Genomic DNA, 72,089 nt, shown 5'->3' on the forward strand with positions numbered 1-72,089 from the left:
TTTTAATCCCCAGGGCACAGATATAAAATATGTGCCATTCTATATATCCTTCCCTGGGATCCCAATAAAATATAGAGATTTAGACCTAATAGAAATCTTAGTAAATCATTTGGGGATTTTTGTAAAGCATAATTTTTTTCCATTTGAAGATCCACGGCTTCCTTTAAGGGTGTGTTTATTATTGGATCTCTCAAAACCATTTCCTAAGAATCTTTCAATCATTTTGAAATCTAGGGAATGGGACCAACAGCTCATTCTTCAGGATCCAAAAATAGTGGAATTGCATTCAGATTCCTTGGGTCATCTAACCACAGAGTGTCAAGGATCTCATTGCCAATATATAAGAGTTTGTGAAGACCATTCTTCTCTCACAGATCAGTGATCAAGAAAACCACCACATGCTAGAGCACCCACATTAGAGTCCTTGACATCAGAATCTAAAGGAGTAATAATAGAAAATCTAAAAGTTGTTGAGGAATCTCCCTCTGATTCAACGTTGAATAGTGAGGAGACACAATTGGAGCCTTCAATGGAGGAAAATAAGGGAAAGTGCCCGCTAAAGATAGTTTCTCAGAGAGACGGGATAGTAAAGCAAAACAATTTTAGCAGCACTCTCGTTTGTAGTCCTCCAGAGGAGGATGAGGTCCAAAGTAGTCAGAATCCAAATACTGAAATAATACAATTAGAGACCTTAATGGAGGAAAACAAGGAGAAATCCCCGTTGGATACAGAAAATTAGAAAGGCGGGGAAGTACTGCAGAAAGGAATTAGCAGCACTTCTATTTCCAATCCTTCAAGGGAGATAGAGGTCGAAAGTAGTCAGATTCCAAATAATGAAATAGATAGTTCTCAGTCCTTGGTGAATATTTCTCAAATGGGAAAAACAACAGTGAGAAAGAGAAGGAAAATGGTGGAAATTACAACCTCGCTTATTCGAAATCTCATTAACTCTCTCAATATGGCTACTGGAAGAAGAAAGATCGCAGTGCCCCCAAGCGCTATTTCATGGATACAAAGCCTTGTTTCCTTTCATCATATCTTGGTGGATAAGTCAATAATAGACATGTGTTATCCCGATGTAATACCTACAATCCCAATCTCCCCTCTGGAAGAGAATAGGTTGTTTTTAGAACACTACAAATCCTCTTTTCTAAAGGGAAATCCAGATCATTTTGATCAATTTGTAACAAATCAGCTCCATAAAGCATGCTCTATATTTGTGGATGAGATCATAGATCAGCCAGGTAATATGGTTGTTATTGAGGACTTGATGGGTTTTTCAAGCATATAGTAGATCAGAAGTTTACTACTCCTACAACACTAGCAATAGAAGAGATCCTTGGAAATTTGCAGCAACAAAGTAGTGGTGTACCCAAAGAACAGCAGGAGGGAGAAAATCAAGATCTACTATAGTAGTATTCTCTATATACCAAACGAGATCTAGAAAAGCAGTCATGACGATCAAGCCTAAAGGGAGAGTGGGGAGACCACCAAAGAAGAAGAGATTAACCAAAAAAACCAAAGAGGAGGTCAAAGCAGGAATTCAGACTACACTAGATGGTCAACTTGGATCTTGGAGAGTGGATGACTCTCCGAGCCAACAATGAGAATAGTGTCTTGGAATGTTAGGGGCATTAACGCTACTAACAAAAGGTGCCTTATCAAATATCAAATAGAGAATTATTGGGCTGATCTTTTCTTAATCCAAGAAACTAAATTGTCAAAAACCATTGAAGATCAACCTTTTAAAGGATGGAAAAAGTGGAAGTATGTTGCATCCCAATCCATTGGGGCCTCGGGTGGGTTGGCCATATTACGGAAGCCAAGTGTGGGAAGGATAAATGTTATCTCAATCAAAGAAAACTTCATCCACGTCAAATTAGTAGCTTCTTCAGTATCCTTTCACTTGATCTCAGTCTACGGTCCAAATTCATCAGCAGGGAAGAAAGTAGTGTGGGACAAGCTTGCCCAAATCTATCTCAATTTTCCAAAGGACTCGATTATCTTAGGAGGAGATTTCAATGCTATCCTTTCCCCAAGAAATAAGTCAGGAGGCATCATCCCCCCCCCCCCCAAAGTCAATGCAATATTTTAACGATCTTGTCTCCTCCAATGATGTCATAGATTGTGTGCCAACAAATGGCTCTTTCACCTGGTCAAACCTTGCACATCATTTTTTTCATATTGCAGAGCGCTTAGATAGGTTTTTTGTGAATCCTATTTGGAATGTTTCATTCAGTACTCCAGCATCCAAAATCCTGCCTTTATCAGGTTCAGATCACTTTGCACTTCAACTGGACATTCCCTTGTTTATCAACACAAATAAGGGATCTTCTTTTTTCAAATTCCAATAGATGTGGTTTAGAGATATCTCCTTCCTTCTATAGTTGCAGAAATGGTGGTTGTCTGCTCCGTTTATCCCGGGCTCTAGGATGTTTTAGTTTTGCAAAAAAGCTTCAATGGATCAAAGCTAGAATCAAAAAATGGAATACATCAGTTTTCAAGAATATTTTTCACTCTAAGGATCAGCTGGAAGATAGTAACAAAATGTTAAATGAAGACATTATTCAAAACGGTATAAATGAAGAGTCTTATAAACAACAAAATTCCCTGAACTTGCAATTACAAGAATTTTTGAAAAGAGAAGAACTCTTCTGGAAACAAAAATCTAGGGAGACATGGTTACAAGAAGGGGATAGGAACACAATTTTTCCATGCTTCGATTAAAATGAAGAGAGCAAGCAGCCAAATAACACAAATTAGAAATGAGGCAGGGGAAATTCTTTTGGATAATCAAAAAATTCAAGATGAAGCAGTTCATTTTTTCTCTTCCCTTTTCTCAAATTCAATTGTTGAGAATGAAGATATTAAAAGAAAGACTCAAGACATTCTTCAGCATATACCATGCTTAATCACACATCAGGACAATATATCACTACTGAAACCCTTTTCCCTAGAGGAAGTTAAGAATGTAGTTTTTTCCATGCACCTGGATAAAGCCTCAGGATCGGATGGGTTCCCTACCCTTTTTTTTCAGAAGTGCTGGAATTTCTTGGGGTTAGATGTTTGGAAGATGGTGGAAGAGTCTAGGAAACGTGGCAATATGTTGAAATAATTTAACACTACCCTCATTGTACTAATTCCCAAGCTATCTAATATGCAATCCTTTGTAGATTGTAGACCCATCTCTCTATGCAACATAGTACACAAAATTATAATTAAGGCCATCTCTCTCATATTGGCTCGATTGATTCCTAAGATCGTATCCAAGTAGCAAGGTGGCTTTGTGCTAGGTAGAGAAACAATAGAAGGAGTTTTGGTAGTGCATGAAAACATGCACTCAGTAATGGCTCACAAGATAGAAGCAATTATAGTTAAGCTTGACATGATGAAAGCATACAATAGGGTCAATTGGGTTTTTTTGCATCGAATCCTTCTCAAATTTGATTTTTCCAATTTATGGTGTAAATGGGTTCTTTCTTGTTTGTCAAGGGCAAAATTTTCAGTTTTGGTTAATGGCAGCCCAATGGGTTTGTTTCTGTATTCCCAAGGAGTCAAACAAGGCGATCCTTTGTCCCCGTCTCTTTTTATCATCATGACAGAGGCTCTAAGTAGATTGATCTCAGCCTTTCAGGGTTTGTCCATATGGAAAGTAATACAAATTCCACAAACTCAAATTATAATCACACATCAATTATTTGTTGATGATACTGTCTTGTTTGGGGAAGCCTCGGTGAGGGAAGCTAAGTTTATTAAAAGAGCCCTTAAATTATACAGTGAGGTTTCAGAGAAAAACGTGAGAGACTAAATCAAAAACATTCCTATTTCATTGCTTTCTGATTCTGTCAAAAAACTTGATAAATATCTTGGGCTTCAAGCAAGCGAGTTTACCATGCAAGTATTTTGGAGTTCCTCTCTTCTCAGGAGCGATAAAAGGATGCCATTGGGAATCCATAGTCTCGTCGATCAAGAATAAGGTAACTTCTTGGAAGAACAATTGGTTATCACTAGCTGGGAGAATCTTGCTGATCAAATTTGTCTTGGCAACAATTCCAAACTATATTATGTCAGTCTTCCCCATGCCATTCAAGATCCAAGAGCAATTGAAATCTCTCCTTAAGAAATTTATATGGAAGGGCAGTAAAGATCCAAAAGATAAAATACACTTATTGGCCTGGGAAAAAGTTTGTTTTCCCAAAGTGTATGGGGGGGCAGGAATACCTAATTTCGAATTGTTTTCCCAAAGTGTATGGGGGGGAAAGAATACCTAATTTCGAAGATAGGAACATTGCTCTAGGGTCTAAACTTGTGTGGAAATTGTATTCGAACTCTTCGTCTGTCTGGGATACTATTATTAGAAGTAAGTAGCTTGATTCAGAAGATCCAGAAAGAATTTTCATAGTTTTGGATCCTCCAAAAGGGTCAAAGATGTGGAATTTTTTAATAAAATGCAGATAGGGTTTGCTGCATAATCTAACTTGGATTGTGCATGATGGCAGGTCAATAAGATTTTGGGAGGACTCATGGAACAGCTATCTGCCTTTAGATAGTATTCCAAATCTGGATGTCATCAAGGAAGTTTTACAAGCCTCTTGGAGACACTTTGTAAGCAACTATTTCCACCCGGTTTTGGTTAATGGCTTTTGGGAAGTGAAATGGAAAGACTTAGATAATATATCTGCCCCTCTCCAGCCAAAACAGGTGTTAATTATGGAATTAAGAAACAGATTGATTTTCTTCAAAGGGAAACGAGACAAACTGATTTGGCTTCCTTCTAAATCAGGGGTATATTCAGTAAAGGAGGGTTTTAAGCAGCTGATATCTCAAGGGATAGATCAACCGCCCAAAAAGTTTTCATTTTGTTGGAAGGGATGCGGATTACAAAACGTAGGATCATTTGCCTAGTTGGCCTTAAAGGGTAGAATCCTAACTAGTGACAGGTTAGCTCTACTTAAGATTGTGCAACCCTTTGATTGTGTGTTGTGTAATCAGTCCATTGAAACAACTAATCACCTTCTTTTAGAATGTATAGTGGCACAAGATTGTTGGAAGTGGCTACTTAAAAAACTACAATGGAACTCTCCATTACAAGCTGCTTTACCAGAAGTGTTTGAATCATGGCCAAAGCTCTTTGCAGACTCATTTTTTTCAGTTATTTGGGATATGGCTCCTACCATTCTCATCTGGAACATTTGGTGGGAAAGGAATAGGCGCATATTTAGGAAGGAATTTCATAGTGTGCAGGATATGCTTATCAAATTAGAATTAACAATTTCATAATCTGTTAATGCTCACACAGCTAAATTCAAGAAGCTGGACTCCCCTTTCACCTCGTGGGATAACGATCTAATGACAGGTTGGAAACTCCTGCAAATCCCATTTAAAGGAAGTTTGTTGGTAAATGCTCATAAGAAAATCAATAGAAAAGGAATTAGATGGAGATCCCCTTTGAAGAACTTTGTGAAACTAAATTTTGATGGGGTTGCGAGGGGTAATCCTGGAGTGTTTGGAATTGGAAGTGTACCCAGGGATCAATCAAGCCAAGTATTGAGAGCAGGTTATGCAAAAATTCCAGATGGCACAAATAATGTAGCAAAGGCTAGAGCCTTGCTATTTTGGATTAACTTAGCCATTAAGAAGCAAGTTGAATACTTAGAGATTGAAGGGGATTCCCTGAACATCATATTAGCCTTAAAAAAATTCCAAGCTCCCAATTGGAAAATAGATTATATTATTCAGGAAGCTAGAGAGAAGATTTATGGTTTTCAAGGATACAACATTACTCATTGTTATAGGGAAGCAAATCAGTTAGCAGACTTATTAGCTAACCTGGGATGTGATTCAAATGAGGAAGGTTTTTTCCTTCCTCCTAGGCAGGTTCAGGAAGACGAGTGTCTCAGAGTACAAATGACTTCTGATGCGACCCCTGGTCCCAATCAGATTGATTAGACTAATGTTTGGTTTGTTGTGGATGCAGGGCTCCTCACTCTTCGTAGCATTGGAGTATCTCAGAATTTCTCCAAAAGCCCCCAGTTATGAAACTGTTTGTGGTTTAAATTTAAATGTTTTTTCCAGACTCGCCTTGTGGTTTGGGCAGTGGGAAGATCTTCGTGCCATGGTTAGCCATGTCACTGTTGATCGTACTGTGAGGACATTTCCATCCTGGTGGGTCTTTTATGTGGAGTAGGAGGGGTTCGTCATTTCAGCATCTAATTTTGGTGGCATCTAGTACGGGGATGAGATCAGCCTGTCAACATTGGAATTTCACACGCTCTGGGTACCATACCAATATCCTCACACATGGGGTAAGGACGAGTATCCATTGGCTTGGGATAGATATAGGTACTTCAAGCATGTGGAACTGAAAGACAGGCCGGATGTTCTCTCTTTGTTTCATTCCCAATCCTTTCATACCTACGGAGGATCTCAAATTGAGAAAATATTAGGGCTCTCACATATCCGAAAGCTTGCACATCATTTCTTAGAATAAATGTGATCATTTAAGGTCATTGCAATGGACTTGCGTGGAAGCCCAAGAATAAGGAATGAATGCAACTGTGATGGTTTACACGAGTCACAAAGAATCCATCGCATCACTCCCTCATCGGCTCCCTATAATTTGGCCATTGGTAGCATGTCTCACCAAAATTTCAGGTCTGGACTTCACTCGACAAAGTATAAGCTTTCCTTGCTGGCAGTACTCACACGGCAGGTATGGCCCTTCAAATATATTTGGTGGGAGGTCGTCATGGTCAAAGACAAAATGATATCACTCATCCTTTGAGATTAGCGGACTCTTTGGCAATCCTGTGTGAAATTAGTGAGTGGGCGGTGAGGACTATCCTTGGGGAAGAATGGATTGCAGCTAACCCGATGGCTTCTCCAAACTTGGTTGCTTCCAGATTGGCGTCTATGGTGATGGACCTCACCCAATCCCAGGACTACACAAAGATGGTTGTGGGGGCCTTTGTACATCCAGCATTGTTTACTTGGGAGGAATTGAACTTGCAATTGGAGAAATATGACTTGTTTTTAGGGGAGGCGTGGTGGGGAGGTTTTTTAAATAAAGATCTCTTCGTAGTTGACTCAGTGCCAAGATCAATTTTCCTCTCCTTCATCTATGGTTTGGGATATGCTTCTCCTCACACTTTTCTCCACTGGGTTCAACAGTTTGCATTTCAAATAGGAGAGCCATTGGCTTCAATTGTAATGGCTAAATTCAAGGTTGTGTGGGAAATTTGTGAACATGCTCAAGTTGATCCTCACAGTTATCATTCGTCATTTCGAATTCCAACGGAGGCCGCATAATCTCAAGAATCAAGAAATGAAAGTTTCTCTAGCTGGGGTGGCGGGTTAATGTTGTTAGAATTAGGGTAGATCCGAGCATGACAATTTCAACTTTGTAGCCCCTTTTTTTTATAATCTTGCTTCATCGTTTGTATGGGTTTAGCTTTTTTGCTGTCCAAATCAGGGAAGGTTTTGTGTCATTCAGCCTTTGTTCAAGGCTCTTTTTGTTTCCTCTATTTCAAAGATCCCATGATCTTCCAATAAATGGGGGTTGCTCTTTCAGAAGTATATCTAGTAGGGGGAAGGAGGTAGTGTCATTTTCTATTAATTAAGTATATGTAAATCTTCAATTATTATTAATATATTATAGGCCATGGCCTTTTGCTTAAAAAGAAAAAAAATAGAGAAGTAGATTTCCTTTCTCACTTGGCTATTGATGGAAAGAAAGAGTTGACACATCTCAAAGAATTTTATACATGGCCTTTGTTTAAAATATATCTTGAAACCTTCATGGGGATGAAAAGTAATTATGAGAGGGTTCAATGAAATATTTTATTATGACTGATTTGGCTTGTGGCTTGCTTGAGTTATGATAAACCCTCTTCACATTGTTCCAAAGGGAGATCATGGATTATGGCAAGCTCAATCGGAGTTGGTTCAATAATGATCCACACAAATTAGAATAGATTTTTTGGCATCTTTCCTATTCTTTATAGTTATCTAGCTCTCAATCATGAATATGCCTATAACCTTTATTTTGGTTTAGGGAAAATGACACATTCCTAGGGAAGGTTACTAAGTTGAGATTGAAATGTGTATTTAAAGCTTGTTTCTCACTAATCTAATTAAAATAAAAATTCATTCTATACCTAGAGTTCAAAATGAACTATTTGCATCCTCAAGATTTTAGGCCGAATTCTAAGGTGGCATATGAATCTGATTTTTCTAAATCTTGTTAGAACATGACCCCAATTTTTTTTCCAATAAGAAAAAGTGGTCTATTAAAAAAAACTTCGGACAATTTGTCCAATGAATCAAGTCTAACCAAAGTAAGGATACCTATCTTATATCTTATATAGACAATTGAATAGCTATCTTGTGTGGATAGAAAATGCATCTCTCGTATGAAAAAAAGAGTTATTTGAGTCTCGTTCTTGAATATACAAATGAAAGTTCATGTAAAAATAACTAAAGCACACTAAATCAGTTGTTACACTGTTTTCAATCCTTCTCAACCCAATTAAACCTCTACTATGAAACAAGAAAACCCTGCTCCATATAGATTCACCAAACCTTCCTATGCAATTATGGAATCGCAAGAAAAGCTATCGCATGCTTACACCAGTAACTAGAAAATCACAACCCACCCAGGGAAAAAAACAAAACTTCACAACTCTAAATGTAAACCAAATAGACTTGCCAAGCATACCAAAAGACTCCTAAAACAATGGTAAAGAAATTATATATCAGTTAATTAATGCCAAATTTTCATGAAATATATATAATGGGAAAACATTAAAGAATCGATAGAAGAAACCTCATAAACCCCAAAATTTTGTGATCACCTAAAAGCACTAGAAAATGAAGAAAGAAAATCAGACACGTGTGTTTTTAGAGTAGATAGTAAAGAAATCTAAAAGAGCACGGGGCAAAGTATGGAATGGTGTATAACAAGCATGACATTTAATTAAACGAGTGTTTAACTGTATGAACCATTATATTACTAAATGCAGGTATCAAAGTACTATCATCATATATACTCATAAGATGAAGATACTATAGCTCTGCAAGTAACTTTGCATCTTCGTTTCCACTAAAATGGATATTCTTAAGAGTTAATTTAAAATACTATTAAAACATGAAAACTTTTTTGAATTTTTATAGAAGAGAATTAAACATACAATTATATCATTTTGGGTTGAAAAATTACACTCGCGTAGTTATCTATACTTTATGGTAGCTGCAAACATTTTGTAATCGATACAATTAAGTTATACGACCATCATGTATAGAGTTAAATTATATGCTATGTAGAAATGGACCTATACCAAAGTCTCCTTTAGTTTAGCTGTAAAAATAGGAAGATCTATTCATTAAGAGAAATTATATGAGTTTTTGTACATACACAGTTTGAAAAAGATCATCAGCTCTAGTTCGAAAATGTTTGAGAGAAATTCTACACTCACTGTTCCTCTTTCTACACTTCTGTTTTCCTATGAACGAAAGTATGTGACATTAATTTAATGAAAATTTTAGTTGGTATTTTCTTCTAAACAAGTATAACTGAAATTATATCAGTTTTTGTTTAAGATTTTCAAAAGGGGCATATCTCGTAGACATTTCCCCACTGGATTATATTTAAAAAGAAACATATTTGTTTGAGCAGTATCCTGAGATTGAATATCATTGAATATCATTCTAAAATGAGGCATCTCTTTGAAAAACACCTCCCTATTTTGTCCTAAAACTGGATTAACGAAAAGAATGCTAAAACAACAATATTTGCAAATAATCTTTAAACAGTAAATTCTTATTAATTTTCTTGAAATGTGCATTCAATTTTTTTAATGTGTTAAGTCCACAGATGATCAAATAAGCCAATGGGAACCAAAACAATTAGAGAATACAAGTCAATATTATATATAAAGATTCCCAGAGGCAAAAGAAACCTAGTTCAAATAGAATAGAAGTAAAGATCCCCGCAAGAACTGTTAAAAACACACAAGGGTGAAGAGGCAAGCATAATATCAGGTCTAGAGAATTGATAACAGAAGAAATCACAAGAAGGAAATTAATCACACAAGTCCTGATACAGTCAAATTTTCCATAAACATATGAAAAAACTTATAAAAATTAACTCTTAAAGACCCCCATTCAATATGCTAAAAAACATTCATCCGGTTCAATTCGTCTACTTGTTTGGTGGTTTTACCTCATTCGACAAGGGAATTGTTCATAATACATATAAGTCGGCTATAAATAAATAATACTTGTTACCATCATAATTACCCTGTTCATTCGAGTCTATGTAAGAAAATCCAGTCCACTAACAGGTACGCAACAAACTACTAATTATAATTTAAGCAATCTTAGTTGATGTGCTTGCATAGGAAAAAATTAAAAAATGTATTACCATCTTTTCAGGAACAACTAACTAATTTATCAGTATTAGATGGTGTAACTGTACAGAACTAATAGCTCATGATTGATACTCCTGTCAACCAAGATGTGGAATAAGATGCATGAAGCAAGTTTTAATTACAACTAAAATTCTTACCCCAATAACTAATGAACCAAATAGCCATTTTTATAGACAGTTTGCTGAGGCAAGCATGGAACGATGTAAAATTATAGATAAAATGTAATTGAACATAACAAACAGGATATAGACATTGTTGACTTCGAAAACCTCCTAGTTATTGAACATTCCGAATTCTATTATCATACATACGGTTCATGGCAAAGCACAGATGTGACACGAGGCCCTGGGTCTACGTGTGTATATTATTATAATTAAAAATAAAAAATATTGGAGGTTGGGAAACAATGGATCATAATCAATCACTCAATTATCTAATGAGGCATGAACATAGATGACATCTGTATTCTTATTTCTCATCTGTACCTACCTGCTGTTTACAGTTTGTAGCCCACTAGACTAGAATTAACTTATGGTCACACTCAATGTTAGAGAACAATACACCCACCACCGTGCACAGTTGTTGCATTGAAATCCAAATCGGTTGCTTACAGGCTAAGCATTGCTGGTGCTGCTAGTAATATTGGCATTAGTGTTCGCTGCTCCTACTTATGTTGGAATAATAAATGACACATCCTTTCAAAAATAATCCACAAAGGAATAACACATCCTTTAGAATATAATCCACAAATGTATTACAACATCCAAAAAAGAAAGGAATGCCGTGGGCACAAAGCCCCAAAAATGCATAATGAAGATTTCACCAAACATCTTATACCCATCAATGTGCTCAAAAAAGTTACACAAGATATCTTTAAAAATAAATTTACCCACCACTTCTCGCTAGGTGTCAGGTACCATCTCTTCCTATTTGTCACCGGTTTACAAATTAAACAATGAGAAACAATTGAGACAGATATTGCACTCCAGCAATTTAATCCCCTCAGCAAATCTGTACAATTCAGAGGCAAGGTGGTTTGACGGACAAATGTCTTCAACAAATTTGATAATACTGCTCTGGCATTCGTTTAGAGGGCAGCTTACAAGGGACTATAAAGAGCAATGCTCAGCGGATCGGATGATATTGCTCTGAAATTCGTTTTGGGGGTAACTTGCGGAGGATGAAAAGGACCAGTGCTGATGGAAGAATCTCTACCAACTGACAATAACAAGAGAAGACGAAATTATTGTGACATCAAAACAAAACATCAAACAAGTTAATATAGCATGCAAACTTAGCAAATTTATCTCAAATAAAATACAGTGGCAGACAAATATAATAACCATACACAACAAAAATAACTAACTCACCATATAGTAAATGAGATTAAGAATTGGGTGATCCAAAACATCAAGATCTGCTTTCTTATCAAAAGCGGAAAGTGCAACCTACCAATCATAAGATAAGATGAAGATCGATGTGAGGCGCCTTGCTTGATGAAAACCATGCATGGTGACTACTATATATGCTCAACATTATGCTCCTTACGTAAAAGTTACAGTACATAACGACCACCACAGACAAACCGTTCACTTTAAGATTTAAAGAATGGAAGAACTGTAATATTAGAATGTTACAATGCTTACCACAATGCACCTTATAAGAAAGCAAGTGAAGCATATAGCTGTCACGAAACCAACCTGTGGAAAGAAAACATTTAGTCAACTTAAGGATTAGGAAATAAAGTTTTAACATTTAATTGTTCATTCCGTTATTATTCTATATACCTAAATGGAGATCAATACAATAAATTAACAGCAACTTCTGCATACTTAATTCAGCGAATCATAAGAACCAACAGCTAGGATAACAGTTAAGTCCTACAAGTTGAAGCCGAACACTTAATGTTATAGACCTGGAGTGCCACGTCAAGGTAAATGAAACTACTTTTGGCTGTAATCATTGACATAAGACCATTTAACCTAAATGATAAACTGTCATTGACAAGGACTAGAAGTGTAACTATGTACATGAGAAGCATTTTAATTGTTTGTAAATTATTTTAAGCAGTGTTACTGGGAGACCCGTCTTCCCCCCCTGAGACGAGTCTCAGAGATGGAGACTCGTCTCCGAATCTTTTGGCGTCCATTTCGGCCTGGAGACTTTTGACCTGCGCCTCTCGCCATCTCCCAGTCTCCCGCCAGGAAATTTGGAGTCTCCCACGCATTTCCTCCAGAAAAATGCAAGGTATTAGGTAGAAAACAAAATAAAAACCATTGTTTAGCATTTTCATCCGCCCTTGGAAGCATTTCTTCGGCCCTAGAATAGTGAAACACACCCAGATGATTGCAACCAGGTTTGAAAATCATGTTTTTTTTTTAATTTACATTTGCTTTTTATGCATTTAATCCCTACAATCATGGCATTCAATGAGACCATGTTTTTGCACACAGTTCACATGCCACGTGAATGCTCATAGCTTTTTGTATATAGGTTTTTTTTTATGCACCTGGTTTATTTATTTGAACTCAGATTCGTAAGTGTAAACAGTTTTCACATGATGTGTGAACGCTTCAACATTTTACATACATGCAGTTGTTATTTTCTATAAATTATTAAATTTTATCAGAAAAAATTGTCGTCTCCAAGTACCCCCGTCTCCTATTTTTGAAAATTTGTCATACCGGTACTGGTACCAGTACCGGTCTCTGAAGTCTCCAAGTACCCCCATATCCTGGTAACCTTGATTTTAATCAAGGTTGTGTGGACACGGATACGATACAGATACAGATACTATATCGGATACAGATACGGCCATTTTTGAAGACCCCAAATATGGATACGGCACGATACAAACACATTCATAAAAAACACGCATATTTAACACAAATTTTCTAAGATATTAGAGAAGATTTTCATTACTTAAAGCAATATAGACACATAATTGCTATATAAATAATTACAAGTTGATTTAACAATTTACAATATGCCAAAAATGGTAGTGTTGAATTGCAAGGTAAATGGGTAGCTGAAATAGAAAAAAATTTCATTTGTCTTCCTCATTTGTTATAGGTTTTGCTTATACAAAAAACATTTGTTATAGGTTTTGCTTATACAAAAAACAATTGCATGACTGCAGTTTTTTTTAATTAAGTTCAGAATATTTATGTCAATTTAAAAAAAAAAAAATCCAATAATATCCGGCATGGTCAGAAAATCGAGGTTTTTTGGGCACGCGTGGGTATGGTATCTAATGTGTATCCACGCTATATCATATTCACAATCTTGGATACGAGGATATACACACACACCCGAGGAGGGGTAGAGGCGTATCTGGCTACTCTGATTTAGGGGCAGAAAATTCTGAAATTTATTTGGTCTTTTTAAGAGCAAAAAAGATGGCATATAAATTTAAAAAAACAGGTAACTCTGCTAGTGCAGGAGTATATAGCATATCAGCAATATATTAAAAGAAACTGCAAGAAATCTAAAGGATGAACAAAATTTTGATCTTAAGTCCGTCAACAGAAGTGAGCATTTTAATTTATAGAAAAATACGGTCTGGAAAATGCTATTATGCATTTCTGGTTGACTGCTTATTCGTGCGTTGACAAGTAAATATTCTGTCAGGCTCTACCTCCCCTTCTGCACCCATCCAAGTCTCTGCTTGTTTTTGTTTAGCTGAGAAGAGGACCAACACCAACTGTGAACTAAGAAAGGTAAGAAAGCAGACCACATATAGGCAGACTGTATTTCCCTTGAGTGCACTGGAGCAAGTTTTACTAGCACTTCATTGTTCGTCTTGAACAGATTGGAAGTACAAAACCATGTTTAAGTTGAGTTGGTAAATAGAAAACTCCAAATGGTCTGCCAGTTGTAGAAAATTAAATTGAATGTGTGGGGAAGATGATCGATGATATTTGTGAAGGGTAATGGACACAGGTTATTAGGGACAGATTGCTATGTGGAGCCTCAAAAGCTTGCAATGGTAATTTTTAAATTAGGCACATGCGACGGTAAATAGATTATGAGTTTCTGAAGAAGAACAAAGGTTTTGCAGACAGTTACGAGACATGAGCTGATGAAAGGGATTGAACTGTGTTGTCCCAATTTTTGTGGCCTCTCCACATAAAAGGGTCCTCATCACATGGAGTCACCGTTCAAATGGGAAGTTCCATATCCAGCTGAAATTGAGTGTATATTTTGGTGTATGAATTTCACAATGTAGGTAGTTGATAGGTATCCCTCAAAATTATGGGCTGGTCAAAGAAAGGAAAATAACTGTGTAAGATGTGATGATGACTCAAAAAATTATGTTGAATGGAGTAGCATGAAGCTTCGGATGTGTAAAATGTAATGGTGATTGTCAAAATAAAATTGAATGAACTAGCATGAGGTGTTGGATGCCACTATGTAATATCAATCAAGGGAGATCAAACAAGAGATACAGACACACCAATAACATGGAAAAGATTTAATTGTGATTTGATTAAATTGCAAATGTGGTAATTAATAATTAGTTGCAAAAGACTGATCAAACAATGTTTGGGTATAATATACTCTACAGTCTGCGGTGAATGTAAATAAAAATGTTTTATTATATTCTTTGATCACACTTAACTTCCAATGGTATTTCATTTTCTGGCATATTTTGGAAAACCTGTCCAAACCTCTGGTTCATGGTCCAAAATATGGCAGGAGAAGCATATAGAAAGCATCAAAACCTCAGAACCATGCCTCTAGAACCCTACTGGACTCAAAAGTGCATTTACCACAAATTTGAAACAAAATTTTCCTTGGAATGAAAAACATAAAGGTTGACCTGGTACTTGTTTCTAGGAAGAATTCAAAGGCAAAATTCCCAGCCCACCCATTGACATATGATGCACAGAAATTGTTGTTATCCAATCATTCACTTTCCTACTTATTCCTATGAGGAGAGATGTCCCAAGTTATCCGATCTATACAAATTTAATAACATTCTGGCGTAGTAAGACATTTAAAGAAAACAAAAATGAAAGAAGTAAACCACAGAAGAAAGGGAAAGTTATCAATATACCCTTAAAAAAAATTTAGGGAAAAAGCTGAAAACCCAACCTCCAAAGCACTGAAGCCAATGTATTCTTCAGCAACAATACAATATCAAGCTTCACTCACAATAACCATGCACAAGATGATGATCAACCAAAAGATGATGAGTAACCTCCATCCCAAGCTTTCTATTTTATAAGCTAGAGTGCAAAAAATGTGAAAAAAATTACTAAAGTTTTCTAGCCACTATTAATCAATGCATCCAAGTACATCTCCAATGTGGGCACTCAAGTTTGTGACTCTATGACCCAGAGTCATTGCAACCTCCAAGGAAACCCAAATGCTCTCTCCAATCCAAGCATTCAAGATGACTTGTCCCATGTCACCCTACACTAAATGTTTTTTAAAAGCCATTAAAAATTAAATGCATTTCTCCGATCCACCTCCCATCTTAAATGCATTTGTGCAATTAAATAATAAATACATTTTCAACGTTACACACAACCACCACATAAGTGTTGCTCTCCTTGAGTGTGGCTCCCTATTTTGCGATGAAACAAACTTTACAAAATAGTCAACATTCCTGTGCAATGTGTCCAACACCTTATCCAAAATATTCAATATTCAGGAGATGTCATGTTTAGAAATTAATCTTAAATGTGCAAATCAAAGCTGAAGATGAATTATGGATCTATATTGCAGTTCCCAAGTATACCAAAATAAAATCTATGTATCTATCAATACAATCATCCAATTTTAAGAAAAAAAACCAATTGAAGTTAAAATGGGAATATTGTAAAGCTTCCACGACCTCACTGAGCAAGATGAATCAAGTGTTCCTCAAGAAAGTGCTGCCTTCTCTTTGGAGCCATAGGAAACATGCCCTCCTGTTTAGAAGAGGCTCTTAATTTGTTTTAGCTTTTCAGTTCCATAATTCAATTTAGAGCTGAAATAATATCCAACAACAATGAACACTGAATAACAACATCACCCCGAGTTTCCGGGACGGGGATGATAGGGAACAGGGGGACAGGTTTCCAGGACAGCGATTTTTTTGCCAATTTTGGGGACGGCTAGGGGACGGAAAACGGGATGGCTATATAAAATATAGGGAAAATATATAGAGAAATTCTAAATGTTCATATGAAAACATAGATAAAGCATGCATATATACATAATATTTATATGATATCATATGAAAACATGGATATAGCATGCATATGAAAACATTTTATAGCCTTAAGTTTTAACATACAACATTTGTGTTCAAAATTCATTGTGAATACTCAATATGCACTAAAGTAGCAAGACTTTGTGCAGCTTTTATCTATAAAGATATAAATACGCACAGAGCTCATGGACAAACCTGTATAATCTAGTACAAACTATCCCTTTTCCTCAACAATTAAAATCTCTTATACAGATTGTGGTTGTGTTTGAGAAGATAGTATTGAGAGCATACCACCTCAACAAACTTGAAATGAAAGTCAATAGGTTCGATTTTTCTCTTCACGTCAACACACTATCAAAGCAGGCATCAGCATATTTGCAAAGGTCGTGTTTTCATCCACAAACTTGTTGATAGTGTAAAAAACCTCCAATTGTCAAAGCCATTTTGATGCAATCAAGGATAGGGGATCAACTAAATGACCCATTATATTTGGATTGACAATCCAAAAGAAAAGGAAGTTTACTGTATTAAACCATGGCCAATGCCTTCAAAAGGCTTACCAAAATGCGCAAGGAGAGTTTAAATTCAATTACACAATGCCTATGCCAAGTCTCTACAAAATTCATAGACCTCCAAACACTAACATACACCCAAAGGAACGCCACCAATCACCACACAAGCAAGAAAGCCTAAATTTGTAAATCCCATCATTTTATGGGACTTTTAGCTAGTAAACAAGACAAGATTGCCCCACAACCCAAATTGACTGAAACAACAGAGACAAAATTATTTAACTGAAATACAATTTTCAGCTTACCCAAGGCACACAAAACACATCTCACTATACAAAATCATGAAATCAATTGCAACTCTTTCAGCCCTAACATCCAGCAACTTTTTCCCACAATCCCACCAGCCCTAACATGCTTTCAGGGATTTTTTCAACCATTTAACCTAAATTGTGACCATTAAAATCTCCCCAACTAAAGGACTTATCACCAAAATGAAATTGTTGCACCTTTAGAAATAAAAACCCAAATGGACTCTGGTCTCTATGTAACCTAGTTCCTCCCAAATCTCCATATCCTTCAACCTTAACCTTCTCCCTTGCATTCTTGATGCTCAGCTTCAGAAAACAAGATATTTTTAAAATATGAACATTCTCAGATTTTCACCATTCCAACAATCACATTTACCATTGTAAATTTCACATTGCCATTCCCCAACTTACTTCGGCCACTTTGTCTTGCCCTAGGTTGCCATTTTTAGCAAATTTATTGACTTTAGCACACTTCCTTCACAAAAAATGGCCTACATGCTCCTCAGCTTGCTCCTGGCTACTCCTCTGCCTTCAATGCCTTCACAGAAGCACAGAATATGATTCCCGATCAGGACATTATGTAAAAAGTCATTTCAAAACTGCTCTACTTGTATATTTTTGGCAAAATTTTCATTTAATTTTGAAACTTCCAATCTGCTCCTGTTGATTCCAAACGGATCTTGCCAATCATCACTATTCAAAACCCATTAAATTCATGTCATTTATTTTGGTTGATGTGGCCTGACGACTTCCAACCATTACCATGTGCCTGCCAAGTGTTTGACAAAATTACTACTTGGTAAATTCCAACGAAAACTTTTAAAATAACTAGATTTATTTATTTACTGTGATGCAAGATTGCTTGGAGACTCAGATGCTCCTACATCACATTCATCTAGTCCCTCAGCATTAATATTTCTTTGGAACCCTAGGATGTCGAGAGTGACTTGCACTATGAACAGACTCTAGCACAACAAAAAAGGATTAGCTATGTTAACCTGAGTTTCTGGGACAGGGAAACGGGTTTCTAGGACGTTTTTTTTTTACCGGAGCAAGGGACGGCTATATATATATATATATATATATATATATATATATATATATATATATATATATATATATATATATATATATATATATATATATATATATATATATATATATATCTGAAATTTAATCATAGCAACATAATAACATTTATAAATTAGAGTCTTGATTCTAATTCTAATATCATTGAATCAATGATCATTCATCGAATCATCATAGGAGTAAGAACATAACATCAAACGAATCGAATCAAATCATCATTGAATAAGATTAAGAACATAGGATAGCATCATGATCAAATTAATCAAATAAGAGTTCAAATTTCAATTTCATACATTCATAGATATAATTCATTAAAAAAATGAGAAGTATCACTATCAAGTATCATATCATAGATTCATATATCAAAATATTTGAATAAGAAAAGGTTGCAAGTTTCTACTTTCAACAAAATGAAACATTGAAAAGTTAAAAGTAATAGATAAAGAGTCGACTTAAAGTATCATATGAATATCACATATCAAGATAATGTATCATATAATGTCAGAAGTGAGAAGACTCAAAGTGACAAAGTCTTAAACTTCAAAGTCAAAACGAAACAAAACTTGGAGAAAAAAAAAAAATTAATCACTTGTAAATTATTATAATATTTATTATTTATTAATAATTATTAAACTAATTATTTATTAATAATTATTAAATTAATTATTTATTAATAATTAATAAATATTATAATAATTTACCTATGTAGCCCGGGGACGCGTCCCCGTCCTGAAAACCCCCGTCCCAATCTCGGGAACGTTTCGGGGACTTGGGACGGCCAAGGGACGTTTCCCCCCATCCCCAAATTGCCAAGAACTTAGAGGGGGTGTCCCCGAAACAGGGGGACATCTGCCCTAGCAAGGGGGGGGGACATCATATGTCCCGGGGACGACTGGGGACATCCCCAATCCGTCCCAGGGACGGCGAGACATCCCCCACATCTAAGACTATTAAAAAAATAAAAAATGTCATATTTTCAAAAATTTAATTCATATCAAACATTTAAAATTAATTCATATTATAAATAGAAAATATTGAATTGTTAAATTAATTGTTAAACATTTAAAAATTTAAAATTAATAAATAATAAATTATAAATAGGAAATCAAAATAATAAAATATTAGTTCATTAGTACTATTTTGATTTCCATATCGTAATTGACAATGAAACTACATGGCAAGAGTGTAGCCTTTGGGCATTTTGACATTTTGTATGTTATTTCTTTAATATCTATTATGATATGCATATTGACAATGTGAATGAATTGAAATTATGAATTATGAATGCATAATTGCATATCGAGTATTGACAATGTTTACATTCTAAAATGTTTTCATAGTATCATACACATGCTATATCCATGTTTTCCTATGAATATAATGTATATTATAGCCGTCCCCTTTGCCGTCCCCCTGCCATCCCCAAATTTGGCAAAAAAAATTTGCCGTCCCGGAAACTTGGGGTAACATAGAATTTACAAGTGATTAATTTTTAAAAATCAGAAAAACTTTACTCGCTGCAATCAGGGATCCAGATTTACAAGTGATTAACTTTTAAAAATCAGAAAAACTTTACTCGCTGCAATCAGGGATCCGGATTTACAAGTGATTAACTTTTAAAAATCAGAAAAACTTTACTCGCTGCAATCAGGGATCCGGGTTTTCTAAAAAAAAGATTAATTGCTTTCAAAACTGAAAAATAATATTTTTAAATTTTTTTATAGAAAAAATGTTTTTTAATTGCCCCTAGCGCCGGAAACGGCTAGCTGTCCCCGGGACAGCTAGGGGACGGCTTGGGCATCCCCTGCTGTCCCGGGGACAGTCAACAGTCCCCGGAAAAAAAGTTGACCGTTTCCGAGTTTCCATGACGGTTTCCGAAAATTTTCGGGGATCGGGGACGGCTTGGAAACGTTTCGGGCCGTCCCCAAGTCCCCAAAATAGTTTCCATTTCGGAAACAAGTGCCTTAAGGCCGGAAACGCGTTTCTGGGTAACACTGAAGATTAGAGCTCTTTTTGGCATTGTAATAAGACCTAATTAGAGCATCTAACTGCAGAACTGAAAAATCTGCTTCCAAAGCTTCTTGGATGAGTCTTTTGGGCTTTCACCAAAACAACCTAATTAGAGCATCTAACTGCAGAACTGAATAAAAAAACTTTTTCTTTCTGCTTCCAAAGCTTCTTGGACGAGCCTTTTGGGCTTTCACCCAAAAAAGTTGTCACATCATCAAACATCTTGCCCTTTTTCAGTTGCTTTGTAATGTCCCAAAACAAATTTTTCAATGACAATAACAGATTTGAACATAAACAAAAAACTGCACCAAACATCACCAATAAAACTAGCTTGTCAACACCCGAACTTGCACAAATAGAACCAGAAACGCATGCAACTTTAATATTGATATAATTCTGATTTTTACAGCATAATGAACTTGATGTGACAGTCATTACAATAGCCACAACAGCGAATACAAATATAGAACTAAAATGCTTAACTCACACAGCCACTGCCACCCAAAGCACTGAAAACTCTCTGATCTTCTCCACAACAAGTTTGATATTCCAAGCTCTTGGTAAGGATCAGGAACAGCCAAAATAACAGCAACAAGAAATCCTACAGCAGCACACAACACAATAGAAAACCGACACAAACACTACATTCCAGCTACATATACTTCACTTGCAAACTGCAACAAACAAACACATGCTAAATAATTGATATGTCCTGCAAATCTGTGAAGCTCCGATGCATTCCCTAAATGAGAATGTCCTCCTAAATCAAAGGGTTTTTGTCCTCTGAATCCTGTAATTCATGGATTTTCATCCACTAGCCACAATCCTCTATGGGTTTTCGTCCACAGAAAAATACTTGAACACAAAGTGTTCCAGAAGATAAATTGACATAAGATGAGATTATTTCCCACTAAAAATATTACAAATTTTATATGTTGCAACTTGCAACCTAAACTTGGGTGCCCAATATCCCATGCCTCATTTTGGAGGAAAAACAAATCTTAAAACCATCGGTCTAATTGTAAATGGGCCCCTACACCCAAAATTTAAAATTTACAAGTTACACAACAAGGTTGACCTAAAGGCCTTACAAGACATAAATCATCTTATTTGAATTGAGTGACTTATCCAAGAAATTAAATTAGTTAAAGTCGGACATGACACACTCTTGTTGATAGAGTGAAACTGAACCAATTGTATGCCTATGATCCAATGTTACAAACAAGTAGTCATACTATCTATGATTTTAAGACCAAACGTAGAATGGTGTATGAATAGCAATCCACTTTGATTCCAATAATCCCTACCAAGGATTTACATGGAGGACAATGCACAAACTAAAAAGAAAGAAATCTCCCTAAATGGTTTGTAAATGATTTAAGCACGCAATTGTAATGAATAAGCAGGAAAGTGAATAAAGACAAGAGATAAGAAGTATAGCTCTTCTACTCACTGTGAATAGATTATTGTACAAATAAATACAATAAATAAAATCAAAGGCTAATATTCTAGAGGATCAAATCCCAATAATATAAAAATGGACTCCCTTGGCGATTATTGAACAAAGAGAGTTGAGAACAAACATGACAAGATACAAATGGTTACAAGAACCTATTTCACGTGCCAACGGCTTTAGCTCCCACAATCATTGCTTGACCTTGAAGTTTAATTGTCATTCGGCCACATAGACATGCACTTCAATGCAAAGAAACGGCACTCGGACTCGGCTCAGACTCGGCAAGGCCGAATCAGACTCAAACTCGGGACTCGGAGTCAGACTCGGCTTCAAACTCGGTTGGACTCCGGAAAGTGAAAAAATCAAGAAATTTAGAGATTTTTAAAGATTTAAAACTTGTTTCAGGCACCCTTTATTGAATACACCTTAAAGACACAATAACATCATCAAACTCGGCTCATTTGATTACATACACAAGTATACATCAATTCAATGATCAATCACATAAGCATAAACGCAAATTGTAGCTGAAGGAAATAACAAACATAGATATATAAATATTGTCAAATGTATACAATATTACAAAACTCATGGAATAAAAAATCCATGTCATCATATGATCATCATCAAATGTTTCATACAAATACCAAAGGTAAATACAACTACAAGCCGCCTATGGCTCAAAGGAGCCTGCACCCTCCGGCCCCGACCCGCTGCGAAGGCGTCTAAGGTAGGTCCTGGATGATTCGACAGCCATAGCCGCTCCCCGTGACACCATGCCATGCTCACCAACATCAGGAACATCTGTGTCACTATCTGCCTCTGAATCTCCCGTCTGTGCTGGTGCTCTCCGCTCCTCCTCTGCCATGGCTATAGTCTCATCCTCTATATCTACCTGGTCGATCCAATCAGTGTCAAACTCGGAGGTTAAATTTTCCCTACTTCTATCGACGCAGTTTCCCCCCATATTTTTCGACAAGGGTTTGGGGGCAGCGCCCCCAAGGTGGGGTCAAGGGGCATCGCCCCTTGTGGGTGTTATTTTTCTATTGGCTGACATGATGTAACCCTAATTTTTCTCATTCTCAAGCGGAGGTTGTAGTGAACAAAGACGATACCATTCATTTTAAAAAAACTTTTTAAAATGTTTTTTTTTGTCATTTTACTAACCCAGCCAGTGGCCGAGTTTCAGGCACTGGACTCGCCGAGTTTGGCAAGTTTATGCCAAACTCGCCAACTTGACGAGTCTGGCGAGTTTGCTCACCAGACTCGGACGAGTCTGAGTCTGAGTCCCAGAGACTCGGCGAGCATGTCTCAGACTCGGACTCACCGAGTCTGGCGATTTTCTGGCGATTTTCGTTTCTATGATAATTTGTCTTGCACTACATGTGGAGAACAATCCAACAGTAAGTGTCACACCAAATTCATACATTCATGCAATGACATGCAAGCTAAAAAAGCTGATAGTGTTATACAACATGGCAACTTGGCAACTGAATGTTGCATTAAAGGCAAATTCTGCCACAAGAGCTGCAAATATGTCTTGAAGAGATATGAACCCAACAAACAGCTACATTGTATGTACTGCTTGGATCATTGAGAGTATCTTGATGTTCCCAAGAGAATTCTCTAGATTGGGAGAAAAGGCAAGAAAACAAGGACATCCCTAAGGTGGCATGTAAAGGCACTTTGTGTCCCAAGGATGTTAGGGACAGAGGTAAGATACACAAAAACTCATGAACAGATACCTAATTCCCAAAGCAGTAACATCCTCTAAGTCTCGAAATGAAACAAGATGTGTCCCCATGGAACACTACAAAAATCTTAATATGTTGCATGTGCCCTATGTGTTTGTAGAGAACTAGCATTGAACATTTAGTTACGATTGGCAATAAACCAACAAGCTTGGAATAGCTCTCTTAATTCTAAGATTATGGATATTAATCTTTCCTCTGATAAATATGGCACTCATTATAATGTACACAAGGTTAAGTCTATACATGTCATTCTTATTAAGTTATATAGTATGAGTTCTAGAATGATGCATAATTTGCAAGGCCAAACAACACCCTTGGAATGGTCCCCTTGATTCTAAGATTATGGATATTAATCTTGCCTCTTCTCTAATAGTTATTCCGCAAATTAAAATGTATACAATCAGAGTGAAAGCAAGAAAACAAGAACATCCTTACGTTGGCACACAAAGATACTAAAGTATCCCATGGATGTTGCAAATAGTTGTACGAAAATAAGGACACAAAGGGGGTTGTTTGTCCCCATTTCCACATTCCCAAAACATCAGGGAACATCCCGTACCCCTAGACAGTATTGAACATGTCCTTGTGGAACACTAAGAATATCTTACATGTTATTTGTTCCCTATAATTTTTGTCGAATGCTTAGCATTGAAATCAACAGCAATTCACATGAACAACCAACAAGCTTGGAATAGTCCAATTAATTCTAAGATTATGGATATGTCTAATAATTGTCGCACTAATTACAATGTATACATTAAAGCATAACCTAAGCCATAGCATGACCTCGAGGATGATGTATAATTTGCAAGACCAAACAACATCCTTGGGATAATCCTGACTCCTTTTAATCTTAATGATATAAATATTAATTTTGCCTCTCTCTAATGTTTATTGTGCTAATTATAATGTATACATGTGACCAAGTCTACATATGTTGTCAATATTGTGTATCACATAAAAGGGTAACATAAGCCACAGCATGACCTCTGGAATATTGTATAATTTGCGAGACCAAACAACATCCATGGAACAGCCTTAATTCTGAGATTATGGACATTAATCTTGCCCCTTACCTAATATTTATAGCACTAATTGTAATGTATACAAGAAGCTAAGTCTACACATGTTGCCGGTATTGTATGTCACATAAAGTGTAAGTCAAGTCAAAAATGATCTTTGTGATGCTATCTCCAATTAGCCATCATAACTGTAAAAATTGGCAGATTTTTACAGTGTGTTGATGCTTGGCCACATATAACAAATTGCGCACTTCTTGTATATGCTACATTCGGATAAAGCACATGCTTCTTTCTTAACCTTGATGATGGTATTTGCAGAGTCCCAAAACATTAGAAACCTTAAATAAAACGCAGTTAGTTCCAAGAGACACACAACATTCCAGCAAATATCCTACATATGCAGCTGTATATATGAGAATTGAGATGTCATTTGACATCTTTCTTTGTAAAAAATGATATTCAGTTAAAAAGAAATCATTTTAGTTTCAATAACACCATTGTTTAGCTCCAAGGCTCTAATCTGTGTCTAATTCATTGTTATAAACATAAATGGATGGAATCCAATACAAGACATCACTACAATGTTGCTGGAAGTGGTGGAATCTTCACTAACATAGTGTTGACGAGCACCTCCATGGGAAATTTTGTTTCCATGTACAAGAGTCTAAAACAAAACTATCTATATAGGCAAAATATTTTTCGTACTTATAGTCCACATGCTACATCCTCATATCTTACTAGAATCAAAAAGGAAAAGATATCATAAAAAGAAAATATATATTGAATGGTCGGAATTTGGCCTTGAAGTGCTCCAAGAAAGAGATCATGCAGAAGACATCTCAGTGATGCTCTAATGCTCCAGAAATTCTCATCCAAGAAGAAAATAAATAAGATCTTTGCAGCCTGATTGTCATTTGAGGCCTAAGTTACCAAGAACTCCAAATCCAAAACTAAATAAGACCTCTATAGCCTGATTATCATTTGAGACCTAAGTTACCGAGAACTCCAAATCTGATTCATGTGTCTGCTCTAAGAGCATTTGGGAAGAAGAGTGCTTGCACGAGTGCCCTAGACACCTCGAGTTCCCAGTGGGATCATGTACACGTAGGGAACCCGGGGTGTACAAGGCACTCCAAGGATGCCCTTGAGAGTTCCCAAGAGCTCCAGCAAGCACCAAACACAATAAAAATACAATTTTTTAGCATGCAAAAAGTGCCTTGAAAACCCTAAAACACCCCCTAAAGACATATTCCAGCTCTATCAAGCTTCATTTCTCTCCTAAAACAAATTGCTCAGCCATTTTTCCTCATTTTTGCATTTTGAAGGGTAGCTTGTTTTTTCAAAGGAGATCAATCACAAAGTGCCAAAGGAGAAAAGATAACTTGCACAATAGAGATCTAATCATCTACGGTAAGCTAGTTAATTGCTTCTTTAGTTTTTTAACAATTTTTTTCAAGTTTCTTTTTCCAAAAAAAATTAGAAAAAAATTAAACAAGCTTCACTATTTGTTATAATATTTTTTATGTTTGTTTTGAACTTTTATTAGTTTATACATATCTTAGGGTTGCATTTATTTATTTATTTTTAATTTAAGATTTTATAATTTCTTTGGAAACAATCAAATTCAAAGAGGGCTCAGAAGGTCAAGTCATTGATCCTAGATGACGATTGGTGGGCTCATGTAGACTATGCCTTCAGTTTTACTGAGACTATCATGAGTATGATGAGATTTGCATATACAAATCAGCCATGGGAAAATCTATGATGGCATTGACTTCATGATAGAAAAAATAAAGGTCGTAAAAGAGAATGACCTCAAAGAAACATGTTTTCAAAGTGTAGAAAAAAATCATTCATCGCCGCTGGAACAAGACGAACACATCATTGCATCTCCTTGCATATGCATAACTCCTAGATACTATAGTGTAGAGATACTTGCTTTGCTAGGAAGAACTCCACCGTAAAAAGATAGTGAAGTTGCTAATGGGTACAAGCTGTTCAAAAGACACTTCTTAGATCCAAAAGTGGTGGAAAATGTTAGGAAAGAGTTTGGCATGTTCATCTTAGGACAAGATATAGTATTCGTGCTCTTCAGGACCAATATAGTGTAGAAGCTTGTACATGATGGTACCTCCATGGGCAAATTTATTTGTTCCTCCCCTTGTAATCAAGATCCTATCACTGAGTATTTTTTATTTTGTATTTTGTATATTTTATTTTTTAACATTTGTTTTCTAGACTTTAGTACTTACCATTCTTTAATTTAATTTACATTTTTTATTTTTAAGTTGTGTTCGTTTTCTCTCCAATTTCACCAAGTTGCAAGTTCTTCTTCGGCTGAATGGAATCGGAGTACATACTCCTTTATCCACTCAGTGAAGCATAATGGGATGGCTGCAAAAAAAACAGAAGAATTGGTTTATGTCCATTCCAACTTGCATTTCTATCACATAAGCAAGATCACTACAAGGAAGGGTCATGGGAGCATCGGGACATAGCCTCTGTGTGTACCAACTCGGATGCATCTATTACAGAGCTTGCTAGAGTCACTATAGATGATGATAATGATGAGACTCTTACGCATGATGCACCTAGTGGGAGTGGCAATGCATTTACTTGTGGTTCAAATGATGTTGAACTTGAACCAGATGATGACCAACTTGGATGCATCTATTGCAGAGCTTGCTAGAGTCACTATAGATGATGATGATGAGACTCTTATGCATGATGCACCTAGTGGGATGTCATTGTTGATTGTAACTAGGGTTATAGGGGTTCGGATTGCCTTAAGGCAACATCCGAACCCCCTTTAGGACCGGGTCCTATCCTAGGGTAACGTGACCCTATCTTATACACAATGCCACGCTATGCCAAATATGTGCCATTTAATTATTGGCGCCAAAAACCAAGGAGGTCGACTTACATTTCAAAGAGTAAAGATGCATATAAATAAGTGACAATTTGCAAGTCAAAATACACACATCAAGTTCAATCATATACAAATGTGATTTAGCTCTGCTGTGCGAATTCTTAAGAAAGGTGCGAACTTATTCAGATTGGTGCGAAATTGTCCAAGAGGACATAGTGGATTTTGATGCAAGTCTTTGAAGCATACAAGGGACAGATCTGATATGTGAAGATCAGATTCAAGCTAAGTATTGTACTTATATTTAGAGGAGAATATATAATCTGACCTGTGGGTCTTTCATGCTGGGTTTTTCTTCCTTGGAGGTTTTCCCAGGGTATGCTTGTTTGTACTGCAAATCTGATTACAATCTAGGGCATAATTAATCTATGTTGGTTTACTAAAATACTGCAAATCTGATTACAATCTAGGGCATAATTAATCTATGTTGGTTTACTAAAATACTGCAAATCTCATTACAACCTAGGGCATAATCAATTATATAAATCTAATTAACATACCTAGGGTTTAAAATTACAATCATGTCCCCTCTTTAGCTCTGTCTAGCAGAGACGTGAGTTAGCCTATTATGGAGTCTTGTAGGCTGGCAATGGTGGATAGAGACTCAGTCAGGATATTCAGTGTTTGGATTTGGTGTTTCTGGCAGTAGTAGACCAGTTTGGAGCAGTTCCTTGATTTTAGGAGGCAGTTCCTACATTTTAGGAGGTTGTTCCTACTTTTAGGAGGTTATGACAGCATCCAGGGTTGGGGTTCCATGAGACCATTCCTTGGTTTCAGTTTCAGGAGATTTGGGTGTGTTTCCTAGTTTCTAGGAGCATCCCTAGATTTTAGGGATGAGACTGCCAGTTGATCCATGATTTCCGACATTAGTCACAGACAGGTGACAGGTTCAGTTTCTGGCTTTTGGTGTGTTTCGAGCTTTCTGTAGCTATTTGGGTTATATTTTTAATATATTTAAATATTTCCTACGTTAGCGTTTTAATATTTTAAATAAGGCTATGTCTATAGCCATTTCGGAGTAATAAGGGGTTTTTGGCTTCATCTAGATTCGAATGCCCATGTGTTATAGCTCATTGGAAAGGTCTTGAACTTTTCTAAATGATTTTCACTTGCCAGGGTCCTTTTGGTGCTTGGAGTTATTTTATATTGAAAAAGTGGTGTTTTTTCTATACTTGGGCGCCCAATATTGGGAAATATGACTTTATATTAAAGCACACTTTTCATATATCTTTAGGGTTCGATTTGGAAGGAAAGAGATATAAGGAGAAAGAAACCTAATTTCTCATTATCTTTTACATATTGAAAACTTGTTTGGTGCGATATTGCTCTGGTAGAGCAATTCTTCAATCTGGGACGCAAACCCCATGATTGGTACTGGCTAGGACGTAGCCCTCAGCTATTGATTGGCAGTGGATTCTTTTGGCATTGGCATTATTGGTTAGAGTGTATGCGCTATTCCTTGTGGAGATTCAGATTGCTTGATGAGGGTTTCAACAAGGTGGTTGAATTTCCCAGCTGGGGCGTGATTGTTTCAGCTTGATGCCACCATTACAGCAGGTACACTTTACGCTAGAAGTGGTGAAGACTTTCATTCAGCCATAGCTGGTGTTCTTAGTTTGTGTTCATCATCTACCCTTCAGTTGGCGCCATTATTGGATGTAAGCACATCCCCAGTGCATAGAGAATAATCTAGATATTATAAATCAGAAATCTGCCTGGTACGATTTGTATCAATTATGATTTAATTGAATGTTCTTACTTGTTTCAGCTTCCTTCCTGATTTGTTGTTCTTTATTCATTACTTGCTTATATATTCAAAAAGAATACAAAAAGAAACCAAACATTCTGCAACTTCTCTCTATTCTGTAAGACCATCAGCAAAATCACGGGAAAATATAGTTTATTATTTTAAAAATTACAACAGATCAGCAAGGGGATCCATCAGGGATCTTTCATGGGAGTGGCAATGCATTTACTTGTGGTTCAAATGATGTTGAACTTGAACCAGACGATGACTTTGATCTAGATCATTTTGATGATTGATGAAGATTGAAGACATAGTTTTAAAACTCGTGGACTCGCCACAGACTCGCGAGTCCATGGGAGCCACGAGTCCATCTGAAAGACTCGCGAGTCTTTTGCAAGGACTTGCGCGAGTCCTTTGCATGGACTCACGAGTCTTTCAAATGGACTCGCACGACCCAAAAAAAAAAGTCATGCAAGCTTTAAAATTGAGTTTTTTAAAAAAAAATTTGCCTTCATTTGGCGTAACTGAGGGAGTGAAAAATTAAAGAAAAATAACACCCGACACCTTTATAAAATAATAAAAGTATTTTTGGCCTCGCGGGGCACTGCCCCTTGACCCCAACTTGGGGGCGCTGCCCCCAAACCCCCGTCGAAAAATATAGGGGGAAATTGCGCCGATGGAAGTAGGGAAAATTTAACCTCTGAGTCTGATTAGGCTCCATATAAAAGCATAATTAGCATTGAAGAAATCTTGGTATTATACATTTTAGAGTTGAAAGTTTGAAACTATGAGTATGTGACATGTGTAATGTTTCAATTATGGCTCTTATGTTCTCTAAATGCATTAATTTCTTTATGTTTTTTTGTAAAACTACGGTTTTTTTTTTGCCGAGTCTTTCACGAGTCCGAGTCCAAGTTTTTGGTTTGCCGAGTCCGTGGCAAGTCCGACTTTTTCAACTATGATTGAAGATAATCATAAAAAAAAATTATTGTATTTATTTCAATTTTACAATTGCAATGATTTTCATTTGAATCGTGACCCTAGACATATATGATATATGACATAATATTGAGATTTTGAAGTATCAAATGGCATTTATCTTTATCACTACCGTTGATCAATGATTAAGTATCATACTATCAGATGTATTTACAATTTGTATAATTTTTGAATTTTTTGAAATTTTTTTTGTATATATATATACCCAAAGGTACCATACCCAAGAAAAACAATTTACCATACTAGCATACCCGTGCCTGATCTCATACAGAAACGGGCAACTTAGTTTGAGATAGTTGGCACTGAAGTTCAGTTTTGTGTCCTAAATAAATTGTAAATGCATAACTGTGTAGTTGATTGAAACTAAACCATGTTCTTTGAAATCGATTAATTGTCAGATATGTGTTTGTTAAAAGCACACGTGATGTCCACAAAGTACCAAGATAGATTTAAGGAACTCAAAAGTGCATGCAGTTTATATAGAAAAATGCTTACGTGCAAAGAACCCTAGGTCCAGAGAAGTAACTAAACACCCTATCTGTAGACAGGCAAATGCGTAAAACCCCAAAATAATTGTTCCAACCACAAGCATTAAGAACCACGTAAGGGATCATCAACTAAGTACAGAGATGAAGAAGACCAATGCTAAAGTAGGACGTCAAGACTGAGAACCAGCACCATCACACATCTGTAAGAAAGCTAAAGACCACAGGCAGTTCAAGCATCGTCAACCACTACAACAAGAGGCCAGTGAAGGACCTAATAATGTTCTCAGGCAAGATGCCCATGGTTAAGAGGGTCAACCTGCACAATCTTAGGAGAAATAGAATGTACTCCCACTAGAACCTTTCCAAACACCCAAGACCGATGGACCTGCAGAGCTAAACAGAAAAAAAGTAATGCTTTGTCTGCCTAGTGGTCAAAGCAACATTTTACAAGAGTAGTAAAAGCCAACTTTAGAAATATTCCTCAATATAGCGAGCCCATGAGCATGGTCACACAGAAATTGACAGAATTTAATTCAGTATGACATTCACATTCATCTTGAGATTAAAAAGGTCAAGCAGAATGACAAGGCAAGCATTTTTTCTGACAGGAATGGCAATACTGACATTATATGCCAAAACTGAAATATGCTGATTTTTCTCATAGTAAAAAAATCAGATGACTGAAGTCTCTGTGGCATTTGACCAATAATGAAATACATAAACAAGAACAATCAAGGGAATGCATATAACACAATCAAGAAATAAATCACTTCACACTGAAATCTGCAATTGGTTGCAGACTTGTGCATATATTCTGAAAAAGAAAGTAATGCCCATGAAGACTTGAGACACATGGCACTAGCCAACTCAAACAGCATATTCTGTTTCATTTTGTTGTTTCTATTAAAACATAGAAATATCCTGTGCAATATCTCAAATATCACGAAGTCAATTAAAAAAGCAATTGCAAACCTCATGCAGCTTCTTTCTACGTCCTCTTGATTCAAGTGGAAAACGCCTTAGCATAAAAAAGAGCCTGCAACAATAGCATTAATGCTTAAAATGCAAAGGAAATACAGCAATGCTAAATCATGTTATTCTACCCACAATGTTAAAATAGGAAATTTGAAATACTACAGAGACAGATGCTGCTATATTGCATTACCATACAGCAATGCTAGATCATGTTATTCTACCCACAATTTCAAGATAGGAAAATTGAAATACTATAGAGGCAGATGCTGCTGCTATATTGCATTACCTTCCTCCATAAATTAAGAAACCAATTGCAGCAAACAATGACACAGCTGCAGGCATCATGTGAATCTAAGTTAGCGAAACCCCCTCTACACTATAAGATTCTCTGTAGTGATTCCAACAATAATAGACAGGATGTACTATAGCATGTACCATGAATAATCATTACATGCTTACAATGTAATAGAATGCTAAAGATTTCAAATGAAGTAAAAATATTTAACCTGCAAAGAACAGTTTTCCAATTGCCTCAGAAATGCTGTTATCGTCTATCCCTATGTATATCCAAATGCAAACCTAATATCAAAAAGAAGATGCATCAAATGTCACAGCCAGGAAATGACCATTCTGATAAACAATTTTCTTCACAGCCATTATATTTATCAAATTTCAGTAACACAATGTAAGAGCACCTCTCAAAATAGGAAAATCAAAATTAAGTGCATACCTGTATAAAATAGACAATACCATTGACTATTGCATAGGCAGGCCGGAGCATATCTGTAGAAAAGCTTCTTGCCTGTAACAGAACATCCCATTACAGTGCCAATGCATTCAGTACTTTAAGTTTCACCGGGAATCTAAACAAAGATAAGTACTAAAAAAAACATATATTTTGATTACATACCTGATAATATATCTCTGCCCAGAACAAAACAAGTAATGTGTATGTAGAAAAGAACAAAAGACTTGGAATATCTAACAGCACTTCTGTTAAAACCTACAGCCATTCAGAAGCAAACAAGGTTCATGAAAGCATGATAGAAAGAAATGACTGTAAACAAGAACAATAAAGTAGCATTAAGAATGTAATACTAAAGACATTCCACAAGAAAATCATCAAGATGCAGCTGTTATACCAATGAGATTTTAAAGTTTACATAGATTTTGAGACCTGGTCTTCATATTACCAGAGGAGTTAATTCTCTCCATGTGAAGAGCACCAAATATAAGATAACTTTCAAGGAGCGCTACAAGTATTTAGTGGCCACTAAAACTTCCTCATTCTACATGATCATTTATCAATTTCATTCCAAATTATGTAGTTTTTGGATAATTTAATTTCAACTTAGATGGTCCAGAACTAAAATATGATGGTAACTTCCAAGGCCTATGGAATATTCCAATCAAAAAGGAATCAGAAAACCTAATGTTCCAAGAAAGTGAGTATTATCAACTTTGGGAAATATTGATAAAGCTCAAAAAAGTCTGAGGTCTTTACTTTGGGAAAGGATTCTCTTGCATCCTCTCCTGAATTTCTAGAAAGAAATGTCAGATCATTGAGAAAAAATTATTGAAGAAATTGGCGTGTCACTTCTCCATAGTTATGGGCCATCGCATTTGCTACAAGCCCAACAGTATTTATAATGATATTTGTATGGCAGATCAAGAGAATCCTCTCCTGAAGTTCTAGAAAAAAATGTCAGATCCTTCAGAAGAGATTATTGAAGAATTTGACATATCTCTTTTCCATGATTATGGGCCATCACATTTGGTACAAGCCCAACAGTATCTACACTGACATTTGTATTGCAGATCTAATCAAAACATTGATTTGGTCATGGCTATCAAAGAAGAACCCACAAACTAGTTGAACCTGCAATTAAATTGTAACTGCAGAAAATTAGAACTTAAACTCTGGCAGATAAAGTCTAAGAAATGCTTTCTTTGCTAATTCCACATTTATTGCCCTATTTGGTCATGGCTATCAAAGAAGAACCCACAAACTAGTTGAACCTGCAATTAAATTGTAACTGCAGAAAGCTAGAACTTAAACTCTGGCAGATAAAGTCTAAGAAATTTTCTTTGCTAATCCCACATTTATAGCCCTTTGTCAAGGCAAAATCAGATTTCAACCTCCTCACTTAGAAGACTCCAGATCTCTGTAAAGAGTCGACGTTCTTGAAAAAGATGCATTATTATATAATGTCTAATTAGTACCCAGTCAACTTTTTCACCTTCTGACAAAACTCAATTTATTCAATTATTTCATGTGGCAATGATTGTTCTGTTTATTTTGTATCTACTAAGTTTGTAAATCTATAATATTTTGTAAGTTGATTGGCTATGTCCCAAGAGATGAAATGAGTCATTTCATAAAATCAAATATCTGGTCTCAAAAGCTTCTCTAAACAGATTTGGAAATTTTGAATGCTGCTTGCTATAAGATCCCTCTTCAAAAGTGAAGCTTGAGAGTCCCAGAAATGGAGCCCACTCAGCTGAAAATTGCATATAATTATTAGTATGCAAACACAGTTCAAGTAATTTACAATGAGAATATGTGTTTATGGATTTCCCATTTAAGAGGATCATGAAGAAGACTATTCCCACAAGCTACAGATGACCCAATGAGACAAAGAGTAATCATCCTTTTGGCCTAATAATGATAAAAAAATCAATGGCCAAATAATAAACTTGCTGTTGCTCAATGAAAACAACTCACAATACATCCTGTCTTTACAATAATGTACTTTAAAAATCTCTGTTGATAGGTTAGTAGTCCCCAAGATATTAGAAACCCAGACAAATGGAAAGCCCTAATGTGGAGGGTAAGCTTAATTTAATAGTGCTTCCCATGTTAACCCTGGTCGAACAGGAGCTTTTATGTGTCTAAAAATGCCTTGGGTTCTTTTGTGATAGAGTGGTCTTGCAATCTTGGTATCAAATACAATAAAGAAACCGAGTGGAGGGTGGTCCTAGCTGGTTTAATGTTCTTATACCCAAAAGTTACCTTAATGTTGTAGTGAAACGAGATTCTAGATTACTATGATTGCCTTGAAAAGAATATTGCCTGAACTGAAAACTTTAGTCCATTCTGAACGAAATCCTAATTTGGGTGAGGAAATTTCATCTTATAGAATTTTACCACTGCTGTAGAGAGCAAAATGAAGGTGTTGTTCTTCTGGCTAATCAAGGGATAGAGCTTTCTGATGCTTCTTCTCAGGAAAGCTATGACATGGCTGATGGGCAAAGCTAGCTAAACTCCTAGAAGAGGATCCCCCTCCATGACTTGAGGTTGCTATCTTTGTCTCCCTTAGGCTTACACTTATTTCTTCTTATGCTTCATTTATGATGGGAGACGGACTGAGATTGATGCAATGGCTTTACACGTGTTTAGTCCAGGCTTAACAGTAGCATCTGTTGTCATCATGATCTTTTAAGAATGCTACATTGTAAAGTTTAAGATGCTGTTACCCATTGGTTGGTTTTGACTGCATGGTGCAGTGTTGTTTCAATTTGTGTGGCTGTTGGCATGGGTATTTTTCATGGCAGGGAGACATGTCGACTCATCTCATGATCCTCTCTGCAAGGGAGGAGTTTTTGACAACAGAATGAAGCAGATTTTCCACTGTCCCAATGCATCACTGCTGCAGGTGGGGAATTCTATAGTGGGTCAGGATGAAATTGCTTATAAATTTATAATAGTATGCTACACTCCAGAGCATATATTTAGTGGACTTTAAGAAAAACTAGGAGTGTGGTACATAATGAAGAGGTGAGACTTAGCCTAGAGGAGCTTCTAGTTCCGACAAATGAAGAAACAATGGAGATTCCAGGTTTAGAGTTGTAGGGAAAGGAGCAGCCCCAGGGAATATTGAATGGCTAAGTGATTAAGGCAATGTTTGAAAAAATTCTCAACCTGAACTGAGATATGGGCAACTTAATGGACTTTTGCCACGACTTGCGACTAGTGATTAAGAACTTGGTCTATATCTCACAACGAAGGTGCATTGGAGGTGGTCATTGGTCACACAATCCCTCATCTGGAATATGCCTTCTTGCTTCACTCTGTGCGTTGGTCGGAAATTGCTTAAGCGTACAATGGGATGATTTGGAGGAATCAACAATCCTGGCACTGATGAAGGTTACAATGGTTGCAGAGTCCAGTAATGGTGTTTACGACAAGGCTCTTGACAAATGGAAATCTGCCCCAGGCAGCTCTGGTGTTGATTGCTAAAAAGTTATCCGAAATCCAGTGAATTGGTGACCTCTCTAAAGTGGCTTCACTTTGTTTTGGTGTACTTGGGGTTTCACCGTGTTTCCTCCTGCTGCACCTTTTTGAGTTGCTAAATCTGGTTATGTGTTCACTGTTCTTGTTTGTTCTATGTTTACCAATTTAATGTTATGCTTTAGATTTTGCCTATTTCATCCATGTGGATAGTTAACACAAGCTTTTCCTCTGCTTTGTTGTTTTTATCTCCTAGTAGCATTAAGGGGTGGGACCCCATAATAGATCCCCAAAATATTAATCCCAAAAAAAAAGTACTCTACAAATTAGGTTTAAGCTTAGAACCAAACAAGACAGGCTTTGCAAACAAGAAAATGAAAACCAAGTTGTTTTAAAGCAACAAGAAGAGCCTAAGGCAGAGCTATCTGAATGCAAACAGCATACATTTCTAGCTCTGTCCTTTCCTTTTAGTAAGATTGAACAAAATGATAAGAGCTGAGATTTAGCAACTTCCTCTACAAGTTTTCTCTTAAACGTGTAGCACCAAAGTTCTCTGAAGATTAAACTGCCAGTAATACCTTGACAAGGTTCGCATTATCACCAGAGCATGCGTATCATTGTACAGGGTAGCCCAGTAGTAGCCTCCCACTGAAATCTTTCCATATTTCAGCTCCAATCACAAAAGAGCATCTAAACTCACCTGATATCATCTTTGAACTGAGCAATTCCTAATCAAAGGTCAATAACCTGCAGTGGATGGTAGTAATGCTTTCGTCCAATAAACTAGGTTTCCAAGGCAGAATCCTGTGGACCATTTGGTAGCAATTCTATCAGCTCACAAAGCATTAGTCAACTTCAAATGCCAATCATGTTGATTTTCTTTAAAGTCCTTTTAATGTTTCTAACTAGATTAATTGTTATTAAATTGGCTAAACCATTGCCTTGAACATAGCAATTGGAAGAGTTTTCGAGAATAAAATTATACTTCTGCATGACATTTATAAAAGCTCATGAGAGCAAAACACAGGACCATTGCCTCAGAATAGTTCCAAAGCAACAGCTAGTATATATTATGCAACAAAGTAAATCAAATCTCAAGCAAATTAGCCCTCAAGGGACCATGCTTCGGTTAAACAAGGGAAAAAAGTTGTAACAGTTGCTACTACTAGTGACATTGAAAGGAAAGACTAGGAGAGTGCATACAACCAACAAAGCCTAATCCCCAACACCTAGATGCAGCATTAACCTTAATTGGCTGCAAAGTTATAAGAGCTACTCTGAATCACACTCTCCCCATAATAAATAATTTCTATCCAGCATTAAAAATTCACAAGCCAAGAAACTGCAAAATAATGTTACCCATTAATACTAAGAAAGATAGATGGACTCATGCTTGAACACCTTGTGGTGGGAAAAGCACATGTACTAAAAAGGATTTCTACACTTTGAAGGAAAAATGATGTTATAAATATACAGAATGACAGATGCTCCCTTTACAGGCCAAACTAGTCCTTTACTGATAGAAAATGTCAAGAATAGTTGTTGATGTGAACAAAAGTAAACAGGACTGCAAAGAGATGCCCTGTTGTTTACCAAGAGCTGTCAGCGGGTGTTTATGAAATTAGAGCACGAAAACATTGTCTTAAAAATTAAAAAGTGGAGTTTATTCGACCATAAACCATCATAGTATTTTCCAACAAAACAGATAGCTGGAAAATCGGTAGTATAAATGAGCAATGACATTTTATAGATAAGCCGAAATTGCCTTAAGAATATAGGAAAAGAAAAATTAGTGTCAGATGCTTCACCATAGGTGTATACAGTATATGAGTCACACAAAGATATTAAACCAGCAAATGAGAGAACCTGAAAATAAGGATAGATGCTATAGCATCATTATAAAAAAGGTAAGAAAACAAAAAAATTGGACTGGAGGATGATATGAATGTTACAATGGCTTAATAGGCATAGCAGAGTAAAATATAGTGTGAGAATGCCATGGCATATTGCAGGCTATTATTCCTGTCTACCATGAGACATGAAAGTCTAAAAATTTAGGAAGCATAAAACTTAGCATTAGAAGCATCTACTCAATCATGCATAGGGGAATTGATGAATAAATATTCCTACCAAACCCTTAGGCATAGACTAGACTATGGCCATCACCAAATCTAGCTAGGTAATTCTCCAAAGCTGCTGTTTGAAATTCACTGTCGACTCTTGTCCACTAATTATTGGCTTCAACCAATTTGACCATAGCCAGCTTACTAATAGACTTTAATGGGTATAGTCCAATCGTTACTTTGCAGGGACTTACTATTATTACCATTAGTAATGATGGATAAATAATAAACACAAAGTGAATGTTTCATCACTCCAGGAGCACAGTTGCATCATAGAACAACCCAAATTCTTCCAACTAACTCCAAAACGCCCAGCAACACAAAGCCAAGATCCTTGAAATATGAGCTCAAAGATCAGTTCTTTGCACATGTGAGAGAAAGAGGTGTTTTTTTCATCTCATCATTCTTCTTTTTTAACTAGATTGGGTCAGATTTCATTCCATCCATATGTAAAACATCTCCCAAACATACAGCAGCCATATCCAGATACAGATATGAATTTAATCTGTATGCTGACCATATCCAGAACAAATACAACGAAACACATATCCTAAAGATGTGCATATCATAAATAGGTTGGCTTTCATAACCCTTCACTTCCTTATATCATGAATGGTTCCCTTGATGGTTACACCTATGGTCGCAAAGTTTTATGGTGGTATTTCCTATCTTTTTCTTAAAGTCTGTTTATTTTAACAATGAAATAAGGATTTCTTCAACAATTTTGAAAATACTTTTTTGTTGATATAGTTGCATCTTCTACGGGCAAATTATCTCTTCCCTCATTGTGTGAATTCACCGCCCATGATGGGACCTAGAATTAGTTACAGCTTTTATTGCTATAGGTATGTCTTCCCAGGCATCATACACCTTCCCCATTGCACGGACTTACCATGTAAGTCTTAGAATTTGCTGCAGGTTCTCTATTTAGTTTCTTCAATTAGCTTATTTGTCCATTCATTGAGACAATTCTTTTATTTCAATATTTCTTAATTTTATTTTCCTTTCTGAAAGACTTATATAAGGTCATATATTTCTTGTTCAACTTCATCTGCATTTATGTAGATTGAACACATACAGTCATTTCTAACCCACCCTTAAGAAGTTATCATAGAAAACTATATGCATTTCAACATGTGATAGAAAATATAATTCTAATTTTTTGTAACTCTAAACTCAAATATGAAACTTTTGAGAAATGAAAGAACACCAAATTTCAGTGCTATTATAGGGTTCAAACATCAAACATTGGTTACCACTCTCCATGCATGAAAACAATTTTTTTTGGAAAAACATGGGTCTTCTTGAAAAAATGTCAAACAAATTTCCCATTCAAACTTTTTAAAATATGCATGATTTAAGAGAGAACAAACATATAGACTCGAAATGAGGAAGATCGACTCCTCAAAACCCCATACTGCAATAAATATGCACTAAACCAACCTGATTACTTGTAAAAATTAGAAATTATAACAGTAGAATCCATAAGACTAGTGAAAATTATAGCAATAACATTCTCATAGAAGATTCTCTAAGGCATGTGATCTAGCTTGATACTTCTTAATAGAAAAGAATGTTGTTCAAATGCTCATATTTGAAATGCTTTCAAACAAATTATATATTGTCTTCAAGAATAAAAAATTATTGATCTTCTGATCTTGAAGGCCTGTTCCCCATCAAACTTATCCTGACAAAATTTATGTTTCTAAAGAAAAAGATGATTCTCTTGAGGAGAACAGCAAAGAAATGGTTTTTTGGAAGATCACTGAACATTCTAAATTTTCTGGCAAATCTAATATAATCTTATTTATGACCTTTGGAGAATCCAATGTTTGATGTCAATTGATAAGAATATCTCATTCTAGTTATACATGAAAGCACTTTATGGTCACATAATTTGGATTTGTTGCATGACAACCTGAACAACATGGATGTGCACAGGTAAACAGCCAGCACAATTATTCTAGAACAATGCATACAAGCATTAAAAAACCATGCCATATTGTGCCAAAATGTTAAATAAGTTCAACTGTAAAATAGAAAGGTTAATGCATACCTTTGGCTTGAAAAGAAATATATCTCTATGAAATCCAAAGAGAATTGCACGCACTAGCATATAATAAACAACATAAATAAGTAACTAGATTTCATTCATGTGTAATGCAAAAAAAAAATGGAACTACAGCTAGAAATGCAAATGTTCCTCCTTACCTCCATTCACAATAAAGTTCATTAGATGAAATATCTTTTGTGTTGTCCACCCATACTCTGGCACACGCAATTGAATGCGTACCAATTGCACCTGCAATTCAGACAAACAAATGAAATTCAGTAAATGATAATGAACACTCCCTGCTCCATTTATATAAACCCATTAAACTCAAGGATAACTCACTATACTACATTTTAATAGCATGTTTGATTATGTATGGCAAACTAGTTTTGTAATTTCACTAAGCTCTGTGATGTATAATTGCTAATCCTCAAGCAAATATAATGCATCCATTGTACCACAACCTAGGCATAACACTACGGCTAATTATAATAAACAAAACCTTACAAAGTGTCACTCCAACTTATTATTTAGTACCCGCATTTCATGTGTCTACAATTTACCATAATTCCGTTAATATTCATAATAGATAATATCAAACAAACCTTCACAACCACATCTGATACATGAAAAAATACCTTCATAAATTTTATCTGCTATCCAAATATTAGAGGATGCCTTCCATAGACTATCCCTTTACGTTTCCCAAAAAAAGAAAGCTCTACTACAAAAAATATGGGTGAATAATCACCTAAAATCATTAGGTAAGAAGCACAATAGAACTCGCAAGAGATTTCACTAATCATATGTCATGAAACCAAATGTATACGTACTTTTCCAATACTAAATAAAAAATAAAATGAACACAACCAACTAAAAAACTTATGACTATGAAACAACTGGCTTCAATAAACATGAAGCATTTCATACTTGTACAACCAATGTTGGTAGAAAATATTTTGGTTGCAAACATCAAAAGTTTGAAAATACTAACAGTTCTAGATCCCTCATCTTTATTGGTTAGATAAGCTTGAAAGAACAAGCAAATTGTCAAAAATTGTTTCTTTCATAAGATTCGGAATTCCAAAATTTCCTTTTCAGGTGGTTTGTACAATATGGAAAAGCAAATCTATTTCACTAACAAACTCCAGCTTCTGCATACCACTAAACCCACAAATATTGATGTCCACAATGATTTAACATTGGGCCTCTTTCTAAATATATAACTCAAACATGAAAAAATCTTGGCAAGGCTAATCTCTAGGAAATTTTTTAACTTCTTCTCTACCGTAAGAGTCACATACATACATTAATCACCATAGTAAACCATTAAATGATTTCATATAACCAAAGTAAATGTGCTACTACATTCACCAATTACAGCATTATGGATACAAAAGCCACAAAACCAGCCCACAGTTGAGCATTGGCATTAAACTTAGTGACAAATAAAGAGTTTTAAGTTTTAACATAAAAAAAATTAAGTGATATAAACAAGCAGCAAATTAAGTATGTTGAGCTAAAAAAGAAACAAAAAAAGTGTCCCTATATGAGATTTGGATATGAGAATATAGCTTCTTTCTAGAATACACATTCATTTTGACTCCCCCCACCTTTACCACTTCCAATTGCCGAACTAAACAAAGTTCATGTACAATATTTATTATCATTTTATATAAAAACTAATCACCAAAGTTCCATTACTGTTGATGCAATTTCTGAAAACTGAGTTTTGACTTCTACTATCCACAGACCCCATTGTTATCAATTGGGCTCCCCTGATCTCTAAAGGAATAATGCAGTATGGAATTTTTGGTACGTTGAAATTCTTTTTACATCCAGCCACATAAGCACATATATTTTCTTTCAATCTAATAATAATGAATTCTACTACCAATTGCATTGGTACTGATTTCTAACCCTATCACTCCTATATTAGGCTCTCCCCATCATAAAGATTGCATCACCCCCAGCACTCTTGCCACATGAACCATTGGCATGAAGAGGAATGCAAATCTATACAGCAAAGGATATGTCTTGTCGATGTAAGAAATGCAAGCTTCTTGCATCTAGGAAACATAAGATCCTGGTAGCTTTCCTTCATTCTCCTAAAACTTTTTGGTGTACCATCCTACAGCGAAAAACTACTAGGTCAGGCATTGACCCCGGACTTGGATTTCCTATGCCAATCTCCTTACACTGCTTGAGATCAGCCTGTCATCCAAGTTTCCTCTCCTATACTCTCTGTGTAACATTGGGAGAGTTATTTCCAAGTTATGTACTAGGAACAGCAGATTGTGAGAGGCTTCAAGACAAATATAGTGTTGATAAACTTGCCTTTCTTTTGGAAAGGTTCTTAATGAGGTTGTTTGCTTGGGATTTTCCCCAACTTAATCAGCTCATATCATCCACCCCATGCATAAGTTGAAAGGTTAGTTAGAGCCTAAACAACCATATTGCAACACACTTGCCAATCCATATGCCATTGTTTTAGACATCACACCTTTTTGGTACCAAGCACATGGTAATATCAAAACAAGCAGACATGCAAGCTTTAAGAGACTTCTAGACTACTGAGCACATCCTTACTTACCAATCTAATATTCAGGAGGCTCATTAACTGTCTTTTAAATTCTTCTATTGTTCTGTAGACCTTAGGAAGGCCTTTGACTTTGTCCAAAAGCATTTGCTTCCCTAGAAAAGAATAATTCTAATATTTCAGATTCTTCCATTGTTGCATCACAAGTCTTTATTAGACAGTTGGCAATTACTTTGATTGGCTCGAGCACTTCCTTTAGTAGAATACTCAGGTTATGAAAATTGTATATTATTAATTTATTTCACATGCCAATCGCTACTTACTTTTCATATTTTTCAATTGTTGCATCACAAATCTTTATTAGACAGTTGGCAATTACTTTGATTGGATCGAAAACTTCCTTTAGTAGCACTCATGTTATGTGAATTGTATATTATTAATTTATACACATGCAAATCATTACTCTACTTTTCATATTCGATGTTGTTCTGCTCTCTCACTCCCTGACAACTTACATAGACAACTTGATGACCTGGCTTACTTTTGCAAGCTTCTGCAGGTTGTGGTTCATCTTAGTGAAACTAAGATCATGCTGTTTAATACTTCTGGGGACTCTCATCCCAAGTTTCAATTCTCTTTAAGGAAAACCTAAGGTAATCAGAACTTATACTTGCATGACATCCAAATTACTAGCCTAGTGTTTAGACTTAAGCATACCTCACAATCACATCTATGCAAGAAATTCTTGTGTGCTTTGTACTTTTATGTTTAATTGCTTTGATAGCCTTGGGTTCTCTTACCCTAGTATTTCTCTATCGGTAATACCTTCAAGTCCCGTTGGCCTACTTTGCTCATTTGTTGACATCACCACAATTTCATTCTTTCTTTTCTTTTCTCTGTCTATCTTGAAGTGCCAATGTTTTCAAGTACAATTCAAGGAAATCAGTGTGAAGACATCCACCTTCAATAAAATTATTAACTTATTAAACCTACAGTTGTTTATGGGTCAAAATTGTTAACAAAAATTGGGACTTGTTGAGTGGGCACATATTGACAGGTATTTGACTATCATGGTTCAACAAATGAACTGTTGTAAACGAACAGTCCTCGATTGCAATGTTCAAGCTGAGTTTGTTAACCAATGAATAGTTCAAAGTTCAAACTGACTTCGATAATCAATCCTTGTGTCAAGAATATTTTCCATCTTAATTTCTGTATCCACAGACTATTGAAATTTTTATTTATCAACTTCCTCCATTTAGATGCTCCTTGATTGCCCACCCTCATCTTCACCCTCCAAAGGAGTTGGTTAATAAAGTTGTTGAAAAGGATATATACTGACAGTACATTCAAGTCACCTGGAGATATTCTCAACAACGAAGGCAGAAAACATCGTAATTAACTTGAGTACCTCCAACATCAATAGCCGCATCACCTAAGGGCCTCGTTAGGGTGTTAAGTGTACTCCTACAACTTACGCATTAAAACAAAACAACCATATTTCATGGGATGATAGCATTTGTTGTCTTGGTTCTCTCCATTAGATTGACAGTGGGAAGAATTTTATTTTCAAATATCAAGTTTACTGCAAGATTCGAAAGACATGTCAATGTATATACCAACAGGTTGCAAGTCCACATTGTTTCACTATCCTGATCAGAGGGACTTGGTCCTTTTCTAGAGTTTATTACTCTCGTGCAGAACATCTTATGAGATCCCTATGACTATTAGGTTAGTCACATCCTTCTTTTAACCCATCTCAAACGTTGGAGAGATAGCCACCCTCTAGACACAGATGAGAACAGATCAATGAGACTACAGCCATCTTTGTGCATTGCTAGGAAGGTGCTCCGAGATTCACTCTCACTCTCATCTGGTGGATCTTCTTCTTTTTGGTATGAGGGCCTTCTAATTTTCCCTGCTGACATCTCGGGTCTTGAGAATGGACGCACATTACTAGTTTTCTCTGTTAAGTAGCAACCTTTGGTGCTGCATAACATTATCAAGGAGTTGCTCTACTCTCTTCTAAAACAAACAACCATAGACATTACCAACATTTGTATTCACCCTTTTGTGGTGGTAAATTGTGATGTTATACACTAATCTAATCCAACTTTTGCTTGAAACATGTAACAGAGTAAATTTCAGCCACAACTCCAACTCGACTATTAATTCAGCGTCATGCTTCATTGAGGAATTTGTTTGTACTGGAATCGTTTGCTTTGGGATTTAACCACATTAAGTTATTTTATTGTATTTGCAAGCTTATAGTTTTAGAGTTCACTTAGTTTGTAAAATGTTAGGGTCTTCTCACACAAGTACTCTTCTATTGCAATTGCCAGCCCCTTTGGAGACCTACTGATCTGTTTTGAACATTTCTGAAAAAAGAAAATATTTATATCCTTTCTCTACCTCTTCGAAGGAACTATCAACCATTGCATGCCTAATTTGCAAACTCAACAGCTGCCTCTTAGCCTTCTATCCAGGAAAGCACACCCACATTCTTCCCAGTCAACATTGTCAAGAGCGCAGTTACCAGGAAATGTGAGACACGGATACTGAAACAGAGACAAAGTTGCCTGGCGATTGCCATACATGCACTCTCATCACAACATTTTGTGAAGAAGTCCATCTAGGACTCTTTCGATAATACAGTTTCGCCAATAGTTCCAAAGCAAAATCATGTCCCAAACACCAACCCCATCTAGTTTACAAATCCTCTACATATCGACCACACTCACTCCCTATTTTCCTAATTCATCGCAACCCACTACAGATTCCACCACCAGGATCAAACGACACAAAACGATCGATATAAAGACATTGCTTCATACACATACACATAAGAGCGTCCAAAATTTCCCCAAATCTCTATTCAAAAAACAAATATACAAATACAGTGACTAAATAAACTAATTAAAATATTTATGCATACAAAACCTTTTGAAAGCTTACCAGGGCAACGAGCGCAACGAGTGAATAGGCAGCAGTGAGGGCATAGAAAATAATGTCCTGCCATTCCTGGGACTCATCGATTTCATCCCACCAGCTTGAGGAGCCCAACAAACTTGGGAGGGCATCATCATCCACAAAACTCCGCCGAGAAAACACCTTACTGTCCATGATTCTGCGGAAAAAAAGGAACACCTCCAAGAAGAAGATTTGAAGATACCAATCGGCGTAATATGAAGAAGTTTCAGAGTCACTCGAACGAACCTTTTGATTTTGATGGGCAGATATGGACACCTAATAAACCGTAATGACACCCCACAGTGATAAAATAAAGCGAAGGCGGGACCTTGTCGGTATAGCCACGTGTACAAATAGAACCACATTGCCTTGCATTTGTGTCAATACATTCCATCTCCCTCATGATGACTCGGCACTGAAACTGCCATCAATGCAGTATATCTTATCGAATATTTTCAATCTGTTTAACAAAGCGTTTCTCTATGTACTGGCAGTTAATCATCTTGTTCAGTTGAAAAGTGCATGACAGTTTAAACTAATTAAGAATTAAACAGGAAAAATTTTGTGATTTTCTCAGTCCAAATGAGGATTCAACTTTGTAGATATCGAGTCAATCTTGATGCATATGAAATAGTGGTTAAGAAAATGAGGAAGTTTTATCTTGTTTATTTCTAAATAGATAGATATTTATATCTTTTTTAATTAGAAATTAAATTAAATTAAATCTATTAAGAAATCAATTATTTATGAGGAGGGAGATCCAATCTTAATAAGAGAGACAAACTAAATCCTAGGACAAATATATATGACAAGGAGAGTTTTAGTCATATGACTACTTATCATCGTCTATTTAAAATATACAAGAAAGAGTAGTCATTTGGAAGACATTTGTCATATCATGGATAACTACTTATCATCATGTTTTAAAATATATAAGAAAGAGTAGTCAAAATTTACATTATTTTCTTTAAATACATAAAATATTATTGTCAATGTTGTACATAAAAGGACATTAGAATACAACTTCTAATCTTAAAACAAATCAAAATTAGTTTTTAATGAACAATATATGAGCTCAACTAATCATTCTAAACAAGTGATTCATTTATTGCAAGTTATGTGAAATTAATGTTCTTTTTTGAGACCTTGGCCATGAATAATCAAAGTACATCCAAGACAAAAACAAGATGGAAGGCTCCAAATAGAGCATAAATCATAGTTTAACAAATTTTAAATATGAAATGTATATACTAATACCCAAATTTCAAAATAGATACCCTCTCAATCCACAACAACACCTCTCAACTAATAAAATTAATGTTCATGGATCATATAAATTAATTTGAGAGAAGAATAAATATTTAGTTTATCATTCCCATTTAACTTGATGATTGTGCCCAATTTTTTCTTCCTACTAAGATTATTAGAAGTATAGAGCTAATCAAATTCTTCCAACTAGTCATTTATCAAATTGTCTCACTTTTAATTAGATCAAATGTTTATATTGTATCTCTTATTGAGATTTAACTATTGTTACGTTTTGAACTTGGGTAGAGGAGCTATAACATTTTAAATTAGGTAAAAGAAAATCATATTATTTCAAAAAATGATTTGGTGACTTTATTTTTTATATTTTTTATTTGGTCGTTGTGTCTATTTGCTATTTATGTTATATTCGTTAGATAAGAGGAATAGACTTTATGGTTATTTTCCATCATGAGGGTAGTTGCATAAAACCAAAATTTATGAAGGACAAGTCTCTAAAAGAATATGGCAATATTCCAAAATTATGTAAAAACCCTCTTTTAATTGTTTTTTTCACACAAAGCTTTTGGTCCAAATAGTGTTCACTTTAGAGTTCAATTAAAATTTTGCATCTTTGGTTATATGAAATTCAATAATCGAAATGAAGTTTCTTATAAAGATGTCCTTAAGGGGTCGAATGGTCACTTATGGCATATAAATTTATGTTGCATTGATACTTCTTCGTCTTTTAGAGATGCCTAGCAAAAAATTATTTTTAATAATGTGAGAAACATAGTATTTTATTGTGTAGGTTTTTGAGTTGCTCAATGTGAGAAACAAAGTGTTTTGTTGTGCAAGTCTTTTGTGTTGCTCAATGTGAGAAACGGGGTATTTTTTATTAAAACTTTATGCATCATATTGTCTTAAGAAGGAATCCTATAACAAAAGTAAAGATGTCTTCTAACATCGTAAACGTGCAAAATGTTAGTGTAAATTCTACTAAGGCCTACCCAAAAAATTCTTAGGCATTTCTAGTTGAACATCGTCTAGTTATGAGAATAGATTAGTGTTCTAGAAAGCCTATAACCATCCAATACAATGAATGCTTCTTTAACTCATTTGGTTCATGCTTGCATAATTCCTATATGGATATATTTCAATGAAATAAGAAATGATATAAATGAGATTTATTATAACCTCATCCTTTTCTATGTAGAAGTAAAATATCTACCAAAAAGCATTTCTTCTTTTTATATTACTCAAACTACATATATTTATCCCTTATGGAGTTTAATACTTTCGATGGAAATAACATCGTTTTTCCTATATGAAAACTTCTCTTTGTAGGTTCAAGACCTATGACCCTATAGAAACACTATAAAAATTGATAAAGGTGATTGTGATATAATATTATTAGATTACCATAATATAATCAATAAGCCCAAAAACACTACACAACCATTATGGAAATTGACAATGTTGATTGAGGTATATAAAATCATGTGTGATAAGATGATGTTCTATTGCAACTCATGATTAGTGGTCCAACTTTTATTTGTACTATTAGATTTAAACTATGGAGCTCTAATAGACATAAATGATATGTGTTTTGTTCAGATTAAATCACAAACTTGTGGTTTTGTTCTATGTGCCTCCATTTCTTACCCTTTACCCTCTTTAGTTGCATTGACACTAGTCTCTTGCCTTGAAGTTTGCATTCCTAATCTTCGTAATCTAGTTCAATTGCATGATATCTCAAAAGTGTGGTGCTTAGAAGCACTAGTGAAAATTATCCTAGGAGTAGAAATGGCATACCCTTCAATCAATTTAAGGATTTAAAATAATTGCATGCCAACTAAAAATTCAAATGTATATATTTATCCTCATTATTTAAATTAATTAAATGGTACTTAAATAACGCTCTATTGATATGTGAATTTGCTATATGGATATATAGATGTCTAAAATGGATTAGGAATTTATCCTTCTATACAACACCCTAGCACCACAATTTGAATATCTTTTTACTGGAAACAACTAATTAGAATTAGGTCGAATTGGGCTCATACTTAAATTTTAAATTCAAATTTTAGGGTTAGAAAACACTTAGATCTAATTCTAAACCATGGTATGAAATCATAGCTCATTTTTTTAACTAGAGTACAAGGAACAAAAAATATGGACTATGGTTTTGAACTAGTGGCATACAAAGACTTCAAATAAAATAAGATGCAAAATATTTGTCAAATATTATAGAAAAATGTGTCATTTGAACACCAATTTATTTTATTCAAGATAAGGGGTTAAAGTTATTCCAAAATGAATGAGGAGAAGTGTTATGGATGCACTTTTCAAGCTTACATTTTGCCCCTATTTTTCTTGCATGTGAACAACTATGTGTCAAACCTATCAAAATAAATAAAAAATCGTCATGAAAGTAAATTACAAGTATGTATAAAAAGGGATCGGGATATGGACAATATCCACACATGCCCTTTGTAATGGTAACTTAATCTTCCAAAATTCAAGCATAAAATTCCACAATCAATATTGGGTAGAGATTTGAATAAGGCATAAACAACCACTTAATAACGTTAACCAAAAATTCATAAATTTAAAAATGTAGATGTGGAGTTGTGTAGGAATCATCAACCAAAATAAAATGATATAAAATATGAAAGAGGTTCATCAACCAAAAGAAAAAAATTAACAAATTTGTGAAGGATCCATCAATTGAAAGGAAGTGATATAGGCTTATAAAGAAGCTAACATGACCAAAAGTGTTGTATAGTTGTGAAGGATCCAAAATAACCAAGACAACTTGATATGGGGATGTGATCTAGAGTCATCATAAAGTGATGTTGAGTTGCACAAGAGCCATTATAATGAATAGTTAGATGCATGGTTACAAAGATCCATAATAACTATGAGACAATCAGTATACTCATAATAATAAAATATTTCTAGTGATATAGCATGCCCATCCAATTGTTTTCATGTGAAGGATGGAAGAAATTAGAGGAAAGGACAAAAGAAACATGTAAAAATATGTGATCATGTAAGCTCGATCCAATTATATACCAATATCATAGATATCACTGTGTGATAAGCATGAAACAATATAGAGATATATAATCATGGAAGCACATGTAAGAAGAGACAACAAGGTGACAACCTGATGTTACCCCAATGTTGTGAACATTAGTCAAGTGATAATAGCCAAAGTGCAAGTTAGAAACATATAAAAATGGTTAAATACTCTATAATCTATGTAATCATTTAAGCATAATAATTCACTATATAAGATATAATTTGAAGGGAAATACTAAACAATTTCCTATTTAATATTACAAGGAGAGATATCACAAGTTACAAATCTATGTAAATTCAAAAAATATTCAAACATTGTAACAACACTGAATAAAAATAAGAATGAAAGAAAGAATAGAATACTTACACTAAAGAGAGACTTATATAACATAGGAAAAATCTTTTGAGAAAAATCTATCCTCTAAAGTATTGAACTCAATGTATTCTCAACAAAAAAAATAGTTATAATATAATATCAAGCCCTGAGTCTTATAAGAGATCAACACTTTACTTCAAGGAGGAAATTATCCAAGATATGGCCTTCTTTAGGAACAATAAGAATGTTTTTCAATTTCTCATAATATCAATGTAAGAATATATGATATTCATGTAATTTCCCTCTACCTGCTCTTCTATATCTCTCAACAAGCAACTCAAGCTTGTAAATGTGTATACCAAGCTTCTCTCATAGTGATAATGTACAAAATGATGTCTAAATTCCATCCCTATCCTTTTTTTTTTTTATCCTCGAGGTATCCTCGCATCTCAGCCCAGCGCTCAAAACCTAGAACCTTGACTTGGCCATTAACAACCAAGTTTGGGGCTCAGGAGAGAGGCGAGTTGAGGCGAGACTAGTCCCTAGGGCCGCGCAAATATCAAGACTCTCCCCCAAGTGTGTACAGTAGAATAATTCATGGGCTAGGGAGTCGAACCCAAGACCTCGGGGAGCAAACCCAAGACTCAAGCCAACTCCGCTAGCCTGTAGGGGGCTCATCCCTATCCTTATATCTATAGTCAAGAGAGTAATAAGAATGGAAAAAATTACCAACTTTTTTAGACACCCTTGATTCGTGCACTAATAGACACCCAAGGGACACTTTGAAGGTGAAAACCCAATTTTGACCCTACGACCAAGAGTCTCTATGACTTCCAAGGCAACCAAAATGTGTCTTCAATCCAAGAACCCCAAATGATTTATCTTCAATGGATCCAAATTAAATGTTTTTAACAAGACCTCTAATAATTAAATTCATTTCTCCAATCTGCATCTCATACTAATTGTAGTTTTATAATGTGCCTTCAACATTAAATCAAAGAGACCATTTAGCCATGTTCTCACTAAACCATGAACCTCATTATTAAATGTATTTCCCCAATATGTCCACCATATTAAATAATTTTTTGATATCCCTCATAATAACTACCAAGGAAAATATTGCATCCCCGAGTGTGGCTCCCCATTTTGAGATGGACCACACCTTTATAGAATATCAAGCATTTTATGCAAGGTGTACAACACATTTCCTAACATAAACTCACAAGCATGTAAGTGTAATAACCATCAAAAAGGATTTTGATAATAAATATAAGAGAGATATCACTCATTTGAAGGGAATATAACACGTAACATTAAAAAATGTGAAAGACATACCAATAGCCAATGCATATTATAAATAGTGAAATGAAAATGAAAATATTGCGTAGAAAAACATAAGTTCAAAAATGACCAAATAATGAAAGACATAAGAAAGGAGAATCATATTTGGTATGGATAAACCAAAAAAAAATGAAATCAAAACATGCAAACCAAATAAACTGCTTTTGGTCAATGTCACGAAGAAGGTTTCTAGTCACTACATAATGTTGCATTATCCCAAATCCATGGCGATAATACAAGAAAAAATATGGAAGACAAAAGAATGTGATATGAAGTACATAAAGTATGTTCATAATCACATATATTTATAATTGCCTAAATTTGAATCTAGATAAACATTTCAAATTTTGATGATGATTTGGAACCCGACACATGAATCTATGTACAAAAAATAATGTCCCTCTCTCCAAACTACTTCATAAGTGTGGGAAGTGTCCAATTATCCTCTACAAACCTTCCCTTTGGTTTATTTATGTTTATTTCATCATTTACCAGGTGTCCATCCCTTCTCACCTCTTTTCTTTTTATTTTGTTTATTTGATTAATTGAATGGCATGTTCACCCCTTTCTTCATCTCATCTTTATGTGGATGGGTAAAAGTAGATGCCATGTATACCCACTAATTGATTTCTTGGAGGGATATCCTTCTCCTTGGGGCTAAATTGAGGTCCCTAGCTGAGAAGGACTAAGGCGTTAATGCTCTAGTCCCTCTTAGTTGGGCCCTATTTTGAAATGGGAGATGGGCCCTATCTCTCAAGAGAGAAATTAACTTTGTGGCTCCGCATGACCGTTGGAGGTAGGCCTCATCGGTAAATGACCTAGATACCCCTATATAAATATATTTGATCAACCTAATTTCATCCTAACTAAGACTCCAAGCAATCAGCTCTTGCATCTGTGAAGCATTCATCATCAAGCATTTTTAGAGATCTTCAAGGCTGCATATTCTTCATTTAATCATTGTGGAGCAAAATCACACCATTCATATGGAAGCATGTGTGTGTGATTAGGGTTTTGTCATGTTCATGTCGTTTCATGCAACATATGTGATTACATGCAAGAAGTAAATAATCATTATCAACAATTGCAAATTCACGGTATATATTTCCATTATTTATTTCAGCATTTGCAATTATTCATTCAAGGGTTAATTCCTAAACTGGGGTTTGACTTAGGAAAACCCCTATTCCCAACCATTTTCCCTTCTCTACTATGTGCAAGAATAGGTGTGAATCTTTAAATTTCAAGATTAGCATAATTCACATAAATGAATAGGTTCCCCTTTGGACGATGAAAAGTGTGGAGGACCAGAGCGACAGGAATTTTGGTATTGACAATTCGGGATGACCTTCTAGAAACAGGTTTAAAGATTCACATATTACTCAGATCCATGTTTGTGGCTCAAATTAATTATTGTAGCTCACTGCTTATGCATAATTACTTCAATGTCAACACGTTTACCCTAATTTCAACATCTTCACAATTCAACTTAAAAGAGGGTATCAAATCCTAATCCAATGAATCTAATAAGAATTCTCAACCCTATCCTTGTTGATTTGAGGCTATATGTATTAGGTTCAACCCTCTTTTAATGTAGTGCTCCCTTAACAAAAATTAGTGGTCTTCTCCCTTGTGGTGAAAACCCTAAATTTTCACCATTAAAAACATAACGAATGGAATTAATTCCTTTAGAAGTTGTTTGCATGCACAATGATTTTTTGCATGCTTTTTCATAACACTACACCTAATTCTTGAGAAGAAAATAACCATTTCTTATCAATTTATCTAGTTTCATCTTCATAAAATAGTTCCATGCATGCACATTTGAATATTGAAAAAAATACAAAAAAAAAATCACTTAATTTTGTTTCATGCATGTTAATCTTAGTATCACACATATAAATAGAGAAAATAACAAATAATAATAATACTAATAATAATAATAATAAAAGTGTTAGGAAATCTCACCTTCAAGCCAAGGAGATCCAACCCTTGATCTCAAATAACATAACAATCATAGTGAATGAAACAATGCAAGTGAAAAAGTACCCTTGATCTCAAATAACATAACAATCATAGTGAATGAAACAATGCAAGTGAAAAAGTACGTGAAAATCAACAACTTGTAAAACACATTTGAACATGCACACACATTGAGATGCCAAAGTAGTAAATCACCTACACTTTCTACACTTTGGCATTTCATGTCTAGATGTGTATAGAAGTGAGGACAAATTGAGTAGAGAAAACTCAAATAGTTATAGGGGGGTTATTGCCATCTCTTGTCATCATTAAAATTATCAAACAAGAAATAACTTTAAAGACAATCTCCCTTGAGAATGCTCATCAAAATCTTTACACAATGTGAACCAAAGTTACCATGCTCGATGTTCATTCCACACCTCAACAAGTAACAACATTATCATATATATGGAACTTTTTCTTCATGAAGAGAACGATACTAGAGGATTGATCATATCACAAGTTGACATTGTTGTCATTCATAGGGCACTTCTTCTAGGTGAAGCATATTCCTCTAAATTCTCGTCCACTCTACTTGTTTTTTCCATGCGAGATGGAGTGGTTCATTAGTAATTTAGTCAAAAGTGTGTGTACATGCCCATTTTATGATTTACACATAATAGCGATGAGTCATATTTGGAGCGTATAATATAAAAAAAATCACTAAACACATCTTTATATCATCAAATTTTTAACTAATAACATGAAAAATAAACACAAGTACAGACAAATAAAGATATGAAATGAAGCAAAAACATGATACCTCAACTGATTATATTAGAACCATTATCATCTTCGAGAAGGTGAACCTTAATGTAATCATACTCAAACTATGAATTCCTTCATAATGCAACCCCATACTCATGTTGGTGTCTAGGTTGGCTAGTAAGATAAGTATATGGACCGCATGATACCATAGCCATTTGATGCAAAAATATAAGTATCACCTTGAAACACTCATTAAAGAAATTAAAGCATGAACATTAAGAAAATAAGCATAATCATTAAGCAAACAAGCATCATGGGAGGATCATTAGACATATCTCCATGAAACAATTAGTGATAGAATTAGTTTCACATGAATCACAAGCAATAGAAAGGATGGATAAATCGTTAACATCATGAATTATATCATTAACACAAATGCCAATTGCATTATCATAAATTATTTTTTAAATATAATTATTAACATGTAAAGCATTGTCGTAGGAAGGTGGGAATTCATGAGACATGACACTAAAGGGTACATCACCACATAAATCAAGCCCATCACTAGGGTAATCATCATAAATAAGTGGTCCTAACAATGTATGCCACCATTACTAATGGCAAAAGGACAAAATTTGTTAAGATCAATAGTAGGAGAAGCCACATCATTAAGCCCTATAAGGAGAAGTAAATTAATAGGTTATTATGTAAGAATAGATCCATATATGCAAGAATAAAAATATTTCATCACTAAGTACAATAATGTCACATGAAAGATAATGTTTGGATGTATGATGAGAGGTTTGAGAAAATATCATTGCCATTTCACATAGTGAGAATAATAATCATGAATCGTGTAGAAAACTAAAGAAAAAACTTAGAAGATAGAATGATAGGTATATAAGTAATATCCATAAAAGTATGAATGGTTAGACACAAATCTAAAAATACCATGGATGGAACACATGGTATCAAATTTATTATAAAAGGAATAAATGTCGTAAAGGACTAAAGGATAAGAATCGATAAAATGTGGTTTGTTAAGGGACATGGCTGGGTTCAATCTAGCTTTTCTACTCAACCTAAGGAGTTATGGAAGTGAACTTCAGAGGGATGGTGGAAGATTAACTTCGATGGTGCATCTAAAGGCAATCCTGGACCATTTGGAGCGGGATTCATTGTCCGGGATTGGAAGGGGGAAGTGGTAGTTTTGGGAGCACAAAAACTTGACCCAAGAACAAATAATATTGCTGAAGCTTCAGTTGCATTGATTGCAGTCAGATTTTGCAGGAAGTTAGGTGTTATAAGGTTGCACCTAGAGGGGGATTCATGGATCATCATTCAGGCAATAATGAAGGGTAATATAGAGGCATGGCATCTACAAAATTCAATTTTTGGTATTGTTAAAGAATTAAACAATTTTGAAGAATTAAAAGTGAGTCATGTTAGAAGGTTAGGTAATTTGGAGGCGGACATTATATCTAAGTGGGCTTTGACATTTAGTGAAATTGGTGAAATGAGATTTGAGTACTTTCGGCAAGTTTTCATTGAGGAGATTTAATTTTTTAGAAATAACCAAAGATTTTGCAATATCTTTCTTGTACACTTTGAGTACAAATAGTGGAGAAGTGTTGTGGTTTTGGCGGCGAGTAATTATGATATGCAGGTCATTAATGAAGGAGATTGAGCTAATGGGAGTCGAATTTTAATTGCCAGTCCTTTCCATTTTCCTTTGTTTGAAGTTAAATGAGTAGCAGAGGTGGAGATGTGTGTCGAAGTTTTTTAGAAGAAGTGATGTTTTCGGGAGTTTGATAGTGGTGGTGGTATGCAGGGTGGTGAAATGGAAGCGAATTTCACCCAGTGAACACGAAAAACAATTATGTCCCTTCTACGAGGCTCTAACAGTGAGGAGGCTACGAAATTTGTTCAATTTATGGGATGAGCATTTAGCATCGTGCATCTTTCTCATTGTGGGTAAGGCATTTGATGTGGTGAAGCATAGATATAAAACAAGGATGGACATATACTCCTTAATTATGGTGTGGGGCCTGAAAGTTGGCATTAAAACAACGAGGTGGGTTATGGAAGCTCTAGTTCCTAAAGATTTCCTAGGCGAAATGGAGTCATTATTGGAGTGGGTGGTACCTGGGGAAGGGTTTGACATTGGAGAAGGTGTGGAGGATGATGGGAAGGGGATTAAGGCAGTGATAATCCCTTTTGTGAGATGGTCACGAGGATAGTGCAAGTTTCATCGAAGGGCAAAGGCAAGACATGGGTGGGAAGCCCTGAAACTCTTGGTGCAGATCAAAGAGCTTGACGCTATCATAGAGAGAGCCAAGGCTGAGGCAGAGGGAGTAGGGAGGAGAGCACTATGCTCGAGGAAGCCGAGAGAGACTACAGGGTTAGTGGTGATGCTAGCTCTTCGAAGAAGCGTTGAAGTCGCTTTGGGTCAGTTTCAGTTTTGATAGCTTATATTTTTTTATCTTTGGTGGTATCATCCATGTTTTTCTATAATTTTGTTATGTCTGTTATACTGTTTGGTCGGGGGGTAGTTTTTTGGTATGCATGGTGTGGATTTTATTTTTGAACATTTTGATTATGCTATAGTTGGGTCTAATGGGGATGCCTCTTTTTGGCAAATGTGGATGGTTTTTGGAAATATGACATTTTGACTTTTAGACAATGTATATCTCATTTTATATATTAATAAAATATAACATCTTTACCAAGAAAAAAAAGAATCGATAAAATGTGGGAATACCTTGTGATCCCTGATATGTGTGTGTGTGTGTGTGTGTGTGTGTGTGTGTGTGTGTGTGTGTGTGTGTGTGTGTGTGTGTGTGTGTGTGTGTGTGTGTGTGTGTGTGTGTGTGTGTGTAGGTAATCCTAAAATAGAGCTTCTAAGAACCTATAGTGAAATATATAGATAATGCAAATGATAAACCAAAGCTAAACCTTAGGTAAATCAAAACAATATGACAATGATTTCATATATTTGAAATAAAAGATGAAAATAACTATAAATTTGAAATTTGAGAAAGAAGACAAAAGGATAAAACCTTGGGGTGTAAAGATCAAGAATGCATTGACAAAAATAAAAAGAAATAATTATTTTCTGAATTAGGCCAAGTACTTAAATATAATAACCAATAACTATTGTATCACTCTAACTTCATCAACGAAGTCTAGAAACATCACAAGTTTGCTATAAAAAATGTAAAAATGAATAGGGTGAGCTTAGCTTCATCTGTGGTAGAAATTTACTTATGCTTAATGATCTAGATCTTTGACCACCACTACTAAACTTGAAACTATGGAGTTCTGATATACTAATAAATTTCTTGTGCTTTATTTAGGTTCAATCCCAAATGTAATTTGATTAGTGAAAAGGAGATTTTGAACCTTTTTTTATGGTGTTGATCCTTGGTCTACAAACTTAAAATTTGCACTCCTAATTTTTAAAACAATATTTAATTGCAATACTTGAAAAGGGTGGTGCTAACAAGAACTGGTATAACTTGGTGTAGGAGAGCAAATAGACTAGCTTTATACCTTTTGTTTTAATCAAGCAATTGAAATAATTTAGAATATTTTTGAAGATGCAAAGAAAATTAAATGCCTTTATTTGTCTTTATGATCTCAAATGATAATCCAATGATACTTAGATAATCCAATAGTGATTTTCCAATGAGCTCTACGAATATCTCTAGATGTTTAAAATAAATTAGGTTTTATCCTTTATAAAACACCCTAGATTGATAATTTGAATATTTTGAGCTTGTTGGTTGGTAATGGCTAATTGGAAGTAAGTCAACTCAATCCTATATTTGAATTTGAATTTAGAAATTGGGGGGTCAAAATTGAATGTGTTGCTTTAAACAAAGTTCATAATTAAGGGTTTAAACTAAGCTAAGGAACAAGAATATGGAGGTTGGCCCTAGACCATTGAGGAACAAGGACTCGTGATTAGACAAGGTATAGTTTGGATTCCAAAACTTACACAAAATATGCCAATTAGATGTTAGGTTATTACCTTTGGGAAGAACCTCTTGAGAAGTAACAATATCTATTCGATTTGATATAGTATGATCTAATTAAATTTAAAATGGAGTAGCTTTCGATGAAAAAGAAGGGTATCTATAGTAGAAATCGATCTTCTTTATTTGTAATTTTCATTTATTCAATGATAAAAAAGACACCCCTTATACTTTCCTTGCAAAATGTGGAACAAAGAGTGACATTTCCTTAATTCCATAAACCCAATTATAATCTCATTATTAAAAAAAAAATGAAACCAAATATATATAAATAATTATCATGAAAATAACATGTATCTAAAAATCTATTTATATAATATATTCAATCACAATGTATTATAATATAGACAACCAATCCCCAACTACTTTGCATTCTTCATTACAAAACAAGACAATATATTCAATCACAGTGTATTATAATATAGACAACCAATCCCCTATGTTGCATTTTTCGTTACAAAACAATACAATTTGTTCAAATGCAATGTATTATACTATAGACAACCAATGCTTAACTACTTTACATTCTTGATTACAAAACAAGATAATATATTCAATTATAATAATACAAACAACCAATCCCAACTATTTTGTGTTCTTCATTACAAAACTATATATATATATATATATATATATATATATATATATATATATATATATATATATATATATATATATATATATATAACCAAAAGAAGCCAAAGAAAACTATGACGATTACTCGTTCTTTGACCAAAAGAAATATAAAACTCTATAGAGCTCCATGCACCCAATAGAATATCATGGCAAATCATGTGATGTTCTTTAACAAATTAAGGTAAATCTGCAAGTGGGTCCATAATATTTCACTCAAGACTTTTTAAATATCCTTATGTAGTGCCATTTTCTCATATTCCAAAGGGGGGTAAACATTTCATGGGATGCACAAATCACCTTTAAAGATCCTTTACCACAATTCAACTGCATACTCCTAATTTTTAACCATTCAACTGCATACTCCTAATTTTTAACCAATACAACAAGATTAAGATAAGAATCACATTCATTTAAGGATGGAATGTTCTTCACCTTAATTAAATTGTTGTCCCACTTTCCACCAACACTCCTATAGTTTAAAATGTATGCCCAAATTGTTTGTCAAATATTACATTGCCATAAAATGAGTTAATTATGGTACTTTTCACCGTAGCCTCTCATTATTGCACTTCTCCTTAGTCATCAAATTTGTAGAATGTTTTCCTTCAAGAAAAATGAAGCACATTTGCCTTAAAATGTAAGTATTTAATTCTAAAGCCTCATTTAATATGCCCATTAAAAGTTAAGTATCTAATTCTTAACCCATAATATATGCAAGGGATGGATGGTATTTCAATTCATTCCTTCATTGGATGAATGGAGGGACAAATGGGTTTTCTTTTTGAGTTATTTTCTTGTAACAGTTATTTTTATTTAATTCATATATTTATTCTATATTTTAGATTCATTATTTCAAAATAGTTGAATACAAGGGAAAAAAAATATATTGAATTTAATCAAATGAGATTAAGATTTTTAACTTATAGGACTGAAAGTTTTATATTATAGAGGTTATTTAAATTTATGTAAGGTTAAAAAAGTTCAACGAAGAAAGTTGAGGGATAAATTATATTTGATTTGGAGATTTTAGAAGTGGTAGTAGTTTAGAAAAAGGTTCTAGATAATTGATGTTAGTTATTGAAGTCTTTATTTTTGATGAAAGTGTAATAATATCTTGAAAATTATGAGTGTTTTGCAAGTATGTGAGTGTATTTTAGGCATGAAAGTGTATTTTAGACATGGACATGTTTCTACAAGTACAAATGTGCCTTTTAGACACCAAAATCTCTTATATGTTTGTATTCAAATCCAATATACTTGCTAACAAAAAAAATCTATTAAATTGTTAGCACTTGGGAAAAGGTGATACCCATGACACATTGAGGAGCTTGTGTTGCTCAAGTCCTTAGGAAGTATGTTTCAACATACAATATTGGAAGAGTTAGAGGTCTATGACCCTATAGTGCTTATGCAACAGTGGAGGTGGTTGTGTGCAACAACTATAAATTATGCCATCAAGGATATTAGAAAAGAAACTTATGTATAGGTGCTAATGATTGATGATGGATCGTTTCCATTTTTAGTAATACATTTTGAAAAGCATGCTCGAGTCTAATATACTTATTACAAAAGAATTAGATAAAGTTTAAGGAAAAAACACCTATATGTGTAGGAAACAACACTTGTGTTTGAATATATTAGACAATTCCACACATCGTAGTGTCCAAATGGACACCATTATGTCATAGTTATATCTCAAAGAATACACAAATGCAAACATGGCTAAAATGAGGTTCCTACAATGCGAGGAATCATGTTTAGCTAGGTTGAATTGTTATAGGGATGACTATATTTTAAGAATGGCAAAAATTAGTTCAAATCGTGTTTGTTCTAAACCAAGTACAAAACAAAGTGAGTAAGTGCTAAGTATACACTTTTGCCTTACATATATTAACATCTTCTTTCTTTAGAGAAAAAAGCTTAACAAAAAAAAACTATGCATAATTTATTTACACAATCTTTTACTTTCATCATGCAAATGAATCATTAAGTGTAATCTACAATATTAATCCAAATAAAATTATAGTTTTTTAAAGACATTTATTTAATGTGAAAAAGCTCATTTACTCTACCTCGTGTCTTTAATTCACACATCCACTAAAAACTCTTACATAATTATGAGTTTCTATTATAATATCTATTAATATATGAAAAAAATAACAATTATGTTCTGCTGACACATCCACTAAAAACTCTTTGTTGATGTTCAGCTGACACATCCACTAAAAACTCTTTGCTGATGTTCAGCTGACACATCCACTAAAAACTCTTTGCTGATGTTCAGCTGACAGTTGGCTTGCCACTGTTTCCTTGTTCTACTCTTGGGTCAGCGCCCTTGTTTTGGCTGCTTTTAATATCAAAAACAATTATGTAGAAATGATTTTTAAAATTTACAAATTGGTCAAGTAAACCTTGTTTTATTAATGAAATTAAACGAGTCAGAAAGAGTTCATTAAGAATCAAGTCTTGTCGAGTGCAAGTTATATGATGTTTTAAAAGATAAGGCCGAAACCATATTCAAGACACCCGCGAACAAAATAAAAACTCCTTAATTTTTGACTCTTAATCAAAAAAATATTATTTATATAACTTTAATTCATGCTCTAATATTAACAAGTTGAAAGAAAATAATATTTTTACAACAAATTTGATTACACAATATTTTATGTAAATCCATTATATAGTGTCATTAATCCAATCTTAAAGTCATAGGAACATTTATTCTTTTCTTTGATTAATTCAAAGGCAAAGGTCAGCGTATCAATCCTTAACACGACCCGCCCGAAAGAAAAGAATGTTCTTTTTTTTCATTAATTTGATTTGATTTGACGTCACGTAAGTATTAAGGAGTACTTTTTCAGTCAATGTCGTGAAAATTACAAATACACTTTGTATTTGATTTTGCCTCTACTTACAAATAGAATTTGTATTTGATTTTACTTTTAGAAAAGTGCTTATAAATAGGATTTGCATTTGATTTCTTTTTTTAATGTTTAAAATTGGAATTTGTATTTGATTTTTTAAGGATGAATATTTTGAATAATTATGCTGAGCTGTTTTATGATGACCCTAAGATATATATATGGATAAAGGAATATAAGTAAGGTATTGCGAAAGATATCATGTTTATTCATTATTCTATTTAAAAAAAATATTATTATATCATTATATTGTAATTAATATTAAATAATTATGATATTTAGTGGTGGAATACAATTGACCAACTGTTTCTAATGCACTAGATGAAATTGAGGATTGAATTACTAGATTATTGGATAGAACCTTTGATATGGATAAGGAAGGGAAGGAAGAAGCAATGCGGTCTACTTGGACTATTTTCAAAAGGGCGTGGAAAAAGATGATTTATCAAAGTTGATCAACTTCATCGGATGGAACCCAAATCTGTTTTCTCAATCAAAAATCAGAAAAGTCTTAGATTGTGATGTCGAGATTAGGTTTTTCCAACACCACTCCCCATAATGTAATCATTTTATCGATATCAATGAAAGGGAGCTACCTCCTTTAAGTAGCACTTACCATTAAAACAAAAATTATTATTATATTATGATATTATAATTAATATCAAATTATTATTAAGATCTACATATTAGTACTTGTCGTAGGCAATACTATTGCATTCATTGAAGCCCAATCTATCAATTAGTTTGCACCAATCAAAAGTGATTATTATTTTTGCTTTCAAAATAAACTTGGTTTTTATTAAGTTGAGATTTATATTTTTAAATTTAATATATTGTAGAAATTATTTATCTACACTATGATTGGTTTAAAAACATTTGTGTTATAGGAGCAAATTTTTAGGAATGATAGATTTTTTAGGTTTTTATTGGATTTCATTGTATTTTAAAAAAAGAAATGTCTATTTTAAATAGTTGTTTTCAATTTTTTTATTATTATTTATAATATTGTAAATACATTTTTTTTTAATTAGATATATAAATTTTAATAATTCTTTTTATCTCAAAATATACATAATAAAAATAATTATAGGGATTTGATTCAATTTAAATTAAATTAAATACAAATATATCTATCAAAAAAATAAACCTAATTATTATATGTATTCTTTATAATTGTCTTTTATATATCTCTTTGAAATCCTTCTATTTTTTAATACTTTTTGTAAATCATAAATTTTTTAATCATTATTTTTGGTCAGTAATTACATTTATTTTATTGATATTCAAAACAAAGTACATAAGTTGTAGCATCATCTATCCCACATCGCAAAGAGACATTGCTAGGATTTGCTCCAAAATGATGTCCATAGTTTGACAAATCATCAACCAAAACCCTACACCCACCTACCAGTATTTTACCCTATACACCCATTTATACAATTTAACAGTTTAAAACATATAACAATCGATCAAGTAACTACATAAACAAGCTTTAAACAAAAAAAAGTGTTTTTGTTTTCATTTCTTCCTCACTACTTTCAGAGACCCATTAACCCACTAGTCTTTTGTCTCGAATCTTACTTTTGATTCTTCCTTTGGCCCTGCCTTCCTCTTTCCTTTGGCTCACTCTCGTTCCTTTGTCCGCAAGTAAATAGGTAACAAATCCCAACCAATATACACTTATCCATGACACTCATCCTTGTTCATCTCCTACGCCCAATGAAAATGACATCAACTTTTCAGGAGTCTCCTCATTAGTGCCCTTGGCCACCTCTACAGGCATAAACCCTACCCCCAAAATTGTCCTTTTCAACATTGAATGCAAACCATACAACCAATTATTTTCCACATAACCCTTCAACACCAATTCAACATCTTATTTCCATCCAACCTCCAACCCCCACGTTGTCGCCATTGACACAATGTCTATATTCATCCTATACCTATGTTTAGTTATCAAAAAATCTTCACCCAGAAGGATTTCCATGATCTGAATGAAAATGTGTTCATCAAATTTGAAAAGATTTTTCATTCTTTTTTTAGTGACTTTGTCCATAAGTGCTAATTGTTGCCTTGGCGTAATCAAGGAAAAGGTGGCCTCCATATTAAAATGTAGTCGCCACCAATCCTCAATTGTGAGCACCAACTGCTACCCATGTCACATCACCCCACTACCACACCCTTTCATTAATAGCTTTTGAAAACGGTGGCGTTCTATTCCAATTCAAAGACCAAGCTCAAGATTACAAAAATCTTCCATCGTATTTTTTAGCCTATCATCAAGAGTAGCTACCCATTTGGACAACGTACCTGCCCCATCATTCCTTGATCTCATCACATGCCCAACTTCAAATTTCTCAAAAGTTTCAAATAAATGCTTAGCAATGGTTATATATTTATTCAAATTCCAGACATGTATTTCACCCTTTTTTATTGCATTAATAATAATCAAGGAATCTCCTTCACGCTATATTTTCAAGAAGCCTATTTTTTTCCCCCATTTTCAACCGTTCAATAGCTGCCTAAGCGTCAACTTCATTGTCCATTCCCTCTGCAATTTTTGAAGCTCCAATTGTTACAATATTGCCCTCCCAATCTTATGTCGCTGATCTAGCCCCTGACAGATCTGGGTTACCCTTTGAGGCCCCATCAAAGTTAATTTTATACCATCCTTCCCTCGACTTGGACCACTCCACCACCTTGACCTTCTCAAATTTTATTTTAGCCCGAGCAAGCCCATTAATAGGATAATTTTTTATTCATTTTAATATATATATAAAATAATTTAATTACTTGTAATCATAAATTTAAATGTTTTTTATTCTCATTCAAAAAATGTTTATTTTTACTTTTATAATTATTAATAGTTATTTTATTAAGACCAACTATAATTAATATTACATAAATAGAATTAAAATAATATAATATTACACTACAAATTAATAATTAAATTTGAGATTATATATATATATATATATATATATATATATATATATATATATAATTAAATTAGGATTATGCTCTTAAGAAAAATATACATTTACACTATAAAATTTGTGTTATAATGTAATTATTTTATTAAAGGAATAATTATAGTTAATATTACATAAATATAATTATACTAATAGAATTTTAAAATAACAATAATTAAAAATTAAAACAAATATTTTTATTACATTACTATGAGGGCAAGTTCTTGCCACTACGTGGCATGTGTTTTATTATATATATATATATATATATATATATATATATAATTAAATTAGGATTATGCACTTAAGAAAAATATACATTTACACTATAAAATTTGTGTTATAATGTAATTATTTTATTAAAGGAAGAGTTATAGTTAATATTACATAAATATAATTATACTAATATAATTTTAAAATAACAATAATTAAAAATTAAAACAAATATTTTTATTACATTACTATGAGGGCAAGTTCTTGCCACTACGTGGCATGTGTTTTATATATATATATATATATATATATATATATATATATATATATATATATATATATATATATATATATATATATATATATATATATATATATATATATATATATATATATATATATATATATATATAATTGCATACTACCTAAAAATGCTAACTAACTAGGACCATCCTATGAAGATTGAAAAGCCTTACATTGAAATTGGGCATATACACTAACATATACATGTATTCTATAGAAACGTTCATCATGATGGACAAAATTGGAAAAAATCATACAAAGAGACACCATATGCTACATAAGACTATATGCCAACTAAGTCATCTATCTAAGAAGTCTAGCCCAAGGGCCCTCCGTCCAAATAATGGACTTGTTCTAGTTTTCTGCACTTGTTGCCGCTATTTGTTGGGCCTATATTCCCTCTCTATGCACCTTCCTTCATTGAGTTCATGCATAAAGACCTCTAGAGTGTTGACAAATGGGGACCTCTCCACCTTAAACTTTGACCAGGTGTAGCCATGAGAGAGTTCAGAGAGGTAGACCCTAGTGGTTCCATCTTCAATGAAGCAATCAAACTTCTTCATTGAGAGCCTCATCACAATAGTAACTTGCACAACAACATTATGCACAGTGAGTCTTCGTAAAGATTCAGTAAGCAATCTGCCTTTTCCTTGAAATTTCTCTTCATTTTTAAAAATCCAAATAGTCCATAAGATTTCACAATTTAAAATAGACCAAAAAAGGTTATTCTCTTTCTTGATACCATTGATGAAACTGAAAATAACATCACAATAAGAGAGATTATCAAAGAAATATGTTTGACAGATTTTGGAACTCTACAAATATTGCAAATGTCATTTGAGTGTTGTACATTCTCAATCAAAAATTTTTGCAAGATAAATAACCATTTTTTAAAAAAATTCTTAGGAGTGGTACCACTACCCCATAACCTATTCAAGATTTTTTACCATTCAATATTATTATAACTTATATTCCAAATAGAATTAACATGACTAATTAAATCATTATTAGAACAAAGAGCATTGTAAACTGCTTTAGCCTTTGTGTTCCTCCACACAATACCATCCACCCAAGTGAAGTTAGGGATTTTGTTATCAACCATTGAGCATTACCTAGGCAGGTCAAGACTATTACAAGCTTCCTGTAGCATAGTGTAGGTCCTCCATTGTGATTGAGGCAATTGAAACTTAGCGCTGGGATCATTCCAAGAAGCTAATTTACCATTAGTAATAATATCATTAAAAAATTAAATACCTTTAGCATTCCAACATTTAGTAGAGCAACCTTGAAGTAGGGCAATCAGTCTATCTTTGTGGAACAAGTTCCACTAGATAGATCTTTCTCCGCACAAAGAGTTATCATTACCAAGGATATTATTGTGGGAGATAAGACTTCTAACACATTCCCAAACCATTCATATTACTTTGAAAATATTATATCCAGTCGGGGAAATAGGGAAAGAACCAATTAGAAGGTCACTAAGAGAGAGCAACTTCCATGACCCGACCTACTTGGGCACCGCAAGCCGAATATTGTTCCTAATGAGGACTTTCCATGGTTCATCATCATCCATAGCATGAAGAATCCATTTCACAGTCAATGCAATACAATGAATCCTGAGATCCTTTAATCCCAAACCACCCAAGTGCATACTTAAACAACACCAATCCCATTTCACATAATGAATCTTCTTATTACCCTTGTCATTTGACCATAGGAAATTTTTTATGATCTTTTGAATATCATTAATCTGATAATTGTTAAACATTCACGCAGAGGTGTAATAGAGCCTGTAGGATGAGAGGATTTTCTAGCAGACCCAAATCCTTCCAGCCATGGACAGGTAATGTGTTGAATAGTTGAATGGACCGAAATATTGAGATGGGGGTGATTTACTATTCCCATACTTTAAAACTTTTATTGTTGTATTAAGCTTAGCAATTAATCTCATAAACATGAATCAACAAATGCAGAATAAACAAATAACACAACCACAAATGGAACACCAAATTTTATATGTGGAAAACCCAAATGGGAAAAACCACAAAGAGGGTTAACTCTCAAGATAATATAACTAGTTATATGGTGTTTACAAAAAGAGTGGCTCACTATCAGATGGCTTACTACCAGATTACAAAGCGGATCACTGTCAAAATGCTCACTGCAATAGAAAATAATTGAAATGAGGAAAATTGTGTCTCCTAATGAATGAGGTCAGTTCAAATATAAGTACATATATCAACTCACAGAAACTCACAATAGATCCAGTAAGGGATCTCTCCAACTTGTCCACAACTGCATGCAATAGATCCAGTAAGGGATAATAGCACCATTGTGACTGCACTCTGCTAAACCAACTGCTTGTAGTAGATTTGGTAAAGCATTACTGCAACACTGTGACTTCAATCCACTGAACCAACCGCTTACAACAAATCTGGTAAAGGGTTACTGCAACACTATCTACACTCTAACAAACTTTCGCTCATACATCACCTTCCACTGTTTTCACATTGCAACCGCTATCCTATCTATAACTCTATCATTCACACACCTCATACTCTGCTACACATACTACACTCTTCATTCCATATATATATATATATATATATATATATATATATATCGGTAAGCACACACACCAAGATAGTATGTCAGCCAAGCACAAATGATTTACACAATAATGCATTGTTCGGATCAACATGTTATCCAAAACATGCCTTGACCAAAAATAGGATAATCAGGTCGGCCTTCACCAATCTTCCACACACTTCATTTACCAATTTATACGCCTCAATTAATGGAACAAAATAGGGGTCTACCGAACCCATAAGCACAAATTCAAAGCACAACAACTCCCAAACTCCAAGATACATATAACACAGATTTTGAAACATAAATCATGATGCAATATAATAATCTAGATAGCAATACCAACTAATACAACTGATACAATTGATACAACACATATGACTGATATAACTGATACCAGAACATGATACAACCATGATAAGAAAAACACAAGATTCCAGAGAGGAGGATCTTCTGAAAATGACTCTAGTAAATCATGCATGCCTTACTACTTCATATCACATGCATACCTATCTTCCACTGTTGCAAAACTGCCATATTCGATCCTAATCGGATTACCAAGTTTGACATCAATGACAACATTCACACAAATCTAACATAATGTCTATTCCATTCGATCAATTTGTTTTCAATCTTCATTTTAATCCAAATTCATATATCTTTTAAGAAATGATTGATTGCAAAAGGTATACCCAGATATCTCACATGTTTAGGTGGGCCCCCCCATTGGAAGCTATATTTCATGAACCTAGTTAGGGGGTGACTCATCCCACCCAAGCAAGATGGATTTGGAATCAAACACCTTAGCTCTTGATGCATCACAAAAGAGCTTCAACTTTATTATTAAAGAATCCATGTTATCTTCCTCAATCTCTAAAAATAGGGTTGTGTCATATGCAAATTAGATATTGATCAAGTCCTACTTATTAGGTAAGGTGATGCCTTTAATTATAGGGGAGATGGCGCAATCCCTTAGGAGGTAAAAAATGGCATCAAACAAAAATAACAAAGAGCATAGGGGCCAATGGGTACCCCTGCCTAATGGATCTCTCTAGTGTGAGAGCCATAGTTTGAGAGCCATTAACCTCTACTTGAGCATTAGCATCTTTGAGTAAGACATGAATCATTTGGCATAACTCCCTAGGGAATCTAAATGCATCCAACATCATCAGTAGAAAACCCCATTCAATCCTGTCACAGGCCTTCTCAAAATCGATAAGGAACATAGCCACTATTTGGTTCGTACAGTTGGCCCAACTCATGGCCTCCCAGCTGGTCATAAGGTTTTCTAAAATATATCTGCCCTTGATGAAACTGGTCTGGGTGTTGCTTATAAAACTCGACAAGATATCCACAAGTTTGAGAGCAATGATCTTGGCTAAAATTTTATAGGAGACTCTAAGCACGGTAATAGGTCTCTAGTTTTTAATGAGAGACTTATCAGCCTCCTTAGGGAGAATCCTGAAAATTCCTTTATTAATATCCACTCTAAGGGAGCCTTTCTCTAGTGCCTCCTCATAGACTTGCACTAGATCTAATCCAATCCATTCTTTAGTATATTTATAAATTTTTATCGGCAGACCATCTGGGTCCAGTGCTTTGTCATTATTAAGACCATCAATGGCTTTAAGGACCTCATCTATTGAAATTGGTTTCTTGATCAAGTTAGCCTCCTTATTCAAGATCTTCTTAGGAATAAGAACTCTACATATTTCCCTAGCAAATTGACTAGACATATAGTTCTCTTTAGATGAGAACCAACCTATGGTAATATAGAAATAAATCTTCTTTGATATCATTATTGTCCATTAGTTCTTTTCTTTCTTTCCATATTCTGTCAATTCTCTCTTTGAACTCCTTATGTCTTAGAAGGTTAACGAAAAATTTGGAGTCCTTGTCACCATGTTCTAGCCAATTAATCACGGCCCTAACCTCGATGCCTTGAACCTTAAGGTTTTGAATTCTCCTAAGAGAATTCTTAGTTTTTGAAAGTGAGAGCACCAAGTCTTGATTAGTGGGATCACTTTGGGTTTGAGCTTCTAGCAACATAAGGTTATCTGTTAAACCTCTTTCAAGTTTCCTACCATCTGTAGGTTTCTTCTTGCCTAGATTGTCTGTATAAGATCTTCCAACTAAGCACATTCTTATTCCATCTGTTAATTGTTGAACCAACTTGACTATCCCACCTATTGATCTATCAAATCATATAGATAGCACACATAATATCCTGATCCTTAAAGAGATTAATATTAAGAAAAAAATTGTCCTCTATTAATAGGAAGGCCACCATTAGTATTTACTACAATCTGGGCTTTAATAGGGTGGTGGTTAGACAGGGTATAGTGAAAAACCTTCATAGTGGAGCCATCATCCTCCTGTTGGAAGGAGAAGAGGTCCCTATTATCGTAGAACCTATCCAATCTGCAATGGATCATTTTCCTACCTTGCTGAAAGTTGCACCAAGTGTACCAAATTGATTTACATTCTCTCTTCAAGCCTTCAAATGGGTCAAACAATCCAAGTTTATTCTTCGTTCTAGCCCACTAGAGCTTTTGCCCATATTTCCATTCTAAGTCCAACCCTCCTAATTTATCATCCTAGCTCTCAATCATGATAAATTCTCCACCTATAATCTAAAGGACATTCGAGAGGGCACACATCCAATTCCACAATTCAATCCTTTCTTTGTAGTCATTGGGTGCATAGAGGGAATGAATCCCAACTTTCATATCTTGATTATTGATGATGGTCCAAACAACCCTATTACTATTAGGTTTGACTTGGAAAGCTAATGTACTGAGAGGGGAGGGGTGAATCAGTACTTCAAAACTTTTCTTGAAAAACAATTTTATTGATAAACACAAACTAAGTATTGTTGATCTCATAAATATATAATACTGAAACATAATCATAGAAATAACATCCATCAAAATTTCACTCCATAACACAAAGATTTTTGGTCACGCAGAAACTCTTGGTTAGAGAGAAAAACTGTGGTGGGGATGGCACCCACAACTTCACTACTGCAGTAATCAAGATTGCTCGGTTAGAGCTACATGTTTAGCTATTTCTGATAGCTTACCCTGTTAGGAGTATAAAGATCTTTAGATCTACCTTGCTAAAGGATTTTACAAACACTTCTACAAAATGTTGTACCTGGTTAAAGGCTTTACAATTTATAGACTTTATTAGAGTCTTTTACCCTGTTAAAGGTTTCTAACACAACTTAATAATTCAATCAAAATCTTTACAAAATATCTGCTCACATCTAAAATATTATAGCAGACTCTATGTGCTCAATATAAAATTACCTTTCTCATAGCATTCCTCGGTAATGATAAATAAACTCGGTAACCACTTATGTATACTCTGTCCCTTAAACTTTTCTCTGAAACCTTCTCAGTAACCTTTGAATATCTCTGTCAATCTTCTTTCTTCACACTTAACTATATCATCACTTTGTATCTTCTCTCTTGATTGTCATGTCATGTCATGTCTCAAATACTCAAATCATTCTATTTATGTAGATATCTCAGACGGTGATCTGTTCATGCTTCGATCATACAAACAGGTTTTATTGAATGATTAAACATAGAAATTATTTCATTGGATATTCTTCCTCAAAATCATACAAAATCTTTAAATGCAATTTCCTATGTAATAACGGTTTCATCTTCTCGAATCTTGTAACACGTTTCACATGTGTGTCCAGGTTCATCGAATCTGGTAACACGTTTCCACTCGGTTCAGATGAACTCGGTATACCTTCTTTGCTGCTTGGTAGACATATTAACTCGGTTCATAGCTCAGTATATATCATCTCGGTGACTTGTCTCTCTTTTGTAACCGACACCAATAACCTTGG

The 72,089-nt window shown here is 34.6% G+C and overlaps 1 protein-coding gene across 1 annotated transcript; it reads right to left on the bottom strand.

Annotated features, from left to right (window-relative positions):
* Positions 1-11,123: 11,123 nt before the first annotated feature.
* LOC131066786 (tobamovirus multiplication protein 1) lies at positions 11,124-46,347 on the bottom strand. The gene is made up of 11 exons (XM_058001637.2): positions 45,817-46,347; positions 40,481-40,571; positions 40,326-40,378; positions 32,826-32,918; positions 32,646-32,717; positions 32,422-32,494; positions 32,202-32,247; positions 31,913-31,976; positions 12,074-12,127; positions 11,798-11,875; positions 11,124-11,645 (listed from the first exon to the last, which is right to left on the bottom strand). Exons 1-11 carry the CDS (start codon positions 45,982-45,984, stop codon positions 11,553-11,555), a joined length of 885 nt encoding a protein of 294 aa, XP_057857620.2. The 5' UTR covers positions 45,985-46,347; the 3' UTR covers positions 11,124-11,552.
* Positions 46,348-72,089: the final 25,742 nt, after the last annotated feature.

This window comes from Cryptomeria japonica, chromosome 2 (assembly GCF_030272615.1).
Source record: "Cryptomeria japonica chromosome 2, Sugi_1.0, whole genome shotgun sequence".
Taxonomy (NCBI): domain Eukaryota; kingdom Viridiplantae; phylum Streptophyta; class Pinopsida; order Cupressales; family Cupressaceae; genus Cryptomeria; species Cryptomeria japonica.

Bases quoted from the DNA above. Each gene is read 5' to 3' on its own strand.
- LOC131066786 (XM_058001637.2), bottom strand. From the start codon at position 45,984: ATGGACAGTAAGGTGTTTTCTCGGCGGAGTTTTGTGGATGATGATGCC. The intron at 32,919-40,325 runs GTATGCATTAAC...GAATGGCTGTAG, and splicing joins TATTTCTTTTCAAGCCAAAG to GTTTTAACAGAAGTGCTGTT. The intron at 32,248-32,421 runs GTTAAATATTTT...TGATGCCTGCAG, and splicing joins TGGAAAACTGTTCTTTGCAG to CTGTGTCATTGTTTGCTGCA.